This window comes from Budorcas taxicolor, chromosome 11, assembly GCF_023091745.1.
Source record: "Budorcas taxicolor isolate Tak-1 chromosome 11, Takin1.1, whole genome shotgun sequence".
In the NCBI taxonomy this organism is placed as follows: Eukaryota; Metazoa; Chordata; class Mammalia; order Artiodactyla; family Bovidae; genus Budorcas; species Budorcas taxicolor.
The window spans coordinates 159,123,736-159,191,889 of NC_068920.1; the positions used below are offsets into that span (position 1 = coordinate 159,123,736).

The 68,154-nt window shown below is 55.9% G+C and overlaps 3 protein-coding genes, 1 long non-coding RNA gene and 1 other non-coding gene across 8 annotated transcripts; 3 read left to right on the forward strand and 2 right to left on the reverse strand.

Moving 5' to 3' along the window:
- The first annotated feature begins 24,565 nt into the window (after positions 1-24,565).
- On the forward strand, positions 24,566-27,006 carry LOC128055098 (uncharacterized). Its single transcript, XR_008200094.1, has 3 exons — positions 24,566-24,677; positions 26,033-26,103; positions 26,905-27,006. It is a non-coding gene; the product is annotated as an uncharacterized LOC128055098 (long non-coding RNA).
- A 15,277-nt stretch (positions 27,007-42,283) lies between these two features.
- Positions 42,284-49,231, reverse strand: C11H9orf50 (chromosome 11 C9orf50 homolog). Its single transcript, XM_052648285.1, has 7 exons — positions 48,712-49,231; positions 48,314-48,407; positions 48,105-48,218; positions 44,942-45,102; positions 43,082-43,247; positions 42,772-42,928; positions 42,284-42,455 (listed from the first exon to the last, which is right to left on the reverse strand). The coding sequence occupies exons 1-7, from the start codon at positions 49,229-49,231 to the stop codon at positions 42,351-42,353; spliced, it is 1,317 nt and encodes a 438-aa protein (XP_052504245.1). The 3' UTR covers positions 42,284-42,350.
- A 3,300-nt stretch (positions 49,232-52,531) lies between these two features.
- Positions 52,532-52,604, forward strand: TRNAG-CCC (transfer RNA glycine (anticodon CCC)). The gene has a single exon. It is a non-coding gene; the product is annotated as a tRNA-Gly (tRNA).
- A 931-nt stretch (positions 52,605-53,535) lies between these two features.
- On the forward strand, positions 53,536-61,579 carry NTMT1 (N-terminal Xaa-Pro-Lys N-methyltransferase 1). Of its 4 annotated transcripts, none has more exons than XM_052647863.1 (5): positions 53,544-53,675; positions 58,677-58,836; positions 58,969-59,182; positions 59,905-60,157; positions 60,872-61,579. In XM_052647863.1, the coding sequence occupies exons 3-5, from the start codon at positions 59,021-59,023 to the stop codon at positions 61,126-61,128; spliced, it is 672 nt and encodes a 223-aa protein (XP_052503823.1). In that variant the 5' UTR covers positions 53,544-53,675; positions 58,677-58,836; positions 58,969-59,020; the 3' UTR covers positions 61,129-61,579. The 4 variants fall into 4 exon arrangements, with proteins under 4 accessions (XP_052503821.1, XP_052503823.1, XP_052503824.1 ...); XM_052647864.1 differs by lacking the exon at positions 53,544-53,675 and adding an exon at positions 53,812-54,004; XM_052647861.1 differs by lacking the exon at positions 58,677-58,836 and having other exon boundaries at positions 53,536-53,675.
- A 592-nt stretch (positions 61,580-62,171) lies between these two features.
- Positions 62,172-67,633, reverse strand: ASB6 (ankyrin repeat and SOCS box containing 6). The gene is made up of 6 exons (XM_052648679.1): positions 67,401-67,633; positions 66,165-66,346; positions 65,082-65,188; positions 64,878-64,986; positions 63,843-63,929; positions 62,172-63,638 (listed from the first exon to the last, which is right to left on the reverse strand). Exons 1-6 carry the CDS (start codon positions 67,511-67,513, stop codon positions 62,971-62,973), a joined length of 1,266 nt encoding a protein of 421 aa, XP_052504639.1. The 5' UTR covers positions 67,514-67,633; the 3' UTR covers positions 62,172-62,970.
- Positions 67,634-68,154: the final 521 nt, after the last annotated feature.

The following is a 68,154-nucleotide window of genomic DNA, read 5'->3' on the forward strand; positions in this document are numbered from 1 at the left end:
GTCCTCAGAACAGTTTTGTTTAGTTTCAATAAGAGGAGCCATCTTGGGACTTCCCTGGAGATCAGGGGTTAGGACTTGGTGCTGGCAATGCAGGGGGGTGCGGGTTTGATCCCTGGTCAGGGAACTAGGATCCCATAAAAAAAATTTAAAAAACAAATTTAAGGGGAGCCACATTTATTCAAAAGGGCTTCTCTGGTGATTCAGACGGGAAAGAATCTGCCTGCAATGCAGGAGACCTGGGTTTGATCCCTGAGATGAGAAGATCCCCTGGAGAAGGGAATGGCAACCCACTCCAATATTCTTGCCTGGAGAACTCCATGGACAGAGGAGCCTGGCAGACTATGGTCCATGTAGTTCCAAAGAGCATCACACCTTTATTTGGAGCCACACTCATCCGGGCACTTCCCTGAATCAAGTGAGGATGGGATGGGAACACAGCCCACTGGGGCCCAGTTCTCAATCTCGCCAAATGAATAGGGAGGGGAAGGGGCAACACTGAGTCTCCAGCCCCTCTCATCCTGCCAACTTCTCCAGAGGTGATGGGGAACGGCTGGGCAGGGCCCCTAGTAAGGAGACCTTCCTGTGAGAGGACGGGCCTTTGGAAGGGAGCCATTTATCCAGCAGGCACAAGCGCGGGGAACCACCAGTATACACGTGCAATGGCAGAGACACATAAGGCCACACCTGGGCACCTGTCCCCTGCTCCCAGGCCAGTCCCAGCAACCCGATCCCCCACAGCGTCCTCAGGAAAGGCCCCGTGGCTCCCACCACTCTCCCAGAAGACCCCCGCCCCACTTGCTGCCCCACTGCGGTCTTCCCTCCTCCCCCTCTCTCTGCCCTCCCACTGCTGAGCCCCAACTTCAGCTCCCAGTCCGGTTTCCATCTGCACTGAACACACAAGGCTCCTCCAAGCCCAGGCCCAGATGGTCTCTGGAGCTTCTCCATCCTTGAAAACTCCCCTCGGACAGGATCTTCACCTCAGCTGTGCACCCATGGAACCCCAAGGGAGGACACCCTGCTCCCTCCTCAGCCTGCACCTTGGCCTCCCTGGACCCCTTCCTTATTCATCTTGTCCAGGGGCATTGCCTGGGGGCCAGGCCACCGGGGATGGGGCAGGAGCTGGCCAGACCACTGGAGGAAGTCCCCTGTTGTATCTCTTGGTGAAGGGAAAGCCAAGACAGAAGTGGGCTTGATGGCTTCATCCCTATCCTCAGAGATGTTACAGAAGCTGAGCTGGGTGGGTGGGGCTGAGAACCCTACAAGACCCCCACATCCCACAAACCAGCAGATGTGGTCCGGCTGCATGGGACCTGCCCGTCTCTGGGGCCTCACCCTCTCCAAGCAGCCTCACCAACTCCACCAAGCTGGCCTGGGGGTGGGGGTCTCCTCTGCACTCCCCAGACCCCTGCACTCCCCCTGCCGCAGCACTGACCACTCTGGACTGCCCTTGTCTCTGCAGCTCTGCCCCTCCCGCACCAGCAGGGTTTCCAAGATTCTGCTCACTGGCAGGCACAGAGAGAGAAGTGGATTCGTGAGCGAGTGAGTGAACGAATCAACGAAGGGGTGAACGTAATGGAAAGGGAGGAGCTTTTCCGCCAATTGCTCATTCACAGGCTTCCCTGCCCTTGCAGGTCATGCCCACACTCAGGGGAAGAATTTACCCCCTCCCCAGTTAATGTTGCTCATTAACTCAGCGCCTAGACTTGCCTGGTTAATGAATAATTAAACTGGACAAGGGCTGACCTCAGGCTGACCTTGAGCCTCCTCCCGCTAAGTTCCCACCACAGTCGGATGTGTGACCGCTTCAGAGTGACCCTCTTCCTCCGGTGCTCTACTGGTGGGTTCTGAATCCTAGGGAAACACCAGGCACAGAGAAACCCTGGTCCCAGTCCTGGGCGCCCCAGCCTGCCCACGAGGCTGCCGTCCAGGACATGGGGAGTGGCGACTCCTTTTTCTCCACACTCCTTACCAAAGCCCAGAATTGCAGAACTGAGTTGGCATGTGGGCCTCAAGCTGGACTCTGCCACTCATGCGCCAGTGATGAGAGAGTGACAGGCAGGAAAGCCAGGGGTCTCCAAACGGAGGAAATAAGCTGCAAGGGTCAGACGTGTTTTCTCTCTTCTTTAAGTGGCAGGAGTAAACTAACTACAGTGTCAGATTTTTTTCCTTCTCTATACAAAATTAAAAGGAGGTTTCTCTTAAAATTCTGTGTTGCCATGACGACACCTGGGTCCACCTGAACTTACCTTTTCTCAAACCTTGAGCTAACCGATGCGTTTTTCTTATGGAAATGTTTTTCTTAAGCTATGTTAATGAAACTATGTATTTGCTTTGGAATTTGCCTGTCTTCAAAATGATTCCACCTGAGACTAACTTTTTTTCTTTTCTCAAACCTTGGGCTGATAATAGCTCAACAAACCATTATTCATATTAATTATTTTATGGCTGGGGGATGACACACCTCGTTCCATCCTATCTCAAAAATAAATATTGTGGGAGAGGGGCCTGGTGAAACTCCCTCAGCCTTGAGGTGTCTCTCTTATCTGGTTAATAGCTTTCTAACTGACATAAAACAGCCTGCTAAAAACTAGCAAGGGGGCACTCTTTCTGCCCCCTTCTGCTGTCTAGGTCAGGAGGTTTGTCTATCTCTTTGATACTTTAATAAAACTTTATTACACAAAAGCTCTGAGCGACCAAGCCTCATCACTGGCCCCGGATTGAATTTCTTGCCTCCGGAGGCCAAGAATCCTGGCGTCTTTCACAGCTCAGCAACAACGTTTCAGTGACCTGAGGGTCCAGCTCTCCCCCAGCACTGCGCCTCAGTTTCCCCATCAGTCCAACAAGGGGGATGGGTTCAGAATGACAGCAAATCATGCTGTGATGCTGTGAAAACAGGCAAGTGTTGCAGCCAAGCCAGAGGAGACCTCAGAGACCAGGTCACCATGTGCAGTGAGGGCCTGCAATCACACAGCAAGTGGGCCAGTCGGGGAGGACACAGACTCCTAGCCACAGTCCCGGTCTCCCTCCCCTTCTTGGCAGCCCTCCCTGTGGCCCATTATGCTCGTCTCTTCTTGTTATTCATTCATTCAGTGGATAAGTTAGGCAGGGCTCCGCATTAGGGGCCAGGGTCTTGCCCTCAGGGTGGCCCAACCCTGGGGACACAGACATCCCAGGCAGCTCCGATCCAGAGCTATTTGTGAAGGTTTGCAAAAGGGAGGGGTGAGAGAGCCTCCCAGAGAAGGTGGAGGAGGAGAAGGGAAGAGGGGAGACAGGAGTTAACAGCAAAGGCCCCGCAGAACAAGAACGATCCCTTGGGAGAGTTACATGCAGTTCAGTTTGGCTATATCAAGACCCAGGGAGCCACAAGCAGGAGTTCGAAATTAACTCCAAGACGATGAGTCAAAGCGTTTGAACTAGGGAGAGGGATGGTCAGAGTGCAGTCTGGAAAGATGGCTGAGTCTGGAAAGAGAAAGCCCAGGAGGTTGTGGGTGTTATGCCAGGCAAGAGCCAGTGAGGTCTGGATCCATGGCAGGAGTTGGGAGAGAAGGAGATTTGAGAGTTACTAGGAAGTAGAATCATTAAGATTTGGTAACTGACTTCTGATGAGAAGGTTGGATGGCTCCACCAACTCAATGGACATGAGTCTGACCAAACTCTGGGAGATAGTGAAGGACAGGGAAGCCTGGCATGCTGCAGTCCACAGGGTCACAAAGAGTCGGAGCAAACTCTGGGAGATGGTGAAGGACAGGGAAGCCTGGCGGGCTGCAGTCCATGGGGTCACAAAGAGTCGGACATGGCATGAGCAGCTGAAAAACAAGGACAACCGACTTCTGCTTCTGACCAAGATGGAGTAATGGCGGCCAGATTTCCTATCCCACCTGAAACAACCAAAAAATTCAGACAGAAGAAAAAAAATTAAACAGTGGTTTTCAAGAAAGAACCATATGAAAGTATTAGAGGGAACTGTGTCTGATGCTCACACAGGGCTGGGAATACGGCCTGTTCCCACCAGCCAGACTGGAAAAGTCATAATTCACAGAAAAGTGGGGAGAGCACTTAGGAAGGTCTTGTCTCAGAGGTGGGGAAGAGTTAGTCCTAGACAGTATTGCTAAAAACCCACCTAATAAATCTTCAACCAAGACCCAAAAACATCAATTGGTTCCCAAGTAATTTAACTGCTTCCCAGAAGAAAGCTCAAGAAGATTTATAAGAATACAAAAATATCCCAAAATCACAATGTCTGGCATCCACTAAAAATTACCAGGCATACAAGGAAGCCGGAAAACATAAGCCATAAAGAATAATCAATCGATGGCAACTGACCCAGAACTGACACAGATGTTAGAATTAGCAGAGAAGGATTCTAAAACAGCTTTTATAATTCTATTCCACATTTTCAAAATGCTAGAGACATGAAGATCGAAGAAGGCAATGGCACCCCACTCCAGTACTCTTGCCTGGAAAATCCCATGGACGGAGGAGCCTAGTAGGCTGCAGTCCATGGGGTCACTAGGAGTTGGACACGACTGAGCGACTTCACTTTCAATTTTCACTTTCATGCACTGGAGAAGGAAATGGCAACCCACTCCAGTGTTCTTGCCTGGAGAATCCCAGGGACGGGGGAGCCTGGTGGGCTGCCGTCTATGGGGCCGCACAGAGTCAGACACGACTGAAGCGACTTAGCAGCAGCAGCAGAGACATGAAGATAAACAAAAGACCCAAATTAACTTTTAAGAATTGAAAATTGCAATGTCTGAGGTTAAAAAATACACCGAGTGGGATTTGTGGCAGATTAGATAAGGCAGAAGAAACGTTCGTGAACGTGAAGGCATAGCAATAAAAACTATCCAAAATGAAACATGGAGAAGAAGTGTTTTTTAAAATGGGAAGAACACCAGTCAGCTGTAGAATAATTCCAAGCAGCCTAATATACGGATAATTGGAGTCCCAGAGGAAAGGGGGGAATGGAACAGAAAAATATTGGAAGAACTCATGGATAAAAAACTTCCAAATTTAATGAAATCAGTATCCAAGAAGTTCAACGAACCCTAAGCACAGATGCTTGGTGACTTACTGGATGTGGAAGGTGGAGGAGAAGAAGCAGACAAGGGTAATGTCCTGACTTCTGGCCCAGAAGATGTGGCTGGGGTACCGTGAAGGGGAAGCCTGGAAGAGGGGAGGGCGGGATTGGGTTGGGAAGGGCCTGGGTAGGCTTTAAGGACACAAAGGAGATGTCAAGGGCAGCAACCACGGTGGGTCTAGTGTTCAGAAGACAATGGACCGGAGATCGATGTCCAGAAGGCCATAGTTTTGGAGATCTAAAGTGGCAATGTGGTCCCTTAGAGGTGAAGTCTGGTGAGGCTGGCTTGGCCCTGCAGTGGGAACATCTCAGGACATGGCACAGAAAGAGGTAGCTGTCCTGAGGATGGTTGGGACCAGAGGGATCTGGAAGAAGGTGGCAAGCATAAATACTCTCAGAAAAGTGAGGGCTAGATAGGTGGGAGGTGGGGAGGAGGCAGGGATGTCTGAATTTGAGACTTCAGAAGTACGGCCGTGCGAGTGATGACCAGGTCAGGGTGGACCATGGTGCAGGAGCCAAGCCAAGTTCCCCGGAAGCAACAGGATAGAGAAAGAGGGAGCCCAGCGTGTCAGCCAGGGGGTCCCGGTGGTGCTGGAGGGAGACTGAGCCAGGAAAGGAGGGTTGTGGGAGGCCCCAAAGTCTTCTGAAGTATTGTGCCAGGTGAGGAGAGACCCCAGGGACCAGGGTATAGGAACCAAAAAGGGATGAGGGAGTTGGATGGGGATGGGGGAGAAGCAAGCTGTGGTGGACGGAAGACCATCACAGACCTACGTTAGGAACCACAGAGGTTCCCAAGGACAGAAAAGGCATGAACAAGCTCATTTTCTGCATAGCGGGCTCCATCACTACCACCCAGGCCCGCAGCTTAAGGAGGGATGCACTGGGACTTCCCTGGTGGCCCAATGGCAAAGACTCCACACTCTCCATGCAGGAGGCCCAGGTTCGATCCCTGGTCAGGGAACTAGATCCCACATGCCTCAACTAAAGATTCTGAATGCCTCAGTGAAGATGGAAGATCCTGTGTGCTGCAACTAAGACCCGGCATAGCCAAACAAATAAACAGTTTTTTTAATATTACTCAGCCATAAAAAGGAACGCCTTTGATTCAGTTCTAATGAGGTGGATGAACCTAGAACCTATTAGACAGAGTGAAGTATGTCAGAAAGAAAGACAAATATCGTGCTCTAACGCATATATACGGAATCTAGAAAAATGGTACTGGAGAATTTATTTACAGGGCAGCAAAGGAGAAACAGACATAGAGAATAGACTTAATGGACATGGGGAGAGGGGAGCAGAGGGCGAGATGTATAGAAAGAGTAACAGGGATACTTACATTACCATATGCAAAATAGATAGCCAACGGGAATTTGCTCTCTGGCTCAGGAAACTCAAACAGGGGCTCTGTATCAACCTAGAGGGGTGGGATTGGTGGAGGGGGGAGACGAAAGGGAGGTTTAAAAGGGAGGGGGTATATGTATTCCTATGGCTGATTCATGTTGAGGTTTGACAGAAAACAACAAAATTCTGTAAAGCAATTATCCTTCAATTAAAAAAATTTTTTTTACTTTTAAAAAAAAGGAAGGATGTTCTTGTGCACCTTGCCTTCACCAGAGGCTCCAGCTGCTTCAGAGGAGAGCCTTGGCCCAGTCCCGATCTGGGCCTCGAAGCCAGGGAGATGGGAGTGGAGAAAAAGTCACGAGGTGACAGACTCCACGGCCTGCCCCTGGAGCCTACGATGCTCGCAGCAGACAGGCCGGGGCACAGGTGTGAGAGGCCCCAACAGGGAGGTGGCAGGCGGCGGCTCAAAGGCTCAGGAAAGCCTCCCTTGGCAAGGGGCCCGGGGGAGGCCTCAGCCTGCTCGGCAAGACCACCTGCTGTCTCCTGCCCCTGCCATCCCTAGCGGCCCGGAGGAGGTGTGGGGAGGAGACCGTTTCCCTGGACCCCGGCTGGCTGCAGCGGGCAGCTGGCAGTTCTGGCCAGCTTCTACTTCCCTCTTCAGCATTTTGTACCAGGTAGGAGGCAGCCAAGCCCTGCCCGGGTCTGTCTTCTCTTGAGCTCTGCTGAAAGATGGGGAAGCACCCTCCTCCCCACGGCAGTGTGCTGTACTCCCTAATGGACGTGGGGTGGCACACACCCAGGGCGCTGTGTTCATGCTCAGAACGGGCATGGAGGCAAACACAGACACAGGCACGAACATACACAACCTCGGAAATGTGCGTGCACTAGGGAGGCGCTCCCTACACAAACGTGCACACACGTAGAGGACTCGCACGGGCACACACACACACACAGGGAAGGCCTGGAACCACAAAGGTGTATACCTGCACCGCATACACCTGCATGCCACACGTGCCAGCATGCACACATCACACACTCAGAATGCAAATACACAGCCGGTGTCCAGACACACAGCTCCATCCTGCACATCTCTGCAGCTCCGTGCGTCCACAGAGATGCCCATCCTATGCGCTTCTAAGCATTCAAGGGGATGTTCCACCTGCCACACAAACGTGCACTGAAAACCAGGTACAAACGAGGCACGTACAACACGCATAAAGATGCACAGTTACATAAGTGAGCACATGCACATGGGTACACAGTTATTCACACCTACACGGTGCTACCCACGCTTATACCTACGTGAACGTGCAGGCTGAGCAGTGCATGTACACGTGCACAGCCATGCCCATGTACGCAACGCACAGATACACGCAGAGCGGGCGGCCAAAAAGTTCAGCCAGGTTTTTCAGTGCCATCTTTTCAGTGCCATCTTTTCAGTTCAGTTCAGTTCAGTTCAGTCGCTCAGTCGGTCTGACTCTTTGCGACCCCATGAACCACAGCACGCCAGGCCTCCCTGTCCATCACCAACTCCCGGAGTCCACCCAAACCCATGTCCATTGAGTTGGTGATGCCATCCAACCATCTCATCCTCTGTCGTCCCCTTCTCATCCTGCCCTCAATCTTTTCTAGCATCAGGGTCTTTTCAAATGAGTCAGCTCTTCGCATCAGGTAGCCAAAGTATTGGAGTTTCACCTTCAACATCAGTCCTTCCAATGAACACCCAGGGCTGATCTCCTTCAGAATGGACTGGTTGGATCTCCTTGCAATCCAAGAGACTCTCAAGAGTCTTCTCCAACACCACAGTTCAAAAGCATGAATTCTTCGGCGCTCAGCCTTCTTCACCGTCCAACTCTCACATCCGTACATCTTATGCATGTACCATCTTATGGAGAACTCCAAACACAAAGAGGAACACATGTGCTTGTATGTTGTTGTTGTTTAGTCACTAAGTTGTGTCCGACTCTTTGAGACCCCATGGACTGTAGCCCTCCAGGCACCTCTGTCCATGGAATTCTCCCAGCAGGAATACCAGAGTGGGTTGCCATTTGCTTCTCCAAGGCATCTTCCCAACCCAGGGATCGAACCCGCATCTCCTGCATTGGCAGGCAGATTCTTTACCACTGAGCCACCAGGGAAGCTCGTACTCATCTGTACCTGCATGCTTATAAAAGCCTAAGTAAAGGCGCTCAACACATTCATGCTACACAGAAAGCGTCCCAGGGGCAGGGACTGTGGGCCCTGGTTCACAGTTGCATCCCTGAAGCCCAGCTCAGGGCCCAGTGCCCAGAGGGTTTGCAGGCCTGCAACATCGGGAAAAGCTCAGAGGCAAGAGGGCGACAGTCTGGTGAGTGGCCAAGAATCCCCTGTGAGTCAATGAGGCTTGGATGGGCCTGGTGGCTGGGGAGAGGGTGTTCAGGACAGTTACCCCTTGACTTCTTCCTCCCCTCCTTCCCCATTTGCACACCTCTGTTCACCCTCCTGCATACTGATGGCAGGTGGAATGTCAGATGGGGCGGGAGGGAGAGGAGTGTCACAGAAAACAGAGGGCCTTGCAGCCAGGGAGGCAGGTCTTGTTTCAAATCTGGCTCTGTCTTAGTGCCGGGGGACCTAGCCAGGGCACTGACTTTCTCTGGGCCTCAGTTACACTCTAGGTGTTCAGAACAGTATGAACAGGCAGAAAGATAGGACACTGTAAGATGAACTCCCCAGGTCGGTAGGTGTCCAATATGCTACTGGACAAGACTGGAGAAATAGCTCCGGATGGAAAGAAGAGCCGAGCCAAAGCAAAAACAATGCCCAGTTGTGGATGTAACTGGTGATAGAAGTAAAAAGTCTGATGCTGTAAAGAACAATACTGCATAGGAACCTGGAATGTTAGCTAAGATCCCACATGCCTCCAGGCTGAAAAACCAAAATAGAAAACAGAAGCAACATTGTAACAAATTCAATAAAGACTTAAAAAAAAAAAGTCCCCAAGAAGAAGAAATGCAAAAAGGCAAAATGGTTGTCTGAGGAGACCTTACAAGTAGCTGAGAAAAGAAGAGAAACGAAAGACAAAGGAGAACAGGAAAGATATGCCATATGAATGCAGAGATCCAACGATAGCAAGGAGAGATAAGAAAGCCTTCCTAAGTGAACAATGCAAAGAAATAGAGGAAAACGATAGAATGGGAATGTCTAGAGATCTCTTCAAGAAAACTGGAGATACCAAGGGAACATTTCATGCAAAATGAGCACAATAAAACACAGAAACACTATGGACCTAACAGAAGCAAAAGATACTAAGAAGAGGTGGTAAGAATACACAGAAGAACTATACAAAAAAGATCTTAATGACCCAGATAATCATGATGGTGTGATCACTCACCTAAAGCCAGGTATCCTGGAGTGGGAAGTCAAGTGGGCCTTAGGAAGCATCACTATGAACAAAGCTAGTGGAGGTGATGGAATTCCAGTTGAGCTGTTTCAAATCCTGAAAGATGATGCTGTTAAATTGCTGCACTCAATATGCTAGCAAATTTGGAAGACTCAGCAGTGGCCACAGGACTGGGAACAGTCAGTTTTCATTCTAATCTCAAAGAAAGGCAATGCAAAAAAAAAAAAAAAAAAAAAGAATGTTCAATAAATTTTATTTATTTGAAAGTCAATCAGTTGTGTCTGATTCTTTGTGACCCCATGGACTGTACAATCCATGGAATTTTCCAGGCCAGAATACTGGAGTGGGTAGCCATTCCCTTCTCCAGGGGATCTTCCCAACCCAGGGATCGAACCCAGGTCTCCTGCATTGCAGGCGGATTCTTCACCAGCTGAGCAACCAGGGAAGCCCAAGAATGTTCAGACTACACACAATTGCACTCATCTAACATGCCAGTGTTCAAATTTCTGCAAGCTAGGCTTCAGCAGTATGTGAACCAAGAACTTCCAGCTGTTCAAGCTAGATTTGGAAAAGGCAAAGGAACCAGAAATCAAACTGCCAACATCAACTGGATCATAGAAAAAAAGCACGAGTATTCCAGAAAAACATCTACTTTTGCTTCATTGACTACCCTAAAGCCTTTGACTGTGTGGATCACAACAAACTGTGGAAAATTCTTCAAGAGATGGGAATACCAGACTATCTTACTTGCCTCCTAAGACACCTGTATGCAGGTCAAGAAGCAACAGTTAGTACCGGACATGGAACAACCGATTGGTTCCAAATTGAGAAAGGAGTACGTCAAGGCTGTATACCGTCACCGAGTTTAACTTACAGGAAGAGTATATGCTAGGGCCTTCCCTAGTAGCTCAGATGGCAAAGCATCCGCCTGCAATGCAGGAGACCTGGGTTCATCTCTGGGTGGGGGAGATCCCCTGGAGAACGAAATGGCAACCCACTCTAGTATTCTTGCCTGGAGAATCCCGTGGACAGAGGAGCCTGGTGGGTCACAGTCCATGGGGTCGCAAAGGGCCGGACACAACTGAGTGACAAAACACATACACACAGAGCACATCATGTGAAACCCCGGGCTGGAGGAAGCACAAGCTGGAGTCAAGACTGCCAGGAGAAACATCAATATCTTCAGATATGCAGAGGACTCCACCCTTATGGCAGAAAGGGAAGAGGAACTGCAGAGCCTCTTGATGAAAGTGAATGGGAGAGTTAAAAAGCTGGCTTAAAACTCAGCACTCAAAAAACCAAGATCATGACATCCAGTCCCATCACTTCACGGCAAATAGATGGAGAAACAATGGAAACTGTGAGAGACTTTATTTTCTTGGGCTCCAAAATCACTGCAGATGGTGACTGCAGCCATGAAATTAAAAGACGTTTGCTCCTTGGAAGAAAAGCTATGAGCAATTCTAGATAGCATATTAAAAAACAGAGACATTACTTTGCCGACAAAGGTTCGTATAGTCAAAGCTATGGTTTTTCCAGTAGTCATGTACGGATGTACATGAAAGCTGAGCGCCGAAGAATTGATGCTTTTGAACTGTGGTGTTGGAGAAGACTCTTGAGAGTCTCTCCTCTGCAAGGAGATCCAACCAGTCCATCCTAAAGGAAATCAGTCCTGAATATTCTTTGAAAGGACTGATGCTGAAGCTGAAACTCTAATACTTTGGCCACCTGATGTGAAGAACTGACTGACTGGAAAAGACCCTGATGCTGGGAAAGATTGAAGGCAGAAGGAGAAGGGGACGACAGAGGATGAGATGGTTGGATGGCATCACCGACTCAATGGACATGAGTTTGAGTAAAGTCCGGGAGTTGGTGATGGACAGGGAGGCCTGGTGTGCTGCAGTCCATGGGGTGGCAAAGAGTCAGACACGACTGAGCTACTGAACTGAAGAGTTACACGCTAGGTATTCAGCTGTTAAGATTTTTCACTAAGTGAACCCACCTGTATAACTAACCAGCTTCCAAATCAAGAAATAGAATATACCTTGCTTCCCAGAGTGGATAAGGGTCAGTCTTTATTGTTGCCGTTGTTTCTCTGTGACCACTTGGCCTGTAGCCCACCAGGCTCCTCTGTCAATGGGGATTTTCCAGGCAAGAATACTGGAGTGGGTTGCCATTTCCTTCTCCAGGGGATCTTCCCAGGGATTGAACCAGGGTCTCCTGCACTGCAGGCGGCTGCTTTACTGGCTGAGCTAGCTGGGAAGCCCCCCAACCCTTTTTTTAATGAGGGTCAGTTTTTACAGAACAAAAGGCAGCCGCAGGCCCCGTAGGCCGGCCTGCAGTCCCTGGTCCCCGCTCCCCATAAGTTTCTATTTGCCCTCAAAGACAGCAAGGGGGCACTGGTTTCCTCATCTCAGGACCCCTTTGCCAAGGTCCCTGCAACCCACAGGCAGAAGAGGCAGAATCAGCCTGTTAGCCTCCAGCGCTCTGGCCTTGCCTCTCCTCCAGCATCAGGCCAGGGCTACTGTGGCCCACAGAGGGGCCATATCCCCTTCAGCAGCACCTCTGGGGACCTCCCAACAGTCCAGTGGTTAAGACTCCTCACTTCCACTGCAGGGGCGCGGGTTCAGTCCTTGGTCAAGGACCTATTAAAAAGATTCCATACGCCCTGTGGCAGGGCCAAAACAAACCAAAAAGAAAACAAGCACCATCTCTGGAGCCCCGTTTGGGAAGCCAGGAAATCTTAGGAGGGGGAGCACAAAGACCCCAAGTTGCTAGGCTATTCTGCCTCTTTGATTGAACCACTTGTTGATAGCACCCAATGTGCATGGACGCACGTGTGCTAAGTCGTTTCAGTCGTGTCTGACTCTTTGTGACCCTATGGACTGTAGTCCCCCAAGCTCCTCTGTCCACGGGATTCTCCAGGCAAGAATCTTGGAGTGGGTTGCCATGCCCTCCTCCAGGGGATCTTCCCAACTCAGGGACTGAACCCGTCTCTTACATCTCCTGCACTGGCAGGCACCTGGGAAGCCCCAGCACCTAAGGTACTGTAGCTTTAAAGGAAGACTCGAACCCAGGGCTGAACCAATCCAAAGCCACTGCCCTTACATTGGTGTAGATAATTTTACAGGGAGAAAACTGAGGCGCAGAGAGACCAAGAACAGAGTCAGGACTTCAGTGCAGGATTTCTGCACACCAGGCTTCCAGCCATGGGGGCGAACTTGACCCTGCCATCCCCCTCCTCAATGCCCTTTGCTGGGACACTCCAAGTTCTCCATGACCAGACCCTGCCGATCTCTCCCTGGTGGGACATGAGGTCCAAACCCCTTTTTGTAGAAGGCCTGGGACAGGGTCAAGGGCATTCCCAAAGTCACAGTAGAAAGCCTAGTACTGGTAAACAGAGAGGCCCTCTCCCCCTCCCCTTTCCCCCTTTCCCTCCCCTGGCTCCCTGGAGGCTGCAGAGCCCGAGCTGCCCTGAGCCACGAGGTCCCAGGGGAACTGACTTGACCCCCCCCCCCCCCACTTCCTCTCTTACCACCCCCTTCCCCTTTTACATGTCAGCACCCACTGAGAAGCACCCCCTCCAATCTCCCCTCTGTTAGCTGGGTTCTGGTGTCATGGGGCCACTTGTTGGCTGTATGGGGTGGATAAGGCACTCCCCCCCTCAGAGCTCAGTTTACTCATCTGTAAAATGGGGACAGGAGGACGTGACACGTCTCCTAGAGTCGCTGGGAAGAACTAGCGGTATAAACGTGAAATCAGCACCCCAACACGCTTCCCTCCAGGCGACCAGCGCAGGCACTCCTCCCAACAAGCAAGATGTAGGAACTGCGCAGTTTATAGGGGAGGAAACTGAGGCTCGGATCAAACACTTTCCCAGGCAACAGGGCTCCAAACCCTGGCTTACCGGGAACAGGCTTTCCTCCCCGCCAGCTCGCGGGGGCTCTCCGGGGCGGGGGGTAGGGACTACCCTGGGGGTGTTCTCAGCACTCAGACTGGGCGCCGGGTGCCAAGCCCAGGCGGGGCGGCCAGTGCTGGGGGCGGAGGATGCCCGTTAGCTCGGGGTCGGCTTTGGGTCGATACCACGGCGGCGGGATGAATGGGAGAGGAGAGAGGCAGAGAGGCAGGGAGGAGGGTGCGGAGAGGAGGAGGAGGCGGAGGAGCGCCGCGGGGAGACGGCGAGGGAGGGGAGGGGGCGGGGGAGGCCCCCCATCCCCATCATCCCTGCCCCCTCCTCGCCGCACCCGCCCGGCGGGCTGGGCCCGGGTCTGCAGCAGTCAGCGCCGAGCGCGGCCCCGCGGCCCCGCCGAGAGATCGATAACTAATTTCACCGCAGCGGCCGCCCCAGTTTTTTCCCGATAATTGTGCGCCGGCAGCTGCGAGCGAGGCCCCCAGCCCGGCGCGCGGCCCCCGCCCGCGCCCGATCAATTGACACCGCCACCGGGCGGCAGGAAAACTCATTTCTCTCTCCCTCCCCGGCTCCCGGTGGGCGCGGGCGAAGCTCCGCCTTGGGCGGGGCGGGGGTCGGGGGAGGGGGGTGGCGCGGGCCGGTTCCCAGACTGACTCGGATTTGGGAGGGAGGCTTCCAGGGAACCCGAGGCAGGTAGAGTACCTGGGTCTTCCGGGTCCACAAGTAAGGGGCGTGGCCGGAGGCCTGGGGCTGGACTGACCGGCCCCAGCCACGGACCTCGGCTTCCTCTTTGGTCCGGGGTGGCAACTGCAACCGCTCCCGGCACCCCCGTCCCTGCTGGGAGGGAGGACCAAGAGCTAAGGCCCGTTCGCTGGACCTGTGGGTTCGAATCCAGCCCCAACCGGTTACCACTGTGTGACCTTAGCTCTCCCCTCTGGGCTCTTCCTCTCTGAGCCTCAGTTTCCCCATCTTCCCAAAGGGGCTGGCACAGTCCTGGGCATGCAGGGCTTGCTAATCAGAGGCAGTGTGCAAGTGTTACATCCTCCATAAATAGCCACTGTCATTAGAGAGCAGAATCTTCATCAGGTATCTGCTGAGCACCCATTGTGTGCTGGGCGCCAGTTCTGGGCTGGGGGACCCCCCAGCAGTGACAAGAGGCAAAAATCCCTGCCCTTGGGGAGCTGACCTTCTAACGGATGAACTACAAACAACACCTGTATCCTTGCCTGAAGCATCCCGAGGACAGAGGCGGCTGGGGGGTTATAGTCCGTAGGGTCGCACATAGGACACGAGTGAAGGGACTTAGCACGCGCTGGCAAGTGAAGTGACCAGTGAGAAGAAGAGAAAAGCCACGAAGAGTAAACTCGGGGCAGGGCATAGGGTGCGGGGAGGGGGCCAGCAAGGACAGCGCAGCCTCCCAGGACCAGAAAAGCAGGAAGGCTTCTCATCACCGGAGGCCCTTTTGCAAAGCTCTGAGCTGCGGGCTCCCAGCCTGCTGTCTGCTCAAGGTCAGGGAAAGCTGCGCTCCTGGCACTCTGAGGAGGGTGGACAGGAGAGGGGAGAGCAGAGTGGGGAGAAGGCGAGATGGGGGGGGGGCGTCCAGAGAGAAACGGGGTGTGCAGACCGAGGGAGAAGGGAGAGCAGAGCTCCAGTTGCCAGGAGGCCTGCAGGGTCAAGGTCAGAAGGGATTTAGATAGCCAGCCACCCCAGCTGGGACCACGGAGGCTTAGAGAGGGCCAGGGGCCTGCTTAAGGCCATAGTACTTGTGCCGGGTCGGAGGCGAGTCCCTGGGTCTTGGCTCCAGACCCTGCAGAAGGGTGAGAAGGGCCCGAGAGGAAGAGAGGAGAGACTCACCCAGGGGAGGGGGCTGGGGGCAGCCCATAGGCCCCAGAGCGGGGCTGGGTGCATCTTTGGAGCAACGTGGGTTGAGTTAGGACATCTTTGGGAGGACTGGGAATGACTCAGGGAACCCAATCTGCTGACCGAACTCTCCCCACTCCCCTGCACCCCCCCCTTCCAACCAGTTACCCAAATCTGCCAGAGAAGGCCTAAAGCCATCCCATGGTGGTGGGTGAGCCAGGCAAGGGTGGGGGCCTTTGGCCGCTGGGGAGGTGGGCTGTGCTGGGGCTGAGCAAACCTCAGGACCCTCCCCCTGCCTCGGTTTCCTCATCTCAAAAATGGAGCTAGTGGTGAAGTTCTGAGGTTCTGTTTCCTTCTCTCTGGATTCCTGGCACGCCCAGCCCCATCACGGGGTTGAGAGCAATGACTCGGCAGAAATGAAAGCGGAGACGGCTAGCAACCAAATGAGGTTAGCAAGGGGAGGGAAGGGCTGGACTGGGTGGTTGGGATTTGGAAAAAACAGAGCTAGGCCGCATCTACCTACCTGCCTGTCCGTTTGTCCATCCATCCTTGCACCCAGTCATTCAGCATGTACTTAGTAAGCACCTACTATGTGCAGGGCATTATGGAGGGGAGTGGGCATAAGTTCCCTGCCTTTCCCATTCTCTCGCTCTTCCCACAACCCCCACGCTTTCTCTTGAGGAGTGGTGGAAGGAACGTCGGATCGGCAATCAAGGTAGGCCCCTGGGTGGCCACTCTGTGCCCTGGCTGGACTAACAACCCCCTTGAGGGCCAGGCCCCCAGCATCTTGTTCAGTCCCTCAGTCTTCCTGAGGCCCGATGAGGCGATGAAGACAGGACTCACCCAGGGTTGTGCATCCAGAAGGCTGTGTCTGACCCAGAGCCCAGTCCACCTGTCCTGAGCCTGGGAGTTGTTGTTGTTTAGTCACTCAGGCGTGTCCGACTCTTTTACGACTCCATGGACTGTAGCCCACCAGGCGCCTCTGTCCAGGGGATTTCCCGAGCCAGAATACTGGAGTGGGTTGCCATTCATTTCCTTCTCCAGGGCATCTTCCTGACCAGGGATTGAACCCCCATCTCCTGCATTTGGAGGCATGTTCTTTACCACTGAACCACCTGGGAAGCTGAGCCCAGGAGGAATGATGGTCTATCAGGAAGGATTTAGGGATCCTGGGCGGAAATCAGGCTTTGGGAGTTCACAGTCACTTTGTCCTGCCCCTCAGTGGGTGGTTATGGCTGCCAGTTATTCCCGAAAGGTCTCCGTGGGTCAGCCTAGCAGCTGCCCCTTTCCCACACCCAGTGGTGACTGTTGCCCTGGGAGGCCATGCAGGGTCACTTTGGCCTCCACACTATTCCCTGAGCCAGCCCAGGCAGAGACCAAGCCTCCCTTTTCAGGGAGATGTGTGCTCCATCAGCTGTCACGCCTCTCAGAACACCATAGCTGGTCACATCCTAGGCCTTACACAATTCTTCATCTGGAGACATGGGGTCCCATCCTCCCTGGGCCTTGGACCAAGGGCCCGACTTGATGGCAAGGGAAGAGCACAAGCATAGTAGCCACTGTCTGACCCTGGAGCAGGGGCCTGATGGAACGCGGCGGCAAGCCGACCACGTGCCCAGAGCCCACAGCCAGCCGGTGGTGGTGTGTTCCCGAGAGCTAGGACACCCGGGCCAGAAACAAGCTGTGGAAATAGGATTGCCTGTCTGGGATGTCCCTCCGCCCACCCGAACCCCCTCAGCAGTCGGAGGAGATCAGCTGTAACACCTTCAGGGCAACCCTTGATCCCAGGGAGCAGGAGCTCTGGGATGCCTCCTCCGAGGTGCATCTCATAAGGAACCTCAGACAAGCCTGGCGCCTGGGCACCCAGGCAGCCTTACCGGGGAACTCGGGGAACTCGAGGAACTCGAGAAGGCGGGTTTGCGTTAGTTCTCTTCTCTCGTTTATTTCACTCTCCCATCTCCCACCCTCACTCTTGCCCCTGACAAACTACTCATACCTCAGCCTTTATTTTAGCCAGTGTGCAGGGAGCCCAGTATTATGGGCTGGATTAAGCCCCTCCCCAAAATTTGTAGGTTGACGTCCTAAGCCCCAGTACCTTAGATGTGACTGTGTTTGAACATGGGGTCTTTAAAGAGGTAATTAAGTTAAAATGAGGTCATTGGGGTGGGCCCTGATCCAATGTCTGGTGTCCTTCTAAGAAGAGCAAGGAGCACATGAAGCCACAGCAAGAAGGTGGCCGTCTTCGAGCCAGGAGAGAGGCCTCAGAGGAAACCAACTCTATTGATACCTTGCTCTTGGTTTCCAGTCGCCAGAAATAGGAGAAAACTAATTTCTGTGGCACTTTGTTATGGTCGCCCCAGGAAATACACAGGGATAGTCTGTCATCATTCCCATCTTGCAGCCACAGAAGCGGAGTCTTCGAGAGGCAAAGGGCTTGCCCAGGGTCACACAGCTAGTGAGAAGCAGAGCTCGAATGCAGACAGGGGCCTCTGAACGGCAGAGTGCAAGCCCTGCACGCCAGGGATGCTAAGAACCCTGTGAGTCCTCAGACCCCCAGCCCAGGGTCCCCAGCCTCCCCTCCCAGGTCTGGGAAGCCCCTCCTTCCAGCCAGGCCCACCCTTCCTTCTCCAGCTTTGACTGCAGTGGCCTTGGGAGGCTTCTTTCAGCTCCCGCCTCTGGGCCTCCGGTTCCACTGCTGCTGCAGCGCTCAGCTCTGCCAGCTCACTCCCTCCCTCCTCTCCTCTGAAGTCTCTCCTCCGGCAGCTGTACACGCACAGGCACACACACACACACACACACACACATGTGCACTCAGCGTTCACCGTCTTTCGGCAGCCACTCTGAGGCTCTTTCTATTACCCTCCCCAATGCCTGCTGCAGACCAGCCACACAACAGTTTCAGGGGCACCCCCTGAAGACCACGCCCCTGTTGCTCCCTGTGTCCCAGTTCCCCAGTGAGCGCCCTCCTGTCCCAGCAGGGGCGCTGGGCACAGAGCACCTCCCTAACTCCCACCCTCTGCAGCAGGGACTGGTATTGCCTCCATCTCCCATATGAGGAACTAGAGGCCCAGAGAGGGGGAGGGCGCTGCCTAAGGATGCACAGCAATGAGTGGTGGCACCGGGATTCATCCCGAGCCTCAGGACCCGGGTCTCTCCAGAAGAGGCCAAATTCAGAGAATGGGATGAAGTCCAAAATGTGGCAAACGCAGGCCCTTCCCTGAGAGCAGGCTATAATGCGAGGCAGAAGGCAGGGACTGGGTGTGGGCACCCAGAGGCCATCCCCCTCCTGGCCACTGTCCTGATCACCCCTCCATGGGTGCTCCCCTCCCCCAAGGTCAAGCACGAACCTCCACCCAGCCCACACTATTCCCACGTGGTCACCTGATCTTTGGGTACCGGCACTCTTCAGCGCCCCTCAAAGGCTCCCGATGTGGAGGGGAGGATGCCAGCAGTGGCTACCCTTTATCAGGCAACTCCTGTGTGCCAGGCTCTTCACTGTTTTGTAGCAACGTAAGAAGGAGCCAGGCCAGGCCTGACCTCCAGGAACACATGGTCCCAGTGGGACACACACACACACACACACACACACACACACACACACACATACACAGTGATCCCACAAGCAGGGGGAACTTTCTGATCACAATAGACGCTGGGAGAGAGATGCAGTCAATAATGGAGTGGGGCCTGTGCTGGCGGCTCAGTGGTAAAGCATCTGCCTGCCAATGCAGGGGATGTGGGTTCAATCCCTGGTCTGGGAAGATCCTACATGCCTCAGAGCAGCTAAGCCCGTGCACCACGACTACTGAGACCGAGCTCTAGAGCCACAAGCTGCAACTAGCCTGCGCTCTGCGAGAAGAGAAACCACTGCAATAAGAAGGCGGTGCACCGCAGCAGAGCAGCCCCTGCTCCTCGCAACTACAGAAAGCCCACACAAAGCAGGGAAGACCCGGCACAGCCAAAAATGAAATACATCAGTTCAGTTCAGCTGCTCAGTCAGGCCTATCTGACTCTTTGTGACCCCATGGACTGCAGCATGCTAGGCTTACCTGTCCAGCACCAACTCCCGGAGCTTACTCAAACTCATGTCCATCAAGTTGGTAATGCCATCCAACCATCTCATCCTCTGTCGTCCCCTTCTCCTCCTGCCCTCAATCTTTCCCAGCATCAGGGTCTTTTCCAATGAGTCAGTTCTTCTCATCAGGTGGCCGAAGTATTGGAGCTTCAGCGTAAGCATTAGTCCTTCCAGTGAATATTTAGGACTGATTTCCTTTAGGATGGACTGGTTGGATCTCCTTGCAGTCCAAGAGACTCTCATGAGTCTTCTCCAGCACCACAGTTAATTCTTCAGTGCTCAGCTTTCTTTATAGTCCAACTCTCATATCCATACATGACAATAGGAAAAACCATAGCTTTAACTGGACAGACCTTGATTGGCAAAATAATGTCAAAGTAATGTCTCTGCTTTTTAATATGCTGTCTAGGTTGGTCAACAAATAAATATTTTTAAAGAAATAATGGGGTAATTTGATTCAGTCTCAGGAGAGGTTAAGGAGGGCTTCCCAGAGGGTGGGGCCCTAGAGAGGAGACCTGAAGATTGAGTGCAAATCACCAGTTAAAGAGGGAGGGAGCAGTATGGCAGCTTGAGGGAACGGCATGTTGTGTTCAAAGGGCCTGTACAGGGAGGCCCAGGAGAGGAGGGGCAGAGAGAAGGCCTGTGTAGCGGAGCTGGTGGAGGCTTTCAACGCGGCTGGAAGGGTTCCCAGGGGCTGGGCCGTGTGGGGCCCTGTGAGCCACGTCACACTCTAGTCTATTACAGTTCAGTTCAATCACATGGTCGTGTCTGACTCTTTGCAACTCCATGGACTTCAGCATGCCAGGCTTCACTGTCCATCACTAACTCCCGGAGCTTGCTCAAACTCATGTCCATCCAGTCGGTGATGCCATCCAACCATCTCATCCTCTGTTGTCCCCTTCTCCTGCCGTCAATCTTCCCCAGTCTATCACAGGCAGACACTTGTGTTTCAAGACCCCTGCACCAGCTGCACGGGATGGAGAACGGGGTCAAGGCACAGAAACAGGCAGAAAAGCGAGAGGCTGGCAGTGTGTCCAGGTGAGAGGGCCTGGGGATGTGTGAGCTAGCATGACTATTTTTTAAAAAAGACTCAAACCTCAGCACAGCAGCAACAAGGTTCCAGGAGGAACCTGGTAGAGTCTTAATTCGTGGACATACAGTTTTACACTTAAGGAAACTGAGGCCCGGAGACAGTAAGTGCTTTATGCCACCTGAGTCTGCTGGTTTATTCATTTAACATATTTTTGGAGTGCCTACTTGATGCCAGAGGTAGGGGACATAAAGATGAGCCAGACAGACCTGTCCCACTGTGCCAGGAGTGTGCTGGCGCCAGACCTGCATGGTTCTCAGTGCAGGATGGTCACGGCTGGGGGCGAGGAATGGGGGGGACGGGGGTGATGTCAGTGATGACAAAATTACACGCACTCAGCATCCTCCAGCACCAGGCACCCTGTCAAGCCTTCTGTAAACAAGATCTCGTTAATTGCTACAGCACTGCAAGGGAGGACTGAGGTGCCATTGTGCAGATGACAGGGTCAAGGGTCAGAGAGGTGGCATGATCTGCCTCACCCAGGCATGAGGGAGGGACCTGGCAAGCAGGCAGTCTGGGCTAAGCACCCGGACAGCCCTCGCCCCCACACCCCCCACCCCAGGTTGCCCTTCTCCTGGCCTAATCAGATCCTCCCCAGGACCGGGCTAGAGCTGGGTGGGGGTGGGGGTGGTGAGGAGGGAGGGGCGCCTGGAGAAGTACTGCCTGGCTTGGTGTCCCCTGGGGACACTGGAAGGTCTGTGCCCCTCCCCCCATTCAGTGGAGGCCCAGGCTGGGGGATGGAGGTCACGGGGAGGTCAGGGAGGAAGGAAGGAGCGGAATGCCTTCCCTGCTGAAGGCTGCAGGGGTCTGCCTTCCTCTTACCTCTCTGCTCTCTCCTCCTGCTCCCACGGCTAAGCCAACTCCCTGAGTCCAGGTCTGCGCAGGGGAGAGACCAGCGAGGGAAGCGGAACGCTCTGGCCTCCCCCTGCTCCAGACCCCCTCCAGGGCACAGTCGTGACCCCACCACCATTGCAGCACATCCCTCCAGCAGCGAGAAAGCACGTGTGTGCACAGGTAAGTGATGGCAGCCTCCTCACTCATGCACCCAGACCCACTCATTCATTCATTCACCCACTCATTCATTCATTCAACAAAGTTCTGAGCACCTGCTCTGGGCTAGACCCCATGCGGAGTGCCGGTGACAGGGGAGAGCAAGGCATTCTAGGTTTCTGCCCTCAGAACAGGCTCTCAGAAGGAGAAAGGATGCTCACAAGCGATTATCCAACCCGGTGGTTAGTGCTGAGGCCAGGGGAGCACATAGGAAGAAGGGGCCCATGAGGCCAAAGGTGGGGTAACCATCCCAGTGGGGGTAGCAGTCAGGGAAGGCTACCTGGAGGAGGTCATCTTCTCAAAACCCAGACTGAGTAGGAGCTAGTCAGTGAGGAGGAAAAAGAAGTATTCCAAACGGAGGAATACTTCGCACAGAACAGCATGTGCCAAGGCCTGGACGCCCACGGGAACATGACCCACTTAAGGAACAGAGAGGAGGCAGGCAAGGCTGGATCTCCGCGTGCAAGCTGGGGACTTGGGGAGGCAGAGAGGCCGCAGGTGCCAGACGGTGCTGGGTCCTGGAGGCCACGGTGAAGATGTGACCTTCTCCCTGGGGCAGTAGGGGGGCTGTGAACAGGGGAGAGACAAATACAAGCTGAATTTCAGAATGCTCATCCAGGCTGCATATATAACTGCACACAGGTCCCAGCACAGGCATACCTGTACATGCGCACCTGGACACATGCAGGGTTACACTGTGCCTGGCCCGGTGCTGAGCTCTTCACACACACGCACGACATCCAGGTGGGCACTACAGGTAAGTCCCACTGATTCTCTGCATTTTACAGAAGAGGGAACAGGCTTGGAGAGGTGGGGGGGACCTCCCAGAGACCTCGTGATGACTCGTGCAGGGCGGAGCAGCAGCACCCCGGCACCCCTTCCCAGCTCGTGACTCGCGGGCTTGGAGGACTCATGATAAAACGGGCCGCTGCGGGGAGCAGCCCAGTGGGCCCTCCTGCTCTGCTCTGAAAAGGCGCTCTCCTGTCTCTCTTGCTCACCTTGCAGCCCCCCACCCACCCCACCCCCAGTCAAAGGGGCTGGTTTCCTTTCCTGGAGAAACTATAGATGACCCTGTGACCTCATGAAGCTCCCACCCCTGCCTCTTTGTAAAGCAGCGTCACGCGTATTACTTCTTGTCTTTCTGGAACAGCAGGGCTTGCTAAGACCTGGGAGAAGAGCTGGTGCAGCCCCACAGTTTGGGCTTCCTGTAGCTACCACCACAAATAACCACAGATTTAGTGTGTGTGCCAAGTCGCTTCAGTCGTGTCCAACTCTTCGCGACCCCATGGACTGCAGCCCACCAGGCTCCTCCATCCATGGGATTTTCCAGGCAAGAGTACTGGAGTGGGGTGCCATCGCCTTCTCCTTCCTGTAGCTACCACTGCAAATAACCACAGATTTAGTGTGTGTGCCAAGTCGCTTCAGTCGTGTCCAACTCTTTGTGACCCCCATGGACTGTAGCCCACCAGGCTCTTCTGTCCATGGGATTCTCCAGGCAAGAATATTGGAGTGAGTTGCCCTCCTCCTGGGAATCTTCCCAAGCCAGGGATCGAACCTGCGTTTCTTACATCTCCTGCATTGGCAGGCAGGTTCTTTTACACTAGCACCACCTGGGAAGGGGCAAGTGGCTTAACACAAATTCATTCTCATTCAATCTGGGGTCAGAAACCTGCTCCTTTTGTGGGTCTAGGAAGAATCTGTTTCCTTGCTTTTTTTCAGCTTCTAGAGGCAGCCCACATTTGTTGGCTTGTGGCCTCATCCTTCTCCTTCAAAACCAGCAGCACAGGGACTCCCTGATGGTCCAGAGACTAAGACGCCCAGCTCCCAATGCAGGGGGCTTGGGTTTGATCTCTGGTCAGGGAACTAGATCCTGAGTCCCACAACTAAAGACCCCACATGCCGCATAGAAGACTGAAGATCCCACGTGCTGCAACCAAGACCCAGTGCAGCCAAATAAATAAAATAAAATTTTAAAAAGCCAGCAGCACAGCACCTTCCAATATCATCCCGATACTGCCTTTCTCGCCTCGCTTGTGATGATGACGGGCCTACCTCTCCCAGCCTGACTATAAACCTTTGGTGGGGGCTCAGCGGGGCTTCTCCCACATCGTTCCTCCCCCAGCCCCCACACAAGACCCAGGATAGGTATGAGGCTCCTCACCACTGCCTAGAAGACAGGGAGCCCCATCCAGGCTTCTTGGGAAGGAGTCAAGATGCTCCTGAGGTCTCAGAATCTCTGGCTTCAAACCAGAGCCCCATCTCTCCCTTGCCAGAGACAGCTGGCTGAGGAGGAGTTGCAGTTTGAGTTGGTGAGGATGCACAAGTCCTGTATGAATTCCCCTGGGCCTGACTGGTATCTCCTGCTTTGGGGAACAGTGCCAGCAGCCAATTAGCTAGGCCTCACCAGGCTCCAGGAGGCGAAGAGCGGGGAGGGGCTTCAAGACCTGGAACCAAGAACATTCCAGGGAACTTGGAGCAAGGAGTCCTTACTCTGCTATATCCCTGCTGGGCCACCCATGGGGAGTCTTGCTCCCTCTCTGAACCCCAGGGGTCCACTGGGAAGATGGAACTCATCTTGGAGCCCTCCTGCTGGGTTGTGTAAGGATTCAGGGCAACTGCTTGAGTGAGTACTGAGTATTAAGAATGGTTCAGGTACTTCCCTGGTGGTCCAGTGGTTAAGACTGCATGCTCCCACTGCAGGGGGAGTGAGTTCCATCCCTGGTGGGGGAAATAAGATCCCGCATATCTTGCAGTGCAGCAAAAAAAAAAAAAAAGAACAGCTCAGACTTGCAAACCAGCCAGACATGGACCTTCGAGGGGCCCCGGTTTACTGTGAAAACAGCAATGTCTCCACCTGGATCCTGGAGAAGGTGATACACACTGGAGCTGCAGGTAAGCAAGAAAATCTCCGTGGTTATGAGACCCTAGAGAAATGGAAGCTGTCTGTTACCACAGCATAACCAAGCAAGAGCTGACAACACACACTCTCTCTTTCCCGCTGGATCCACTTCCAGCTAAGCTGCTCACTGTCTCCTCTTCCTGACCACCCTCTTCTATCAGGAACCCTAGTACCCAGGATCCGAGGATGGAGAAATCAGGAAGTAAGCTGGCTCCTCCCTCTCCCCTTGTTTCCACATTTCATTGGTTACTGGGGTCAGGTGAATCTCCCTGGAGTCTAGGACTCCTCCCCTTAGCTACTTGGCCCCTCCCAGAACTCCATGTTTGGTGGTATACTGTCCATACCCCAATTATTGGAGCAGAGTTCAGTTCAGTTCAGTCAATCAGTCCTATCTGACCCTTTGCGACCCGATGGACTGCAGTATCCCAGGCTTCCCTGTCCATCACCAACTCCCGGAGCTTGCTCAAACTCATGTCCATCCAGTCGGTGATGCCATCCAACCATCTCATCCTCTGTCATCTCCTTCTCCTGGCTCCTTCAACTGGAGCACAATAAGAAACCTTAAGCTGGGGTGCAGTGTGGATAGAATTCAGGGTGACCATCATGAACTTGGATGGGAAAAAAAACTACATCTTCATTTTCACTGCCCTTTACCTATACAAGCTAGCATTTCCTTCAGTGAGGAACTTACCCAACAGGCCCTGTATTCAGCAGTACCTGCGGCTTTGTTTCCAGTAGGAATCATTGATATCTTCAGACCACATCAAAGTTGATGGAGATTTCTCAAAATCTCACTCATCCCTTCTTCTCCATTTTATATCTGCTGCTAGATCTCATTAATGGTTAATAAAGTAGCAGATTTATTGTTTCATCACAAATATGGTTTTAAAACATATCTTGATATCTGCATTTCAAATTAATTGGCTTCCAGTGTAATCCTATGTATTTTGTTCTACACTTACAAACAAGTCAGGGTGTGGAGGTGTCACCCAATGAAAAAGTCGCCATCCGCCCCTGCCCCTTCTCGCCTGCCACAAGGGAAAAGGATTGAGACCTTGAATTCTTGAAGAAGCAGGGCCAGGAGTGCAGCCAGGAATTCTGCAGGGGGGTGGCGGGGAAGCAGGAGAATTGGTAGGGACTCAGCGGTTGGGTGGCTGATGTCTAGGTGGGGTTGGGTGTCGGCGGGGGGTGGGGGTGGGGTCAGGGTGGGGGTGGCGCCGAACAAGTCTGTCTGGTTCTCTGGGCCTCTCTTCTTGAGGGATGGAACCTCAAGGCTGAGGCTGGACCTTTCCAGGGCCTCCTCTCTTTGCACCAAACTCAGATGGACTGAGTAGGAAAATGTCCCCAGGAAGAGCTCCTTGGCAGAGATACTCTGTGGAGAAGCAGCCACCACCCAAGGGAGATGCTGGAAAAATGATGGTGAGCCAACATCCCTGGGTTCCTGCAGGGCCAGGCAAGAGCCTACCCCACCCCCAGGCTCTCCTGCCTGCTTCCCCAGGATCAGGATTCCCCCCGCCCCACCAATCCCAGGAGCCAGAAGTTTGGGTCGGGCCATCCCGGCTAATGCACTGCCCTGGGAAGATCTTTTCACACGGATGCAGTCCCAGTTTTTGAAGGAGGCTGGAGGTTGCCGTCATGTCGCCTCCCTCCCTCCCCCTTGGTTCTCTGGAACCCTCCATCACAGCTGTCCCTGGCCCTTCTTCTCTTCCCAGGGGCAACCCCTCCTGTCCCACCCGAGAGCTGGCCTTACTGAGTCCCCCTGCCTCAGGCCAGGCTCCGTCCCGGAGGCCACGGCTCAGGTCCTGGGCCAGCCCAACTGGGGAACCCACACTGAGGGATCTCCAGTCCTTTTTGGGGGCTGGATCCTCTGGGTTCCCAGGTGTGGCAAGGCCCTACTCAGCCAGGGCCCTGCCCAGACTCCTTGGTGCCCCCAGGCTCTGTCTTTCCCTCCTCTAGTGAGTCTTTCCCCTCTCTGCCACTCACACAGTCCAGCCCACCTACTTCATCCTCTGCCCTTCCCACCACTCACTCTCCACTGCCCCGGCCCTTTGCTTTCAATTCACCCATGCCACTTCCTCCAGGAAGCCTTCCCTGATATCTGTCTTAGAGCCCTTTCTCAGAACTGTCTGCAGTTCCACCATCATAGCCTGTCTTTATGGGTCTATCTGTTCATGTCTGCTCCCCACCACCAACTAAATGATGACTCTATCCTGTCCACAGAGCCATCCACAGCACTCAACACAGGGTTGGCACAGAGTAAGTGCCCAGCAGACATTTCTTAAGGGAAGGAAGTAGGATAATTACTCCAAACCCCCAGGAAAGGTAAGAAAACTGGCTGAGAGGCTTGGCCCAGGCAGGAGTGGGTCTCCTGCCCCGGGGCTGAGCTATTCTATTCTCTCTCCCTTCTTTCCTCTGTCAGCCTAACCCAGCAGCGAGAGGACCCTGGGGTGGAGGTGGGAGCAGCCGCAGGGGTGAGAGGGAGCTGCAGGCAGAAGACCCCATCCCCTGGGGAGGCAGAAAGCTGGAGCTGGCGGAGAGCGAAGGCTGAAGCCACAACTGCTGTGGCCCACCCAGGCCGCACATCCACGCCTACAGCCCCCCTAACCAACCCTCCTTCTCCCCTTCCTGGGGAAGCCCTGGAGGGCCCTTTCTGAGCCGCCCTGGGATCTGTTGCACGTACAGCCAATTCCATGGTGCTGTGCCTGCATCTAAACATCAGCTCCTGAGACCTAACACTGAACCTGTCTTGAGGCTTGTGGCCAATTTGTTCCTGTGTTTAGTATGTGAGAATCCATCCCCCTACAAAAAAAAAAATAGGATGGTGCCTGGACCCTCTCAGGCTCCCAGGTGGCCTCGGTTGAATGGAGTCCTACGTTTGAATCTAGCCTGAGCGAGGGGCCCCCTCTCTTCCCTGAGGCCTAGCACTGCCAGCTCCATCCTCCCAGCTCTGGGACCCACACCCCTCAGTGGGCCTCCGTGTCCCCATCTGCAACTTGGAACTAAAACTCTGTCCCCAGCCTGCCTCTCTGGGAGGCTGGGAGAGGCTGAGGGAGTCATCTGCGTGGGCAGAGGCCTCGGGTCTGGAAGGCAGCTGCAGAACATCATGGGACTCTGGGCAGGGAGTCAGGAGGCTGGGGCTTTTGGGCGCTGTCAGGGGTTGATAGTGCCTCGGACAGCAAGGAGATCGAACCAGTCAATGCTAAAGGAAATCAACCCTGAATAGTCATTGGAAGGACTGATGCTGAAGCTGAAGCTCCAATACTTTGGCCACCTGATGGGAAGTGCCAGTTCATTTGAAAAGCCCCTGAAGCTGGGAAAGACTGAGGGCAGGAAGAGAAGGGGGTGACAGAGGATGAGATGGTTGGATGGCATTTACCAACTCAGTAACATGAGTTTGAGTAAACTGGAGGAGACGGTGAAGGACAGGGAGGCCTGACGTGCTGCAGTCCATGGGGTCGCAAAGAGTCGGATATGACTGAGTGACTGAACAGAAGTGGCTGAGCTCCTGTGTAGTGAGTGAGGGCAAAGCCCGGCCTGGAGCTGGGGAGAAATGCCAACCAGCTTTGTAACGGAGGACAAGGTGTATCAGGAACCTGGGGTGTGCTCAAGGAGCCTGGAATCTCTGGGCGCCCCACCCTCCACCCTCGCACCAGACTGGCTGCCCCTAGCCTTATTATTATGGCTGCTGTTATTGAAAGAGTCCTTCTCCCTGTTTCCCAAGCACGTTTCCATGGCTGATCAGCCAGGGTGGGGGGAGCGAGGGGGGTGTCAATGTGGTGGTGGTGGTGGTGGTGGTGGTGGTGGTGGTGGGCAGGAGGGAATGAAAGGATGCTGGTCCTGAAGCTCACAGCCAGAGGCCTAGGGTGGGGGCTTACCAGAGCAGGTGCTGCCCTGGGTGGGGTATGGGTGGGGTGGGGCGCGGCGGCAGCAGACCAGGAGGAAGGCACCAGGCAGGGCTGCGGAGCGGTTCTGGGAAGGTCCAGAAGAAGAGATAAAGCGCCAACCCAAGGCCTGACGCTGAGACCTGGGAGGAAAAGCTGGGGAAGGGCGTTTGAGGCAGGAGGAACAGCATCTGCTAGGGCCTGAGATCCGGCGACACCTGGGAGCCAGAGTCACTGTCTGGCCCTGGGGCGCTGAGTGGGGGCGTCGCAACCGGTGGCGCAGGCTGGACACCCGCCTGCAGGGCCTTGAATGCCGACGACAAGCCGCTTCCTCGCTCCCCTGGGCGGGGCTTGGACCCTCTGCACCCCCTCCCCCGCCTCCTCCCCTCCGCCGGGCGATCCCAGGAAGGCTGCACCCGCGGCCGCCCTTTCAAGTCGGCCTCCCTGAGGCTCCAAGCCGCCCAGGCAGAGGGGCCGCAGCTCCTCTGCCGACATCAAAGCCGGCCGCCCGGGCCTGATCGGGTTGCGGGAGGGGCGGGCGAGCCGGGAGGGAGGCAGGTTTGGGCGGATTCCCCTTTCATCCCGCGGCTCGGGCGGGCGCAGACCTCCGGGAGGCCCTGCAGCCCCTGCGGGGCGTGTCCCTACGGGGCCTGGCGGCCCGGGGAAGGCAGGGGCTGCGGGGGGCGGGGTGCCCGGGAGGCAGCGCCTTGGGGCCCGGCGGACACAGAGCCTCCATCCTGGCCGGACTGCGTGACCTCCGGCCTGTCGCTGCCCTCCTCTGTGCCTCGGTTTCCGCAGCAGCTCTCCTCCCTGCCCAGGAAGCCCTGGCACTCGGTAAGATTCTGGGAAGATTCCCTAGTGTTTGGTTTACTGAGATCCAGAGCAGGAAGCTGGGGCTCACCCTGGCGGGCAGCCACCCTAAGAGACGGCTGTACCCAGCACCCCCACTTTACAGATGGGAAAGCCTCCGCACTAGGAGCTCACACAGCCAGCTAAGTAGCAGACTTTATGCTGTTTTTTGGCTACACTGGGCCGTCGCTGTGCCGGCTTTCTTGGATTGTGGCAGGCTGGGGCCCCTTCTCCAGCTTGGTTCATGGGCCTCTGAAGGCCGCGGCCTCTCTTGCTGCAGAGCTCCGGCTCCAGAGCTGGGGCTCAGCAGCCGTGGAGGAGGGCCTAGCCGCCAACAGCATGTGGAATCTTCCCCGACCAGGGACTGACCCCGTGTCTCCTCCTCTGCAGGTGGACTTGCAACCGCTGGCTCACCGGGGAAGTCCTGTTTGTTGTTGTTTTTCTCCAGAGACTTGAAGCTTTGCTGCCTCTGGGATGAGAAGAGAAGAGCCCTTTAACCCCAGAGCCCAGGCAGGGAACCATCTCGGTCAACCCAAGAACCCCAGCTGGGAAGTTCTGTTTTTATGCCCATTATATAGTGAGGGACTGAGGCATAGAGAAGTGAAAGGTGGGCCTTAGTCTCACGAAAACTGACCGAGTCACACTTTGAACCCAGCCTGTCTGGCTCCTGAGCCACGGTGCCTGCCTTGATAGCTTGGGCCCCAGGGCGTGGGGCTGCCACCACCCTCTTCCCTGACCCCATGGGCCAAACGACACAGTCACAGAGCCTGGCAGGGTTTCTCAGTGTGGGACTCGTCTGCCAAGAGGGCAGTTTTCATGGGCCTCCCCAGGATGTCAGGTGTACTCCGGCTGGTGGGATGGGATGGGTGCCCGGGGATCAGGCAGATGCCACCCCAGCCCGGAGATTTAAAATTCCTCCCTGGAAAATCAGATAATCAAGGAAGTCAAATACCGTGAAATGAGTGTGATCCTTGCCAGAAACCCACAGGGAGCCGCAGAGAATCAGCACACGGCAAGTGCAGGAGTGTGACCCACCCCCTCATCTTATAGGCAGGGAAACTGAGGTGCAGGACACCGCAGGGAGCCCCTTGGGGGGCTCCTGAGGGGCAGGGTCTGGGCAGGAACCTGTTCAGTCCCTGGGCTCCTAGAGCTCGGGGTCTGCTGAGAGTGGTCCTCTGTGTCCCAGCAATGTTACTGTGGTTCTGGGCTAATCCAGGAGGGCTTCCCTGAGGAGGAGACTTCCACACTGAGACCTGATGTTAAGTAGGAGTCGGTGAAGCTAGTGGGAATAGCGTTTCAGGCAGAGGGGAAAGCAAGTGCAAAGGCCCTGAGGGCATGAAGAAAGCCTGCTTGCTCCAGAGAAGGGGAGAAGCCAGCTGGGAGGCTGAAGGGCAGGACCTTGGTTGGAGCTTGGGGAAGCCTGCCTGGGCCAGCTCAGTGCCACGTGGGACGGGGGAGAGGAGGCTGACAGCCACCTCCGTGGCACCACAGGACTTCAGACCTCCTCGAGAGAATGCTGGCTGGGAGCAGGACTGAGAAGGGATCTGTCTCCAGCCCTGTTCTAAAGCCAGTTCTGTTGAGCCACTAAGAGAAAAAAGAAGGGAGATCAAAAGGGAAAATTTGCAAGTTAGATTTACCCTCAATTCTATTAAACCACCACAAGCTGTTGGGAAATAGTATTAGGGTCTTAACTCCACAGTCGCTGGAAATCCCAGCCTGGAAGGCCCACGGAGACCCCAGGCCTGTCCTGCCTGCCCTGGAGGAAAGGAGGGTGGGGCAGCTAGAGGCCCGGGATGGGGAGTGGGCAGTCTGACCTGGTCTGTGGGCTCAGCCAGCTTGCAAACTGCGTGGCTCCTGCAGACAGGGTCCAGGCTTCTCAAAAATGGGCTGTGTCCAGAGCAGAGCTGTACACGGTCTAGTGTTTGCCTTGTTTGCGGGAGGTGTGGGGGTGGGTGGGAGGAGAAGCGGGAGGGAAGGAGAAGAGCAGAGAGAAGGGATGCCGGGAGGATGGAAGGGAAGGAGAGAAGAGGGATAGGAAAGGGAGGCGCCTGCCTGTGCTGGGATGGCGGCCCTCAGGGGTGTCTGCACTGGGGGACTCCCACTTTGGTCCCTTCCCTCACAATACTATCAGCTTCCTGGATGGTGGAGCCCCCCCATGCTGGCCTCGAGCCAGAGAAATCTCCAGGTGGATCTCCTCTGATCTTCACAAGGACTGGCCCCCGGCCACCGACCCTGGTCAGACCCCCAAGCCCAGGTGCAACCTGGGGCTCTCCACTCGGCTCGCCTAATCCACAGGTGTCCCGAGGGGCCAGGTACCGTGCATTCGTGTGTGCACGCTCGTGCATGTGTATATGTTAGGCTGAGAGGACAGACTGGCTGGACTGGCGAGGCTTAGATCTGGGCTGAGCCCTTTACTAGCTGTCAGACCTTTGGTGAATGACCTTCAATCCTGGGGCATATGTGAGTTCATTGGCGGAACCCCGCGGTACAGCCCCCGAAATGGTAACTGCTCAATTTTAGCTGCTGCTGATGGTTGTTCCTTACTATTCCGAAAAGGCTGATGGTGAGATTCCTCTAGAAACAGGCTCTAAACTGGAGGGAGGGGTCCGCAGATGGGCCAAAGAAGATCCTGGAAGCTCCCGGAAATGAGTGCAGAGCTTTGTGTGGGGGTATATTTTTTTGGACAGATAACGTCCTTAGCTTTCGTCAGAAGGTCCCATGAGCACCCCCACAAAGTGGCGCCTCCTTTTGCCAGAGTCAATGACACCCCAGTGCTTGGAGGGCCCCCAACTTCTGGGGCTGCCTGTTGCCTGGGGCGGCTTGGCTGGGCAGGTGGGTGTCCAGCTGTCCTGCAGACCCACCAGTGGCACCCACACTTCGGGGGCCACATGTGCCCAGGGACACTGAGCCCTCAACTCAGGAGGAATTATATTAAAGGCTGAGAAAACTGCTGCGCTTTGTCCCCAAACAGGTTCCCTTCTCTGGGATGGGGGAGGCATGAAAACAGATTTCAAAGGCAAGCTTCAAATAAACAAAACACAAAAATAAGGCTTTGAACCCAAATGCTGAATCGCAACCCCAGGCACATTCAACCAGCTGATGCCAGCTTTCTCGGGTGACAGGCCGCCAAGGGGTGCGTGCCAGGAGCCTCCATGCAGCTGGGGCCTGGGGGGCAGGCACCCACACCTGCCCCACCCCGCCCCCAGCAGGCCACCTGGCCCAGCCTCGTCCTCCAGGCCTTGCTGGGACTCCCGCCAGCTCCATCCTGGCGGCTTTGTCAGACTGGCAGGGTCCTTCGCCCAATTCTCACCTGCTGAAGTCAAGGCCTTCCCATCTGGCATAGGGGCGGTTGTGAGTATATGGCAATGGGCAGTGCCCCGCCACCTGGGGAAATGTGATCCTGCTCATGGGAGGCACTGCCGCTTTGCAGGTCTCAGCCATTGTTCAGCTGTGTGACCCCAAGACGATGGCCGCACCTCTCAGCCCCATGTAGAAATTCGGATCATCGCAGCACCTCCTTCACAGAGTAGAGCTTTGGCTCCCTCCACGGCAGTCCTTGAAATTAGGACAGGAGGGGGCTGGTTGTCACCAACGCCTGGGCGAATATGAGCACATGGAGGGACTGTGGGCATCACGGTGCCATGGCCAGGAGCTGTGCCTGGGCCACCAAAACACCCCACACTTGCTGTGACACTCTGGGTCCCAGTTTCTCCATCTCTCCAATTCAATGACCTTGAAAGAGCTTTTTCTGAGTTCCTAGTTAGACTGTCAAGTGGGAACACAAACAGCAGAAAGTGTGTGCAATATAGAACATATAAATAAAATCGACACCACACCAAAAAAAAAATTCAGTGTCACAAAAATACACGAATGTACGCACTTCCTTGTACGGTGCAAATAACTCTGGAGGGTGTCCAGGAAACAGTGTTACCCAGTGGGAGGGACCAGGGCTGGGTGGGGGATGGCTAGGCGGGGCTTTCTTCTCTTGGGCTCCAGCTTATGCCCACAGATGCTGGGCATGCATTATCACTGAGTCGATACAGACACGCAGGGGTGTTTTTAAAGTCCCTTGGGAGCTTTGCTGGTCCTGACCTCCTGCCTTAGGCTGACTGACCCAGCTCCCAGGGAGCTGCCTTGAGGGATCTGGGGGCCCAGGATGGGATTTGAGGTCAGGACAAAGCCCACACCCAGGCCAATCTATTACTGCCTCTTCCAAGAAAGCTTGTGGACCCTCCAGCCAGCCCTCCTTAATGTCTGTGTCCAGGACTAGCTCACAGTTTGCAAGGGCTCAGGGCAACATGGAAACCTAGGGCTCCTTGCTCAAAATTGATTACGCACCTCCAGATATTCGCGTTGAGCCCAGCCGAGGGCCCTTTCAGGAAAGAGTCCTGAGTGCAGGAGTCACTCGCCGGCGAGCCCAGCCCCCGTCTGTGTCTGCTGCCTAAGGTGTGGACTCCCTGAGGCCGAAGTGCCTCTGTCTTGTTTCCAGAGCCTGCGCACAGTAGACACTCAATAAATGTGTTCTGTGAGTGAATGCAGGACAAAGAACTGAGGTGTGGGCAGAGTTTACCATCAATAGGGCAGCCTGTTTACACTGGCTGCAGCCCTGCCCTCCTGGGCCTTCCCCTTTGGGCCAGAGGAAAGCTGGGGCCAGTTTTTCTGGAAGGGGAAGCCTCCACCTCGAGGCGGCGGCTGCCCCGTGCTTCCCTGCACACCTTCCTGTGCATCCTTCATCACAGCTCTTCTCATGGACCTCTTATCTGGAGCCCAGCTGTGCGACTCTGGGAAAGTGGCTTATCCTCCCTGTGCCCTGGTTTTTTCATCTTTAATATGGAGCTAAGGGTGCTTCCCTGGTGGCTCAAACGGTAAAGAATCCACCTGCAATGCAGGAGACCCACATTCGATCGCTGGCTCAGGAAGATCCCCTGGAGAAGAGAACGGCAACCCACTCCAGTACTCTTGCCTGGAGAATCCCATGGACAGAGGAGCCTGGTGGGCTACAGTCCATGGGGTCGCAAAGAGTGGGACACGACTGAGCGACTAACACACACACATATGGAGCTAAGGGCATGCCTACTTCAGAGAGCGGCACCCTCCTTCACGGATCAGGAAGCTTGAAGCATGGCAGTCTTTGGATCAATGTCTGTACAAGGACCTGCTCAGTAGCTTTGTCACTATGCCTCTGGGGTCCCCAGTGGCCTCTGAGCTTCATGAGGGCAGGGCCCAGGTCTGTTTCACTCACGTGGATTCCTGGTCACCCTGGTTAACACTGTGGAATGGCTGTGGGAGGCCCCGTTCCCTGGAGAACACGCTCCAGGGGCTCCGAGCTGCCTGGGCCAGCAGGTTCCTGGAAGAGGGTTCTTCGAGGTTTGCTGGGCCCTGCAGCTGGGGGAGCTGGAAGCCAGCCCAGAGCCAGATGGGGGCTCCCTGGGAACTCGCGGGCGTCACCGCAGTCCCCAGAACTGCCAGGTGCAGACAATAAACTCAGGAAACCCTGGCGGGTGAGTCATTAAGGGTCCCCAAGGCCTCATGATGGGAGACGGCAGATGAGCTGCCCCTGGCTCTTTGGGTCCCAGTTCCACTATTGAAGAGGGTTCCAGAACCCCATCTGATGCGTCCAGTCTCTGCTTCTGGCTCTGACCCCACCCAGCATCCAAAGCTGGCTCTGATGAGTGCAAATGGCACAGTGACCATTATCAGCATCACCCCTTTTCCTGAGGCTGTTTACGGGGGAAGGTTGAGGCTTGGGGGGCTGCTTGGAGGTGGCAGCATGCATTGTCTCCGTGGAAGGGTTCGATGGCCTTCGGCAGGAGCCCCTGGAAGCTGCAGACCATCTGTCAGTTGGGGCATATTTGGGAGGGAATGACAACAGGATCCCAAAAGACAGGAATATGAGGGGATGGGAGGACATGGTGGGCTGGGATAAATGGCAGAGACAGAGGCAGCTGGAATGAGCAGTGGGCAGCTCCACGCGCAGTGGGGGTGTGTGTCTATCTCGGCTGGGGAAACGCTGGCCTTCCCCCTGCCTTGTCAACAGCCCTCCTGGGCCTCTGCCACTCCCCCCGCCCCCGCCACCCCATGCTAAGAAGAGTGCCACCAGCCTTGATGCAAGGCCCACAGCAGTCGCCTCCCTGCCCCTCCCCCTGGTCCTCTATGTCTGACCACGCCTCTAACTCCCTGTCGTCACGAGGCCCAGGTGTCCTCCCAGTGCCCCAAACAGTGGGTTAGGTTCCTCTCCTGTGCCCCCAAAGCCCTGGGCCTCCCCACATAGCATCTGTCACTGTGTCCCGCAATCGTCCACTTGAGTCCATGTCCCCAGCAGACTGTAGCCTCCGGACGGCAGGGCTGCACGTGTGGTGCCCACTGTGCACTCAGGGCCCAACATGAGTGTGGCGCACAGTAGGTACTCAACGAACTGCCTGCAGATGAAAGGGAAAGAGCCCCTGGGACAGCTCATATCCCTGGAGTCCCGTGCAGGGCAGGCTCTCTCGGGTTCTGGGTTCTGCGTCTCCGTGGCTCCACACTGACACTCAGATTCCCACCGCCTCTCTGACCCTGCCGGGAGTCAGCACTCCCATCCCCCCATCCCCCCGTCCCCGTGGCCTCCCCGTGGCCTCCCCGTGGGCCCAGCCCCGCCTTCTAGGGAATTCTTGAGACTCTAGCTCTCAGGACCCTTTGCTCCAGCCCTGTCACTAGCCAGTCTCCATAGCCTCCCCAAACGCCACCTTCCAATACATCTCTCCCGCCCTGGCCTTGCCGGGGTTCTCCCTGCCTCCCAGGGACCCCAGTGCTGGAGGACAGACCCCAGGGCAGGAAGGGGCTCCAGACCACCCTGCTTGCCCCTGGGGAGAGGAAGGCCCAGGATCCCATGTTGGCCTCTCTTCCTGCTGAATTTGAATCCTGACTCCAACACTTAAAAACAAAGTCACCTTGAGAAAGCGATCAGCCTCTCTGGGTTTTGGTTTCCCAACAAGGAACGGTTGTGAGAGAAGGTCCAGGCTGGGGAGGTTGGTGGGAGGGGGTGGGTTGGTGGTGGTGATGGTGGGGTGGAGGGGGTGGAGGGAGGGTGGCGGTGGGGGGAGGGGGCTCTGGTCTGGGACACACGTGGACCTGGCTCCAGTTCCAGCGGTAGGCACGGCCTGGACAAGACCCCGTAACTTCCCTGGGCCTCAGTTTCCTTATTTGCTAAGAAGATGCCCTCCAGGGGGTGGAGAGGCCCAGTGACGGGGGACCCCAGGAGAAGGGAGGGGTGCTTTTCCTGCTTCTCCCATCACCTCCTTCTGCGCTGGGTTGGGAGCATTCCTCCCTCCCCACCAGCCTTCAAGCTAGCCGCAGCTCTGTCTGCCAGCCCTGGTTTGGCACAGGTCTACCCACGGCCCAGGCAGGCGGTCCAGGGTAGGGGGTGGAATGAGGTGGGTGCTACTATGGCTCAGATTGAGGAGGGCAGACAGGAACCGGAAGAGACCAGTGTGTGGGGCGGAGGGTGGCCGACCTGCCTTGCCCCACCCTCTGGAGATTCAGGGGATCTGCGGTTGTGGGAGCAAGAGCTGGAGGGGTGGCCAGCTCCAGCCACAGCTGCTTCCCGGGGCCTTCCAGCCGTGCGGCTCCCTGGAGCCCAGGAGGGACTGGCCACGTGCCAGCCCTGAGTGGTAATGTACCAGCGAGAAGGACCCCGCTGGGGACCCTGGGGAGGGGTCGCTCCCCTCCCTGAAGCAAGTCCCTCCCTCCCTCCCCCTTCTTAGTCACCCCAAGTCCAAGCTCTGTGTGCAGAGGGGCAGGGGCATGCTGGAAAGGTCTACAGAGGACTGCGGTGGGGGCTGCATCTGCGGCCTCCCAGGCAACAAGTGCACCCAGAAGGTGGGGGGTGCGGTCGCTGGCAGACCGCTGGGTATGTGGGTGTTCCGTTATGTGGGGTTTCTAACTGTGTGGTGTGGGTCTTGGGATGTGGTGCCTGTGTGTGTGATGTGTCTGTGCGTGTGCGGTGCGTGTGTGATGCGTGTGTTTATGTGCGTGTGTGTGTGCGCGCGCGCGCGCAGGCGCCTGTCCGCGGCTGTCCCCGTGTGTCCCTGCGTTTCTGCTGGGAGTGGCGGGAGGGGAGGCTCGGGGCCGCTCAAGGTCCTCTTGACACGGAATCCGTGTCTGTCGAGGAGGGAGACAGGAGAGAGGACGAGAACGCGGAGAGGGAAGGAAGAAATGGAAGGCTGGAGGGGGACCCCGGGGGAGGGGGACGATGCGAGCTGAAGGGATGCGAGGCGGGGCGTGGCGGGGTGGGGGCGAGGAGCGAAGGGGTCCCCGACAAGCCGGCCTGCGGGACCCCGCGTGGCCGCCCGCCGGGTCCCCGCCGCCAGCTCTGGGGGGCCCCGACACCCCGACTCCCGCCCCCGTGCTCTGCACGCGGGACTCCATCTCCAGTGCTCGCGGCTGACCCCGCTGTTGCAAGCTTAAGCAGATTTTTTGCTTTAACGACAAAAAAACGAGAAAGAGTCGTTGGGGGAGGGGGTTGGGAGCGTCCCCCGGGGTCCCGGTCCGCGGTCCGGTGCGGAGAGCTCGCGCAGGGGGCAGGACGCCAGGCGCCAGCGCCGCGCGAGGGGAAAAGTTTCCGACCCTTGAGCAAGAGGCTGAGAAGTTTCGGCCGCGCCGGGCGGCGCCAAAGCCAGGCCAACACTGCCCCCGCGTGGGCACGGCGCGGCGCTGCAGCCGGTGGCCTCCTTTGGGGGGGGTGGTCCGCGGCGACTCTGCAGGGGGTACATACTGAGGCTCGGAGCCGGTGAGCTTGGCCTGCGCAAAAGCCAAGAGAAGGAGGTGTAGTAGAAGCAAGCCTCCTTTTGGAGTCGCAGGCTCTCCAGGAAACAGAACCACTGCTGGTGGACTGGGAGGGCGTGCAAGTCAGAGAGTGGGGATGGGAGAGATTAAGTCATCCCAGGGATTGCAATCCCCCTGTGGTCCCATCCCCCACAGGGTTTGTAGATCCGTGACTTGAGAGTCCCTTAGTCTGCAAGGAGATCCAGCCAGTCCATCCTAAAGGAAATCAGTCCTGGGTGTTCATTGGAAGGACTGATGCTGAAGCTGAAACTCCAATACTTTGGCCACCTGATGCGAAGAACTGATTCATTGGCAAAGACCCTGATGCTGGGAAAGATTGAAGGCAGAAGGAGAAGGGGATGACAGAGGATGAGATGGTTGGATGGCATCACCGACTCAATGGACATGAGTCTAAGTAAACTCCGGGAGTTGGTGGTGGACAAGGAGGCCTGGCGTGCTGCAGTCCATGGGGTCGCAAAGAGTCAGACAGGATTGACAGACTGAACTGAACTGAACTGACCCCTTTGTGGAGGCAAAGCCTGTTCAAAACAGCACCCTCAACTTCTATTACCATATGTAAAATAGATAGCCAAGCGGGAATTTGCTGTCTGGCTCAGGAAACTCTAACAGGGGCTCTCTGTCAACCTAGAGGGGTGGGATGGGGAAGGAGGTGGGAGGGAGGTTCAAAAGGGAGGGGATATATGTATACCTATGGCTGATTCATGTTGAGGTTTGACAAAAAACAGCAAAATTCTATAAAGCAATTATCCTTCAATTAATAAAAAAAGAAAGAAAACAGCACCCTCCTCCATCCACAACCCATCCTGGTCCCACAAACCCTGCGGCCCGTCCAGCCCACCTTCCATCCCTTCCTCCTCAGCAGTGCAGCCACTGAGTGTGGGTTCCGAGGCTGTTTCCTCGGTGGCCAGGAGGTGGCGAAAGAGACCTCGACGCTGGCCTTGGCGAGGGATTGGAGCCACAGCGCGGCTTCAGGAAGGGGAGGGGGCTGAACTCTGCCCAGTGGCGGGCATGCAGGTGTGTGGCAGGGCCAAACCTGGCACACAGGCAGAAAGAGGTGGCGCTGATGGGTCAGTGCAGCGTCAGGAGGACTCCAGGCGGTTCCTGCCACCTTGTCCTTCACCACCTCCTGATGTGACTCCAAACACTCCCCCACTCCCAGTACCACCCCAGCCCCAACCAGGAGAGAAACATCTGGCCCCTGCCCACCCAGATGCTTGCCCTCCAGGGACCAGACAGTGAAAACCTGGCCTGGGGAAGGCTCCCTTCCGCCACAGTCTGGACGCACTTCCCCTACCAGGGAGTCCCACAAGCAGCCTCTCCGTTCAGTCTCCAACTCTCCAACCCCACGGACTGCAGCACACCAGGCTTCCCTGGTCATCACCAACTCTCCGAGCTTGCTCAAACTCATGTCCATCAAGTCTTTGATGGACCATTTCATCCAACCATCTCATCCTCTGTTGTTCCCTTCTCCTGCCTTCAATCTTTCCCAGCATCATGGTCTTTTCCAATGAGTCAGTTCTTTGCCTTAGGTGGCCAAAGTATTGGAGCTTCAGCATCAGCCCTTCCAATGAATATTCAAGACTGATTTCCTTTAGGATTGACTGGTTTGATCTCCTTGCAGTCCAAGGGACTCTCAAGAGTCTTCCCACAGTTTACAAGTATCAATTCTTTGGCACTCAGCTTTCTTTATGATCCAACTGACTACTGGAAAAACCACAGCTTTGACTATACAGAACTTTGTCAGTAAAGTAATGTCTCTACTTTTTAATATGTGTCTAGGTTTGTCATAGCTTTTCTTCCAAGGAGCAAGCATCTTTTAACTTCATGGCTGCAGTCACCATCTGCAGTGATTTTGAAGCCCAGGAAAATAAAATCTCTCACTGTTTCCATTATTTTCCCATCTATTTGTCATGAAATGATGGGACTGGATGCCATGATCTTAGTTTTTTTGAATGTTGAGTTTTAAGGCAGTTTTTTCACTCTCCTCCTTCACTTTCATCAAGAGGCTCTTTAGTTCCTCTTCACTTTCTGCCGACAGTGCTTAGCAACCCCCTATCCCGAAGCTGGAGAAGGAAATGGCAACCCACTCTAGTATTCTTGCCTGGAAAATTCCATGGACTGAGGAGCCTGATGGGCTACAGTCCATGGGGTCGCAAAGAGTCAGACAAAACTGAGCGACTTCAATTCACTTCACTTTCTGCCATAAGGGTAGTGTCATCTGCATATCTGAGGTTATTGATATTTCTCCCGGCAATCTTTGATTCCAGCTTGTGCTTCATCCAGCCCAGCATTTCACATGATGTACTCTGCATATAAGTTACATAAGCAGAGTGACAATATACAGCGTTCACATACTCCCTCTCCCAGTTTTGAACAGTTTAAACTATTGCTTCTTGATCTGCATACAGATTTCCCAGGTGGCAGGTAAAGAGGTCTGGTATACCCATCTCTTTAAGAATTTTCCACAGCTTGTTGTGATTCACACAGTCAAAGGCTGTAGTGTAGTTGATGAAGCAGATGTTTTTCTGGAATTCTCTTGCTTTTTCTATGATCCAACGGATGTTGGCAATTTGATTACTGGTTCCTCTGCCTTTTCTAAATCCAACTCGAACATCTAAAAGTTCTTGGTTAATGTACTTTTGAAGCCTGGCTTGGAGAATTTTGAGCATTACTTTACTAGCATGTGAGACGAGCGCAATTGTGCGGTAGTTTGAGCATTCTTTGGCATTGCCCTTCTTTGGGATTGAAATGAAAACTGACCTTTTCCAGTCCTGTGGCCACTGCTGAGTTTTCCAAGTTTGCTGGCATATTGAGTGCAGCACTTTCACAGCATCATCCTTTAGGATTTGAAATAGCTCAGCTGGAATTCCATCGCCTCCACTAGCCTTGTTCATAGTGATGCTTCCTAAGGCCCATTTGACTTAGCATTCCAGGATGTCTGGCTCTAGGTGAGTGATCACACCATCGTGGTCATCTGGGTCATTAAGATCTTTTTTGTATAGTTCTTCTGTGTATTCTTGCCACCTCTTCTTAATATCTTCTGCTTCAGTTAGGTCCATATCATTTCTGTCCTTTATTGTGCCCATCTTTCATGAAATGTTCCCTTGGTATCTCTCATTTTCTTAAAGAAATCTCTAGTCTTTCCCAATCTATTGTTTTCCTCTATTTCTTTGCATTGATCGTTCAGGAAGGCTTTCTTATCTCTCCTTGCTATTCTTTGGAACTCTGCATTCAGATGGGTATATCTTTCCATTTCTCCTTTGTCTTTCACTTCTCTTCTTTTCTCAGCTATTTGTAAGGTCTCCTCAGACAACCATTTTGCCTTTTTGCATTTCTTTTTCTTGGGCATGGTTTTGATCACAGTCTCCTGTACAGTGTTACCAACTGCCATCCACAGTTCTTCAGATCATCTGTCTATCCGATCTGATCCTTTGAATCTATTTATCACTTCCACTGCATAATTGTAAGGGATTTGATTTAGGTCATACTTGAATGGTCTAGTGGTTTTCCTTACTTTCTTCAATTTAGGTCTGAATTTTGCAATAAGGAGTTCATGATCTGAGCCACAGTCAGCTTCTGGTCTTGTTTTTGCTGACTATATAGAGCTTCTGTATCTTCGACTGCAAAGAATATAATCAGTCTGATTTCGGTATTGACCATCTGGTGATGTTCATGTGTAGAGTCGCCTCTTGTGTTGTTGAAGAGGGTCCTCTTCCAACAACAAGCAGCCTTTGGTTCCAGTCAAAGATGGAGGCTGGGGGGGTGGTGGTTCAGAGCAGGTGCCTGTTTCAGGTGTGGGCTGATCAAGGTTGACAGAGGCTTGGTCCCAGGTTTGAGGTATAAGGCAGGGTCTCCCACCTCCCAGAATGGTTCACTTGGAACAAGCCTGACCCCTAAAGATGCCTCGCTTCCTCATCTTCTGTGACCCTACCCCTTCCGTACCCCTGGTCCAGGACCCCTGAAGACTAGCAACCAGGCACCTGGAGAGGTTTGCAGGGTGAGACCCGGCAGCAGATACCAGCCACCTGGGATGTGCTTTTATTTGTGGGTCAGGGAAGGCCTCTCTTCACCCCTCACCCATGTCCACGGCTGGGCTTGGACACCAGTGACCATTCACCTCTGGGTGCGATGAGATGCTGAAGGCAGGAGGAGCTGGTACCCCTTAGGGCGGCCTCGTTTTAGGACTGTGTGCAGCACCAAGCTGGGCAGGAAGGACTCCTAGAGAGAGAAGCAGGGCCATTTTCAGGGGCCTCTGGGCAGGAGATGGGGTTTCCTGGGCCCAGGGAGTTCTACACTGCAGCCCGAGGGGGCAGACACCGCTTTCAGCCCCATTTTACAGATGCAGAAACTGACATAAAAAAGCCCCCACCTATAGCAAGGTAGGAGCTGGAATCTGACCCCAGGCGGTCCATCCTGAAAGCCCACCCCTTAGGCAAGCACATACAGAGGCTTTACCCAGAGACCAAGTCACCCCACTGGGCACCCTCCCACCAGGCAGGGCGCTCCAGGCGGCTGGCCACCGGCAAGTGCTCACCAGCTTCTGGCTCCAGGAACAGGGCGATTTGCCCACCTGCTCCAGGATGGTTTTGAGGTCCCCCCGCTGCCTCTGGGCGGTGGCCCTGGGGATGAAGGGCAGGCTGCTGTTCATGGAAGTGTCCTCAGGGAGGTGGCCTTTCGGCTCCAGGGTGGACCTGAGGGGGACAGGCGCCCATGAGCTGCGTGGACCCTGAGTCCCAGGTCCACACGTCGCTGGCAGGACCCTCCAGGGCCCAGACCACCGCTGGACAGGGTAGTTTACAGGGGGAGGAGGCGCGTGAATCCCGTCCCCTTCCACAAAGCCTCACAGGCCAGGGAAGTCCCAGCTGAAGGGGCTGGCCGCGGTCTCCTCCTTGGCCCTCGGGTACAGGGCTTTGGGCAAGCTCTCCAGCCATCTCCCGATACTGCCGAACACCCGATCCGATGCTGTCGACTGGGGGCTGGCTGTCCTGTTCTCGAAGATGCCCTGCCGGGCTGAAGGAGAGGGGGCATGGGTGAGATCTCTTCCCTGGGCGGGGCCACCTGTACCCCACCCTCCCCCCTCTTCCCTGTGACAGGCAGAGCCCTGTCTCCATGGCAACCCCAGGCTCCCCAGCACCTTCTGGCTGCCTCCAGAGAAGACTCTGGTTTTAAAACTATCCTGCATGACTGTTTCTGCCTTTCTTATCCAAGCTCTGCACTGCCCCCCATCCTCTCCCCACACACCCACTCCTGCTCCAGCCCAAAACAGGCCCCCTTTTCCCACCATGGGAAGCCCAGTGGCCCCACCAGGGAATCCAAGCAATGATGCTGAGAATCCTACAGGGTTGGAGCCTTTCCTGCCCAACAGCTGCCCCTCTGGCTGGTCAGGAAGCCTGAAATCCCCGCTCTGGTGCCCCGAGGAGATGGCCACAGCTCCTGTGCCCAGCAACTGCCCAGGAAGTGTCTCCCGTGCCAGCCAGCTGCCATTCTCAAGAAACTTTCTCCAGCCTCCTCCCCACCCCTCCCTTTGCTGGGATTCCCAGAAGTGGCTGGGGTGGACGCTGACTTCTCAGCTGCTTGTCATCTGCTCTTGGAGCCTTGGCTTCCCCCATCAAACAAAACTGGGCAAAGTTTCAGCTTCCACCTCCAACTTCCTGTGATCCTGAGGGGGCTGGGTCAGGCTCCTCCTGAATTGGCCAAGGTCCTGGATTTTGAGGACTTTACCCCCAGCGAGGGCAGGAGGAGAAGGGGGCAACAGAGGATGAGGTGGTTGGATGGCATCATTGACTCAATGGAAACTAATTTGAACAAGCTCTGGGAGTTGGTGAAGGACAGGGAAGCCTGGTGTGCTGCAGTCCATGGGGTCACAAACAGTTGGACATGACTAAGCAACTGAAAAATAAAAATCCCCAGCAAGGCTTTGGAGCAGCTGTTCTCTGAAAGTGCACACAGTCGACGCTTAATAAATAGATGAGGCTATTGGATTACTGGATCCTGAGAAGAGAAAGGGCCAGGCAGATGGGGAAAGGGGGCCTTGGGAAGGGTTCATGCTAGAGCGAGGATGTGCATTCTTCCTGCTTGCCTCTTGTGACACCCACTTCAGGAAACAATGGAAACTGCCAGCACCAATACGACCGCATCCATCACCCAAGGAACCGAGAGCACAGTTCCCCCGGGGAACCTGGGACTGATGGTCGGTTCCGAGCTTCCTTGCTGGATCAGGCAGTGCCAGCCTCCCACAGAGGTGTGATCCTCTAGAACTTTCTGGACACCTCCCCAGCCAGGCCCCTGAGGTCTGCCTTCATGGGTCGGGGAAAAGCTTCGGGTGTCCCAGTTCCCACCTTCTCCAGCCCCTGGAGGCCAGATGCGGGGTCTGCAGGCTGTGGGTGCGGGTTCCAAGGTGGGCAGAGGATACAGCATGTGGGGACCCTTGGAAGTGAGCAATCCTTCCGTGGTGGCCAGGCCTGGGCAGACCCTGTTCTCTGGGCCCAGCTGCTCCCTGGCACCATCTGCCTTGAGCCACCTCTGCTGGACCTCAGACGATCCTTGAAGGTCACCCTAAGAGCTTCTGGAAAGGCCAGTTCAGGGGCCTCCTCTGCGGGGTCAGTGGCCTCTTGGCCTTTGCAGTACCTGGGCCTAGCCTCTGCTGGCCAGGCTTCAGGCTGGAACTTTCCGGAGTCCCGGGGCTCCCCCTCCTGTCTGCTCACCGGCACAGCTGCGTTCCCAGTAACGGAGCGCTGTGTCCCTCAGCGTCTCATCAGCGAATCGCACTCGGAAAGGGCAACATCGCCTGCGGTGCCCTGAGCCTTCCCCTGAGGAGTTGTGGGTGAGCACAGCCTTGAGCTTCGGGGCCTGTGTAGCCTGGGGCCTGGTGAGACAGATGAGAGGGGTTCAGCCGCCAGCCTCCATGCCACCCCGGCAACACACATGTCCACCAGAGCTCTCTGGGATCCTGACCATCAGAGCAGGTCCCTCCTGAACACTTCCTGCCCCGCAAAGCAATGGATCAAGCACATAACAGGCATCAGCCCACCAAACCCGCACCACCCTGTGAAACACGATTATTAGTCCCATTTTACCGATGAGGAAACTGAGGCACAGAGGTTTTTTGATTTTTTTTTTTTTTTGCAACTTGTCCAAGATCGCACAGCTAGTTAGGGGTGGGACTGGGCTATGAATCCTGGTTCCAGACCGGGTACTCTTGTATATCAAGCAATTCAGCAGAGAGAAGAAGGATATGAACTCAGGAGTTGGGCGGTCCCTGGGTTTCAATTCTAACCCTTGGAGCCTCAGTTTCTTTGTCTGTAAAATGGGATCATCGTGCCCACAGTACAGGGCTGGGAAGACATGAAAAAGACTGCAAAGCACCCCCCCCACACACACCCCGCCCCCCCAGGGTCTGCAGGGCCAAGAGTAAACATCTCTGAGAACTGTTCCTCATAGTCATCAATTTCAACTATGAACCATCCCAGTCCTGTGACACTGGGCAGACCACCAGCAGATCTCCCCTTTAAGTTATGTACTGTGTATTGTGGACAGGATAACAACATCCTTATAACAGTTTGCATGAGTGCGTGCTAAGTCACTTCAGTCATCTCCGGCTCTTTGTGGCCTTATGAACTACTGACTTCCAGGCTCCTCTGTCCATGGGATTCTCCAGGCAAGAATACTGGAGTGAGTTGCCATGCCCTCCTCCAGGGGATCTTCCCAACTGGAGGCGGGTTCTTTACCACTAGCGCCACCTGGGAAGCCCTGTAAGAGTCTGAGTGCATGCTAAGTTGCTTCAGTTGTGTTGACTCTTTGTGACCCTATGAACTGTAGCTTGCCAGGCTCCTCTGTCCATGGGATTCTCCAGGCAAGAATACTAGAGTGGGTTGCCGTGCCCTACTCCAGGGGATCTTCCTGACCCAGGGATCAAACTCGCATCTTTTTTGTCTAACCTGCATTGATAGGCGGCTTCTTTACACTAACATCCCTCCTAGAAGTGCGCTAAGAGTTCGTAGAGTATCAGATAAAATGTGAGGCGTCTAGTTTGAAGCCTGGCCAGGGGCCTGGGCTCAGTAAAGGGGATCTGTGATTATTACATTTACTGCTATTCATTTCAGCCTCCAAAGCAAGGCTGCAGGACGGTGTGCTCGATGCACTGAGGGCTCTGTTTTTCAGAAATGCCGTGTTTGATCTTAAGTACATGCCTATGGATATATCTGTCTCCATTTATCTGACCACATCTTTATGTCCATGTGGACACAGAGAGGACACTTTTCATGAGTCCCTTGAAGAGTCAGGCACCCAGTAGATGACCAAGACAGTATCAGCTACATGCATTGGGACCTAGTTACGCAACAGTGGTGCATATCCATAGGCGGTGTATTCCTGGAGCACTGAGCCAAGAAGGGTTCTGAAGCTCAGTGGGGGAAAAGTGCTGTGCTCAATTAGTAATGTCTGCCATGGGCCCAGGATGAGAAGGAATGGCATGTCTAGCGTATGTACTGTCCTTGGTCTTAAAACTCAAGGACGATGCTCTTCACCTTTCATCCAGAGTTAAGCAGGGGGAACTACTTCTGCATTATTTTCTCCCTCCCTTAGAGCTATTGCATCCAGGTCCAGCTAAGTTCTAGTGCCCAGGCTCTTCCTACTTCCATTCCTTAGTCTATTTCCCCCAATATTTGACATATGTGCCGTGCTCAGTCACTCAGTCATGGCCGGCTCTCTGTAACCCCATGGGCTGTAGCCCACGAGGCTCCTCTGTCCATGGAATTCTCCAGGCAAGAATACTGGAGTGGGTTGCCATTTCCTTCTCCATTGACTTCCTCCCTGGGTCTTCCCTGGTGGCTCAGAGGTTAAAGCATCTGCCTGCAATGGAGGAGACCCGGGTTCAATCCCTGGGTCGGGAAAATCCCCTGGAGAAGGAAATGGCAACCCACTCCAGTATTCTTGCCTGGAGAATCCCATGGACAGAGGAGCCTGGTGGGCTACAGTCCACAGGGTCGCAAAGAGACACGACTGAGCAACTTCACTTTCTCCACTGACATATAGTAAAAGTGAATCAAAGTTAGAGGAAGAGATGGATGAATGAATGGCAGGGTGGGTGAGAGAATGGGTTGGTGGGTGGGTGGGTGGATGGACTGACGGATGAATTAGTGAAAAGGTCTTTTTTATTTGGCATACCACTCGGCTTGCAGGACCTTAGTTCCCCAACCAGGGGTAGAATCCAGGCCACAGAAGTGAAAGCATTGGGTCCTAACCGCTGGACTGCCAGGGAATTCCCCGAAAGGTCTTAGCATAAGGTTTGGATCTCAGGAGGATAGGTAGATGTATGGATACATGGGTGGATGAATGATTATGCAGGTGGGTATGTAGACTGGCTTCATGCTTAGATTAGTGATGGACAGTATCCTGGATTTACAAGTGGATGGAAGGATTGGTAGACGATCAATCACTGAATTCATGAATAGGTGGATAGAATTGTGGGAGTTTGTGAATAGCCGGCTGGCTGGAGAGATGGATTAATGAATCAACAGGAGACCTGATTCATGAGTGGATGGATGGATGGAGAGATTCATGAATAGATTGTAAAAGACCTGGTTCACAGATGTATGCAATGGTGGATGGGTGAACAGGAGAATGAATATATGAATGGATTCATCAGTGAATTATGAATGTGTGGGTGAAAGACCTGATTAATGAATGGGTGGATGGATTCATAGATGTTGATGGATGATCCTTAAACAGGTGGGGAGAAGAGTTGATTCATGGATGGACATATAGATGGATGAACAGGTGGACAGATGGATAAATTCTGGAAAGACAGAGGAAGGAAAGAAATGTTCTTTCTCCCCACCCCCCTACCCCCGTCCTCCCACAACTCACTGATTGGCCTTGACCGTGGTGAACTGCGGGTAATCTCTACTCAAGGGCCCCAGGGCAGGTATCTGATGAAGCAAAATCTTCTTAAGGCTATTCTTGAGGTAGGACGATTGGCCCCTTGAAAACAAATAGGCCACACCTGATATGAGGGTCCTCCATGGTCAGAGCGTTGGTGACAACCCTGTCCCCACGAAGAGGTCACTGACGCTTACCCAAGGTCTGGGAGGAAGTGGGAGCTGGAACACCGCGGAGGACTTCTGTTGAACTCTGACGCAGGATGCCTTTGATGTTGAGATGTTGCGGGTGCTGGGGTGGGGGTGGGGCAGGATGAAGTAGAAAGAGTTATGAGCCTTCGCTTGGGGGCAGTCTTTATTAGGGTCTTCCTGGTTGCATGGCTTTGGGCCTCAGTTTATTCATCTGTACAATGGCAGGGTTGCCCTCAAGCAGTGGTTGTCAGGATTCTGCCAGCCCTACTTCACTAATACAAGAATCCTATGCCAGGTGGTGTGACCCCCCCACCCCGACCACCCCCACTCCAACCACCCCCACCACCGGAAACGACGCAGCCCCGCCTTGCCCCGCCCCCTGGGGGGAGGCGTAGGGGCCTCACTCGGTGGGAGAAGCCGTTCCGCAGACTCAGCCCTTAACTGTCGCAGGAACTGCCGGAACCGGCCCGGGAGAACTTCTCCTAGGAGGGAGCCCAAGGAATCGGAGGTCTCCTTGGCCGAGCCCCTGCGAGGGTCCTTGCGCTGTCCGAGCTCGGGGCATGCGGGCGCCGATTCGGGGGGCTCGCGGGCCAAGAGCAGGGGCGGCAGCAGCAGCGACCTCAGCCCTGTCCGGCTCCTCGCCGGCCGCTGGGCCACGGTGGGCAGGACCGGCAGGCGGGACCGGGAGCGCCTGAAGCCCAGCCCGGGATCGGAGTGCAAGGACTCACACGCGGAGGCCTGCCACCACTCGGCGCCGCTCTCAGAAGCCCTCGAGACCCCGAAGACCCCCGCTCCCGAGGCTGCCCGGAGCTCCGGCCGCAGCAGCCTGGGCAGCAGCGGGTCTCTGCGCCGGCGATCGCCACCCCCGGGGAGCCCCTCGGGCGCCACCTTCTGGGCCCAGAAGCTGGGGCGACGCCGGGGCATGACTGGCCCTGCGCTCAGCTCAGGGCATCCTCACTCCAGTGGGGGGCGGAGGGCGGGTGCTGTGGGAAGTGGACAGTAGGGCGTAGACCAGCCCACCCCCCCCAGGCCATAGCGCCCAGAGCGCGGCAGTGTGGTTCGGGGGATTCCACCACTGGCCCGCCAGACAGTAAAAGTGGCTTCAGGCTAGAGCGCCCCGATCCTGTTTCCTCACCTGAAGAAACGGTGACGGTGAGAGTACCCACATTCTCAAGTTGCTGTGACGTTAAATGAGCCAGCAGATGTAAATGGCTTAGAATAATGCCAGGCACCTTGTACGTGCTTAACAAAGCCTAACTGCCATGATTATTTTAAAATTATTATTTAGGATTTAGTCTCAGCTCCATTACTTACTGGGGCTTCCCTGGTGGCTCAGACAGTCAAGAATCCCCCTGCAATGAGGGAGACCTCGGTTCCATCCCACGGTTGGGAAGATCCCCTGGAGAAGGGAATGGCTACCCACTCCAGTATTCTTGCCTGGAGAAGTCCATGGACAGAGGAGCCTGGCAGGCTTTACAGTCCATGGCGTCCGTAAGGAGTTGGACAGGACTGAGTGACTTTCACTGCCATTACTTATTAGCTGTACCCTTGCGCAAGCCAGCTGATTGCTCTCAGGGCCCTTATCTATAGAATGGGGATAACCCAGGGCCTGCTCCTTTGTGAGGATGAAACCGTGCCATGTGGAAAGCACTTGACACCTGGAGTGTTCAACTTGCTATACTGTGACTAGCTCTCAGGTAGAAACTGGAAAAGCTGGAACCAGCTTAAAGGGGTGGCTTGCCCTGCAGTTGCCCATTCCTGCTGGAGCCTCAGAGTCCCTTGGGTGGGAGCTTCTTGAAAATACAGATGCCCCAGATTCTGATTCACTGGGGTCAGGTCAAGACACTTATTTTTAACAAACTTCTCCTTTGGAGACAGAGCCCCAGACCCACCCCCCTCCCCCCACTGCCCCAGCTTCTGACACTGGGATCTGAGCCTGCTTCCTCCCTATCACACCCCACTCCCCAGACTGCTGTCAGCTCTGAACCAGCTTCCCGTGGTAAAGAATCCCCCTGCCAAGCAGGAGACTCAGGTTCAACCCGTGGATCGGGAAGATCCCCTGGAGGAGAAAACGGCAACCCACTCCAGTATTCTTGCCAGGAGAATCCCATGGACAGAGGAGCCTGGCAGGCTGCAGTCAATGGGGTCGCAAAGAGTCAGACATGACTGAGTGTGCACCCACGCACACGTGCACTGACCAGCTGCTAGTGTCACACTCACCCTAGTGGGGCTTTGAGGGGTGGGGCCAGAGATGGCCCCTTGAGTTTAGAGCCCCCTAACAGGTGGGCTGGTCCTTGGGAGAGCCCATCTTCCCGGCCTGGTCCCTCTGCTGGCCCCTCCCTGCTGCCTCCATGCCTTTCCAGAGTGATTGTGACCCGCCTGGCACTCAGGGCCAAGTAGGCGCTGAGGCTGGGTGCGGAGCAGAGGGCAGGGCTGTCATGCTCAGGATGTCAAGGCTGCAGTCACAAAGGGGTGTGGGGCTCCCCGCCAAGGCAACCAGGCCCAAGGCAGGGATGAAGGGCTGGGGGGTTCAGTTACCCGCTCTGGGCCTGGGAGGCTCAGATGGGTCAGGTTTGGGCTGGGGGGGCTCTGGAGTTAGAACTCGGAAGTCTGGGCAGTAAGAATGCGGTGGGCCTGGAAGCTGCGAGAACCAACTTTGAGCCTGCGCTCTGCTTCTGCACGCTGTTTGATGCTGGTTAAGTCTCCTTTCTCAGGGCTCCATGATAGAATGGACAGTTGGGCTCCATCTGTGACTCTCGGTTGGGAGGGGGCAGGGAGGAAACTTGTATTGTAAAACTTGAGTGAGGAACAAGGGTAGTTTGGGCAGTGATTTCACTGGCCTGATAGGATTTTACAGTTTGAAAATGGAAAAAAAGATGACTTTGAATTCACATTACAAGATGTCTGCCTGGAGGAGGCATCCCAGACAATGTAATGGATTTCTTTTCTTTTTTTTTTTTTGAAATTGGTTATTTATTTGGCTGTGTTAGGTCTTGGTTGTGGCATGTGGGCTCTCCATTGCCTCAAGCGAGATCTCTTGTTATGTACGATCTTTTGTTGTGACTTGTCGTGACCTACGGACCCTTCAGCTGGGGCACGCAGACTCATTTTTCTCCTTAGCTTGTGGGATCTTAGTTCCGCCACCAGGGATTGAACCCATGTCCCCTGCACTGCAAGGCAGATTCCTAACCCCTGGACCACCAGGGAAATCCCAATGTAATGTAGTTCTGCAAAGACTCCTCAACCAGGGATGGAAGAGCATCCTTCCTTGGGAAGTTAGAATATTGAGTCAGGAGAGTGAAAAATTTTTTCTATTTATTCTAAGGGTATGTGAGTTTTTAGAAAATGAATGAGGAACACCAGACTACCTAGATGATTTCTAAGAAACCCTCCAGCCCATATATGCTGCAGACATTTATTGAGTATCTATTACGTGCGAGGCTTGGGAATTCAGTGATGCGAGAGGCTTTGGAAGTCAGTTGCCCAGCCAGACCTGGAAAAGTCTTGGAGTCCAGATGCAGGGAAGGGACTTTGTCTTCCATGGACAGGAAAGAAAAAAAAAAAAGGTAGAGGTGGATTTTTAGGCACCCCCTGAAAGATCTAGACTCAGAGCCACACCCACGAAGATTATAGAAACTTCCTGATTGAGGCTGCCCAAGATTTATCCTCCTGCCGTAGAGGTGTGGAAAATGAAGCTTGGGAGAGGGGTCCGAGGCCAGGGAACCAAGTCGAAACTGGAGTGCCCTAGGGAGTCACGTATGGATGTGAGAGCTGGACTATAAAGAAAGCTGAAAAATAAAAGCTTAGTGTCGAAGAATTGATGCTTTTGAACTGTGGTGTTGGAGAAGACTCTTGAAAGTCCCTTGGACAGCAAGGAGATCCAACAAGCTAATCTTAAAGGAAATCAGTCCTGAATATTCATCGTGGAAAGACTGAAGCTGAAGCTGAAACTCCAATACTTTGGCCACCTGATGTGAAGAGGTGACTCACTGGAAAAGACCCTGACGCTGGGAAAGATTGAAGGCAAGAGGAGAAGCGGACGACATCCGCATCACTGACTCAATGGACACAAGTTTGAGTAAACTCTGGGAGTTAGTGATGGACAGGGAGGCCCATGGGGTGGCAAAGAGTCAGACATGACTGAGTGACTGAACTGAACTGAACTGAAGGGAGGATGCTACATAATATGGACAGATCTGGGGACTCAATAGCAGGTCGGGGACTTCCCTGGTGGTCCAGTGGCTAAAACTCTGTACTCCCAATGCAGGGGGCCCAGGTTCAATCCCTGGTCAGGGAACTAGATCCCAAATGCAACAACTAAGAGCCCACATGCTGCAACTAAGACCCAGCTCAGCCAAATAAATATTAAAAAAAAAAAATGGTGGGGCTTTTCAGGGCACCCCACTGCCCCACCATAGCTGTCACTTCATTAGAGCAAACACACTTTAAGCACCTCCCGTGTGCAGTGTCCAGGAGGCACTGTAAATCTAAGCCAGGATATCAGTTTAGGAAAAAAGAATTTATGATAAATATTGTGAATATTATGCTATACATGAATACAGTGACCAACATTATGAATCAGTTTCTATTTACCGACAGCCGGCTCCACACACAGGGCTGAAGGCTCAACTCACAGTATCCCACAGATGTAACCCTCGAGCATTGAAAAATGAGCAATTATTCTGTGCATCTGGCGAAAGTAGAGACTGAGGCTTGGAGAGGTTCACAAGGTCTTCTACCTGCAAGCTCACATGTTCATCTCGACTGCTTCAGGGACCAATTCAGAATTTGTGTTTGGGAGGAACCTCGGAGAGGGCAACCTTTTCGAAATGGAAACTTCATGGACTTGTTCTGCTTATTTGGAGTGGCAACCCCTTGGCATTGTCAAGGGCATTTTTCCTTTACTTTTTTTTGGATCTGTATATTTTAAGGATGTTAATTGTTATGGGTAGAGTTAAGGCTTGAATAAGGCTCTCTCCCCCGCCTCTTTTTTTTGTAACCCAGTGGAAGACCCACAAAATGCTCTTTTTAAGCCTGCTCCAAATGAGCTGGTGCACAAGCCGGAGGTGGGATAAGCTCTGCGCTACGGCTCTTTAACGGCAGGGAAGTTCTCGAGTTAGGGCCGAAGCCCAAGGGGGCGGCGGGGGCGGGGACAAGTCGCGCGCGGGGCGGAGCCCGAAGCGGCCCCGCCCTCAGAAGAGCGGAAGTGACGTAAGTGGGCAAAAGCGGCGCGCGCCGCGAGGTGTCGCTTCTAGCCGAGGTTGGACGGAGCTGGTCGTGGGCAGGTGGGGGGGTCTTTGCCGCCGCCGCCCCCCTCTTTTCCGCTTCCCCGTCCTCTTCTCCCGCGTCCCGGGAGCCCCCACCCGGGGTGAGTAGCGCGAGGCGGAGCGGGTGGGGCGGAGACAGCGGCTGCCGGAGAGGGGAGGCCCCGGACCCCAACCGCCTGGGTGCCCTGAGGCCTCCCCGGTTCCTCACGTGACCCGAGCGCGAGCGGGCTCGGCCCCACGTGCGCGCTCGCGGAAGGTCCGCCGGCCGGCCCTGGGCCCCCGGGGTCCCGGGGTGGAGGAAGGCTGAGACCCCGCAAGCCTGATCAGGGCACTGGCCCCACGCCGACCCCCGCCGCCGCAAGTTCCTTTCCCTGTCTCAGCCTCAGTTTCCCCTGTGCCAGACGGGTAAGGCGCGCACCCGCAAAGGAGGGTGAGTGTGAGGATTCAGGAAAACCGCTCGGATCACAGTCGGGCACAGGGTATCGTGCCCGTTACACAGGCCTCGCTCTCATATTTCACCTTGGACCCGACCCCAGTGACGGCTCAACAGAGGTGCTGTTTCAAAAGAGAGCCCGCCGGCCCCCCGAGCCCTTGGAGCCAAGGTCAGCCTGTTGGCAGAGAGGCTGCCATAAATCTGAAGGCCCAAGCCCTGCTGCCCAGTCAGCTGCGCCTCTCTGGATGTTGGTGTGTCTGTAAGACAAGGGTTAGAAACAGCTGGTGTCAGAGGCCCTGCCAGTGGGGCCGGGCTGTACTGCACGCGGTCTGGATGTATAGAGTCTGCTCAGTGAGATGGCCTGAGCCCCTGGGAGAAAGGGGACCTTGAGGGGGGTCAGAAGTCTGGATTCTGTCCTTGTTCTGTTCCTGGTTTCCTGTGTGTGTGCATCGCTCCATTTTAGTGAATGGTTTTTCTGTGTGTATCAGGGACTATGGGAGGGTTGGAAGTAAATACATGTGGCATGCTTTGGTGGCGACCAGAAGCCCTGGAGTCACCAAAACCTGGAGGGTTTCTGTGCTTGCATGGCCGGAGGCTCGCTCCCCTCTGCTGCCATTGGCAGAGCCATGTGAGCGACTGGATTGACCACCTGCAGTAGCAGGAATAATCCCTTAGGTGTGACCAACGCGCCTCGGTTTATAAGGGCCTTTCAGCACATTTTCTCATTAGATCTTCACACTTAGGAGAGAGAATTGATGAGCATCTCATTGGACAGAGGTTTTTTTTTTTTTTTTTTAAGATTAATATGTGCCCAGCAGTGTCTGGATCACTTTTCACTTTTATATCCACATTTAATCATCACAGCCCTCCTGTAAAGTCAGTATTGTTGCCGTTGTATAGATAAAGACACCTGCTTAACTGAGGTTGTGTCTTAGCTTGCACAGCCAGTGGGAGGCAGAGCCAGCGTTGAGACCTGGTTCATTCACCATCAGAGTTTAATCTCCTCCTGTCTTTGTTGCGTCTTGCTTGTTTCCTCCTTTACGGCATGATTCCTTTAAATGTCAAGGTCCCCTGAATAATCTCATTTACAAGAATTCCACTGACAGGTAGTGACAGTTCAGACACCGTTCTCTGTCACGGATGCTGGAAGAAGAGTAGTTGCTGGGGCGGCTGCTCAGGGTCACCCTGAACACCTTGGAGTGGGGACACACACACATTCCACTCTGAGAAGCAGAAGTTCGCTAATGAGCAAAGGGTTTCTCTTCTCCACTGAGCTCGTTCAGAGCACTCACGAAGCCAGACTGTGCCCAGGCCCCTTCGCATCCCTGCGGCCACGTGGCTCCTTCCTGTGATCTGGACCAAGTGTAGGAGGACTTCTTGCAGTTTGATCAATAACTCTGCTGTCCCCTCTGCCTCCTAGGGACCTCCTGCCCACCCCAGTCTGGATGCCAGGAGGTACAGTGTAGACAGGGCCCCAGGAGTCATGTTTACTAATGAATCTAAGCTGTTAGAACAAATGTCAAAGTCACCCTTGCCGTTTCCCAGCCCGGGTGTGCCTCCCTGGCTTATTCCCAGACTCTGCCTGTCAGTGGAATTCTTGTCAATGAGATCATTCAGGGGGCCTTGGCATTTAAAGGAATCGTGTTGTATGGCTTTTGGTAAAGCAAAAACTCATACTGTCAGTAAAGGGCTTCAGTGTTATCACATTGGAACGGGTACATCTTTGTAGGATTTTCTGAAAAGTGCAGAATGGCTATAGCCGCACAAAGGTCCTTCTTTGATTCCTTCAGCAACCAGTTAGTAAACTGCCCCCTTGTATCAGGTCTGAGGCTAAGGGTGTGTGAGGCAGTGTCCCTGCCCCCAGGAGCCATGTCTGCTGGGAGGAAAGGCAAACAACGGGGCAGAGGGGGAGAGTGCACCCCGGAATAATAATGATAATAATAATAATTGGCCCACAATTATTCCGTTCATTTGATCGGCAGGGAATTTTGTTGAATACCTGTGAGCTGTGTGGAATGCAAAAGAAATACAGTGGCACATTTCAGGGTGTTGCCTCTGCTTTCTCAGGCAGCTCCCAGTCCAGTGTGGGGAGAGACTCAAGTACGGAAGCAGAAGTTTGTCTGAGGGGGGCGCTGCTGTGTGGTGTGGAAGAGCTGGCTTTGGCGCTCTCCTTCCTGGGTGGTGGTCGGGCCGGGAGGGGCGCTGTGGCAGAGTTGCTGTGGCCCCTGTTGGCCAGGGCCGGGGAGTCCACTTGGCCTTGCCGACCCCACCCACGTAGGCCACCCCAAACCCAGTCAAGTCACAGGTGGCATTCAGGCTGGCAGCCCCCTCTCCTGTCAGCTGTCAGGGAGCCACTGCCACTCTGCCGCAGCTCGCATGCTTGGGGACTGGCAGGTCTCTGCATCCTTTTGCCGCGCGTGTCCCTCAGGGTTGGAGGGACAAGAGCCCATTCTCACAAGCAGCATGTGACATCCTTGTTCTGATTGGGGGGTGGCAGCTTCAGGGGTTGGGACACCGGTGTGGGACACCGCCATGATTGGGGTGGGGGGACAGTATTTGGAACCCAGGACCCCCCAGCCTGTGACCCAGAGGGCTCTTGGGTGGGTGCAGTAACTGGAGCCCTCGTCACCGGGGTCCCGGGCCCTGCGCCTGCCCAGGGAAGCGGGGGATCGGCCCGAGAGCTGATTCAGGAGCCCGCAGAAGGGCCGGAGCAGGGGCCTCCGGGAGCGGAAGGGGCCTCCGAGCGGGGGACCTTGGCTGACCCTGGTCGGGCTCATGGACCTCTCGGCCTTCCTCTGATCTCGGAAGGCCCGCGTGCGACCTGGCCCCTGAGAAAGCCCGGACCCATGGAGGAGGCGGCCCCCTGCCCAGCAGCTCTCACCTGCCAGGCCGGGCCCTCCCTGGTGACCCCACTCGCCGGTGGGGTCTCTGGAAAGGGCTGGCCACGGCAGAAGTGGAACTGCATCGAGGAGCCGTGTCTCTGAGTTGTTTGGGCGGGGCACGCCTGCTGCTTCTGGAAGGTTCCTTCTGGGACAAGTTCAGAATACAGGTGCGTGTTGGAGGCTGGCGACAGACACAGGAGTGAAAAATCTCCAGCGCGCCTCATGTTCTGCTCCCCTTCTCTCCTCCTAGTCTCCAGACTGCGGCCTGCAGGCCCGTGCTGTCCCCAGGGCACCTTCCCGTGACTTCCTCTGACGCGTTCCTCGCTCTCTGGGGGTACCAGCTCTTTTGCAGGACTGTACCGGCGGGGCGGGAGCGGGCTTAGCTACAGCCCTGCGGAGTTCTGTAAAGGGGGCGGAGTGAAGCCCCCGGAGCACAGGGGCGCACAGCTTTCCTGTAGGACTGGGGGGCTGTCACCTCTGCACCGAGTGACCCCCGTGGGCTCGGTGCTGGGACACAGTGGTGAAAGGCCCTGCCTGGGGGGCTTCCATTCCTTGGAGGCCAGACAGTCAGTAAACAGCTCATTTCAGGAAGAAACCCACACTCTGAAGGCAGCAGCCACGGGGAGTGGGTAAGGGCATGGGAGGAAGGCACCTCAGGCAGGCCAAGGCAGGCCTCTGGGAGGAGATGACACTTGAGCTGAGACACTGGTGCAAATGAGCTGCCCACGCGGGGAGGCCTAGGGCGTGGCAAGTGCACGGGCCTCCCGGCCTAGGGTAGGATGCGAGCGCGTGCGTCCACCCCCTCCTCTGCACGGGCCTCCTGGGGACCCTGACTGGCCCTGCCTTCCCACGCTGCCCCAGCTCAGTCCCCAGGCTGGGTCCCCGCACATCCTCACCCTTCAGAAACTCAGCCGATCTCTTCCCTGTGGGTGACACGTGGCAGCCAGCCGGGCCAGCCCTCTGTGTGGGGTGCACGCTACGCCGTCTCTGCTCTGCCCCTGTCCCCATCTAGAGTGTTCCTTGTCCTCAGGGTCCAGCTCAGGGCTTGCCTTCTCTCAGCTGCTGCCCCATCTGCCATTCGGAAGGGACTTCTTCATCCCTCGAGTTCCCATAGCACTTTCTGTCTCAGCGAGAGGCCTCGTTTCTGCCTTGTGTTTGCATTGGTTCCATTCCGGGATTGGGCTGTATCTGGACCAGCCCTGAGCACAGAGAGCATCTGTAGACCAGTGTTGTCCATGGGGAGAGGTGTGACCCTCCCTGCCCCATGTGGCGCAGCCCAGCCAGCGGGTGTGGGGCGCTGTGGGCCTCTGTTCTGTTGCGGGGGCCTGGCCATCTGCCGGGTCTCTCACCCAGGAGTCCACTCAGCTGCCAACACCGCCTTCTGGAATCTCACGTCTGAGGCCACTTCTGCTTAACCCAGAGTAGTTGCAGCTTGCTGCCCTTTGGGCTGAAGGCTGAGTTGGTAGCCATGACCCCTCGGTAGAGGGCCCCGAGTTTCCCTTTGGAAGAGCCCCTCGCCCTCACGTCTTCCCAGTTGCCGCGCAGATGTGTCCCCCTCCCTGGTGTCAGCTGCTGTGTCACGTCCCCCAGCGCCCATTGTCTGCCCGCCCCGTGCCCCTCTGTGGCCCTCACACACGGTGCTGTGTGTCCACCTGCCTGTCTCCCTGTTCGCAGCACTGCACCCCACAGCGAGCCTGTCCACGTGCTAATGACCAAAGCGGGGAGGCGGGGTCCTTGGGGTCCCAGAGAGGAGGCTTCAGTCCCCTGCTTTGCTCTCCTTTAACTAGATCAGGATCCTGTCTACCGTGGGGTCAGAAGCCGCCAGGTCAGGTGTCCTGTCGGGAAAGGAAAGCTGGAGAAGCCGGGACGCCGGGTCTCCTGCTGACATGAAGATAGCTCTGCAAAACCACTTCAATACAAGAGTCAGGAGGCCCTACCCTCCGAGGGGTAGGAGCGGGTGGGGGTTGGGGGGGCCAGCCGCTCCTCGGCATCGGACAGAATCGTGTGACCAGCAGCAGCCGTGCCCGGAGACCGGGACCCGAAACCTGACTGCTTCACCCACTTTCCTTTCCTTCTCAGGAGCCACCAGCGCTGAGTTTGGTGCCTGGGCAGAGACGCAGCTGCTGACAGCATGACGAGCGAGGTGATCGAGGACGAGCAGCAGTTCTACTCCAAGGCCAAGACGTACTGGAAGGAGGTCCCGGCCACCGTGGACGGCATGCTCGGGGGGTATGGCCACATCTCCAGCATCGACATCAACAGCTCCCGGAAGTTCCTGCAGAGGTTTCTGAGGGTAGGCAGGTCCGGTGTGCTCTCCAGGAGGAGAGCCCACGTCCACTACCCAGGCCTTGACGAGTGGGTGGGGCGGGCCAGCTCGTAGGCGTTGCCGCAAGGTCCCCCGCCCGGAGCCGGCTGTCACGCTGGGGCCTCCTGGTGCCGGAACAGAGCAGCCTTTTCGCAGACTGTTCCATTTTTCCAGAGGCAGAAACCGTTGCTCTCCTGCCGTGTTTGCAAAAATCTGGGCTATGGGTGTTGGCTGGTCTGCTGAACACAGGCTCCCAGTTTCTCGTCCTGCCACCGCCTCTGTGCCAGGCTGGCGGTGCTGTGGTCGGAGCCTCCCCAGGCCCGCCTCCCTCCTCTCCCTCGGCACACACCGCGGCTGCTGTTGCCCGCCCCTCTACCTGCGTGCCAGCCTCCCAGGTGTGTTCACTGAATGCCCTCTTCCTTCTTGCACTGCTTCTCTCCACGGTCCTTGTGATGGGAGTCTCGGGAGCGAGAGGAGATGAGTGTGTCTAGTCGAGTTAACACCTTTAAGTGGAGGGTGGCTTTCATTTCAGGAACACGTGACCCAGAAAAAGGCTGTGCTGTGCTCACGCCCAGCGCTAGCCCACCCACGCCAGCCACCAGCCACTGATCCGAGTCGTTCTGGGGGGTCACGAGGACAGGCCCTTTGCAGAGACGGGGTCCCTCTGGCTTCTAACCCTTCTCTTCAGTCTGTCTGCTCTGCTGCTTCAGGAAGGCCCGAACAAGACGGGGACCTCGTATGCCCTGGACTGCGGAGCTGGCATTGGGAGGATCACCAAGCGGCTGCTCTTGCCTCTCTTCGGCGTGGTGGACATGGTGGATGTAACGGAGGACTTCCTGGTCAAGGCCAAGACCTACCTGGGCGAGGAGGGCAAGCGAGTGAGGAACTTCTTCTGCTGCGGCCTGCAGGACTTCAGCCCCGAGCCACAGTCATACGATGTGATCTGGATCCAGTGGGTGATAGGTGAGCCTCCCGTGCCTCTCTGCACCTTCCTGCCCATCTCTGCTCCTGTGGGTTGGGGGGCCAGAGGATCCTCAAATCCTCCCTCCCCAGGGCTTCACCTTGAAGGCTCATTTGTTTCCACGTTTTGTTTCAACTCAGTATCTGCTGCGACCCATTTGGGGGCAGTTTTTTGTTGAAAAAAATATTTAATTTTCAAGTTTTAACTGCACTCAAAGAATGTGGAAATCAGTTTTCCTAAGGAAGGGGTTTTTAGGGAAAGTGGAAGCCTTGGCCACCCCCCGTGCTGTTTGTGGAGAGCGAGCCCTGCCCTGCCGTTCTGTCCTGCACCCACTTAGCCTGACAGCACACTCGGGGTGCTCTTCTCGGGTTGCCCACCTGGCAGCAGGCCTCCCCACTGCAAGCTGGGCGGCCCAGGCCTGCCGGGAGCCCATGGGGGTCCAGCCCTGAGTTCTGTTTGGGGTTGTAATGTAGGTGAGGAACTCAGCTGGGTGCACACCGCTGGCCCGGGCTAGGAAGGGTGGGTGGAGGGCAGGTGGCTTTTGCGCCTATTTCCGCTCAAAGTGGGGTTTGGTGAACCCCTCTGGGCTGTTGAGAGTCAGCACGCACTGTGTATTCAGCACAGTCAGCGCTCAGGAAGTCAGTAGCAGTGCCGAAGGCCGCGCAGGGGCCTGGCGGAGCCCGCCTCTCCCCGCTGACAGCCTCTGCCTCCCCCAGGCCACCTGACTGATGAGCACCTGGCCGAGTTCCTGCGGCGCTGCAAGCAGGGCCTGCGCCCCAACGGCATTGTCGTCATCAAGGACAACATGGCCCAGGAGGGCGTCATCCTGGACGACGTGGACAGCAGCGTGTGCCGCGCCCTGGACGTGGTGCACAGGATCGTCCGCAGCGCGGGCCTCAGCCTCCTGGCCCAGGAGCGGCAAGAGAACCTCCCGGACGAGATCTACCATGTCTACAGCCTCGCCCTGAGATGAGCGGGCCGGCGGAGCACGGGGCCGGTGTGGGACTGGGGACTGGCGGCCGGGTGAGGCCCAGACGCTCCACGTTGATGGTTCGGGAGTGTTGAGTGGGGTCACTAAATACACCTGTCTGCCATCCACTGCCAAACAGGCTCTTTTTCAAAAAGGCATAAGGGAACCTGGTCCGGAGGAGTGCTGCTGGATGGGGCGGTGAGGCTGCAGCGAGGTGGGGAGTGGGTGACCCCTGGGCCACTGTGCTCCCATCAGGAGCAAGAGTGAGTCCCTCACCTCCAAGACTCTGGCTGGCTGCCTCAGGAGGAAGAGAATGACCCTTAATGCAGTTGCTGAGGACTGTGCCTCCGGGAAGGAGGGGAGCTGGGACTGCGGGGCCTGCAGCTCTGGACCTCCTGGCTGCCAGAGTCCACACGGCACCTGCTGAATCGTGGGGCTGGGGGCACGTCCACGTTCCTGGTGCTCTTGCCGGGGGGGGGGGGTGGCGTGTCCACATTGCTGGTGCTGTTGGGGGATGTCCACGTTCCCGGTGCTGTGGGGGGATGGGGGGATGTCCACGTTCCCGGTGCTGTTGGGGGATGGGGGCATGTCCACGTTGCTGGTGCTGTGGGGATGGGGCCCTGGCCTCCTAACATGATGGTCACCGCAGCCTGTGGCAAGGGGAGAGACCGGAGCATCACTCCCAGCTGTGCCTGTGGCATCTCCTCGGGGGGGCATTTTCAGCTAAAAATAAAAGGGTGAAGCCTATGCTGGAAAGGCCCTCGCCCGTCTGGAGTGGTGCTCGTCTTTACTGGGACAGCCGTGTCATGCGGCTTGCAAACTGCTCTAAGCGTGGCATCTTGTGCCTGCCACCCCTCCCTCCCGGCTGCCAGGGGATCCTTTATCCTGAACTCAGGGAAGGTGGTGTGTGTGTGTGTGTAACACAAGGACCTTTAAGTGTGTGTGTGTGTGTGTGTAACACAAGGACCTTTAAGTGTGTGTGTGTGTAACACAAGGACCTTTAAGTGTGTGTGTGTGTAACACAAGGACCTTTAAGGCCAAGAGAAATCAGTTTAATTTTATAAATATATCCTTTAGTCGCCTCAGCTTATCTCCAAGGCAGTTACACAATTCACAATGACCACCTTGTGTGACCCGCAGGCGGCCTGGTGAGGGCTCAACAGAGGGCGGAGGTTGGCTTTCAGCCTTGGTAGCTTTTGCCATCAGATGAGCCCTCACGATGTGAGACGTTTCAGAAAGACAGCCCACGGTCATGCATGATTGCTTTTTAGAAGGCGTGGTCCCCAAACCCCACGTTTGGCACAAACAGCTGCTGCCAGAGCAGAGCCCTGCCCCTTGGTGGGCAGGGTGGTGGGTGGCTTGGCCCGAGAGCTATAGAAGCTGGCCAGAGTTAGCTCAGCTCTCTCCCTACCTGCCCCAAAACACTTATTTTTTTGACAGAATCTTGAGTGAAGAGTCAAGGGTCTCGGCTGGGCTGCACCCCACAGGCCCCTCCTGGTGTTTCCACTCGGGCCGGGGCAGGCTGGCTTCCTCAGGAGGGCGTGGGCATGGAGCCCTCTTGCTTCTCTCAGTGCTTGGCACTCCCTCCCACCAGGAGGGTCTGTGCTTGTCCTAAACCCTGTCCCCGGTTCCACTGTGGGCCAAGGCTCGGAGTCGCTGCCAGGGGAAGCGGGGGCAGTCTCCCTGCGGAGAGAGGCCTTCCCCCGCTGGAGTGCTTGCAGCCGCCTGGCTCCACCCTGCACCTTCTAACAGGCGGACCAAAGGCTGTCCCCTCGGGCCCCCCTGGTACTTCAATCACCCACAGGCTGACGGGGCTGCCCAGACCCCGCCCCACAGCCTGGACGGTCAGATGTCGTCCTCGACGGCGCCACTGTGCTCACTGAGGAGGTACCACTTGAGCCTGTCAGGCAGAGGTAGGGCCTTGACCTTGGCGTCCACGGGCCATGGCTGAAGGTAGAGGCGGATGTACACACGGCACAGGTGCTTGAGGGGCGGGGGGTAGCTCTCCAGCTGCCTCAGGGAGAAGTGCAGGGCCTGGATCTTGTCCGCCAGGCTGCCCACAGGGTGGATGTCGAAGTTCTCGGGCAGCTGGAGCTTCTGGGAGTTGGTCACCATGAGATCCAGCACGGTCTCTGCCTTGCGCAGCAGGTCCGCATGGCTCTCGTCCTCCGCGCAGCCCGGGTGGGAGCAGAGCCTCTCGAAGACGATGTGGAAGCCGGACCAGCAGGATGCACCGTGCAGGGAGCAGTTGTAGGCGGCTCCCGACTCCAGCAAGAAGCGCAGCAGGGGGAAGTGGAGCTTGAAGCTTTTGAGGCAGATGTGCGTGAGGGACTCGTGGGCCGGGCACTCACTGGGGTCGGCGCCGTGGGCCAGCAGCAGCTGCGTGACTTGGAAACAGAAGCGGTTGATCAGCTGGGCCTCCTCTTTGTCGCCTCCCACCGTCTCGCCCAGCAGGAAGATAATGCAGGTGAACACTGTGTCCCCGTCTTTGGTGGTGGCCTTGACGTCCGCCCCTAGGAGAGCCAGGAGGGGAAAGAGGAGGTGGGAGGAGGCCTTGGTCCGGGGGCGCGTGGGAGAAGGCCTTGGTCCGGGGGCGCGTGGAAGGGTGGGGCTCACCCCCTAGGAGAGCCAGGAGGGGGAAGAGGAGATGGGAGGAGGCCTCGGCCCGGGTGGCCACGCCCCACGGTCTGGGGGCCGAGTGGAAGGGTGGGGCTCACCTCCTTCCAGCAGGAGCCGGATGTTCTCGGCGTTGTGGACCTGCACCCCGTCACTGCTGGCCAGAGCATGCAGCAGGGCTGTCTTACCTAGTGAGGGAGAGCCAGTGAGGCGGAGAGTGGGGGCTGGGGAAGCCGAGGCCAGGCCAGGCCAGCCCGGAGGAAATACAGACCCTCGGGACCAGATAATGAAGGCTAAAAACAACTGATCTTGGGGATTTCGCTGTGGCCTAGTGGCTAGGACTCTGTGCACCCAATGCTGGGGGTCTGGGTTTGATCCCGGGTCAAGGAACTAGATCCCATGTGCAACAACTAAGACCCGGTGCAGCCAAATGAAAGGAAACCAAAGCTGATCTTGGGCTTCCCTGGTGGCTCAGTGGTAAAGAATCCACCTGCCGTGCAGGAGACAGCTTTGATCCCTGGCCTGGAAGATCCCATATCCGCGGAGCCACTAAGCCCGTGCTGGAGAGCCCAGGAGCACAGCTACTGAGTCCACACGCCCTAGGGCCCATGTTCCCAAGAGAAGCCTCCAACATGGAAAGCCTGCACACTCCAACCAGAAAGTCGCCCCACTCGCCACAACTAGATAAACGTCCATATACCAACAAAGACGCAGCACAGCCCAAAATAAACAAAAACAAAACACCAAACTGACCTCTCAGCTATGGCTGAGGGTGACAGGTTTCTGGCCGTTTTCTCTCCATTGACACAAACATTGGACCAGAAGGGCCAGGAGAAGGAGGATTTTTCTGGGCCCTGAGATGCTACCTGAGACCCAGCCTGGGTGGAAGGAAGCCCTGTCACTCAGGAGCTGAGCACACAGGTCCAGCTCCTGCAGACGCCCTTGTGGGGCCACGATGCACCACCTCCCAAGCCTCTGTGAGTCAGCAGAAGGCACCAGCACGCATCCAGCCATGCTGTGCCATCAGACGGGCTGCCTCCAGCCTGCCTGCCGAGCCATCACCCCAGCACGCCCAGGGTTACCTCACGAGGCAGTCTGGCCCCAGCCTATCCTGCTTTTCTCCCAGGAGCACCCACCATGCTTGTCGGCCGCATTGACGTCTGCTCCGAGGTCCAGGAGGCGTTGCAGGCAGGGCAGGCGCTCCGGCTCCTCGCTGGCCAGGTCCAGGGGGCTGCTCTCATGGATCTGAGCCGAGAAAGCACAGCCAGGTTGGCCCTGGGGCCTGTGAGCGGCTCAGGGCCCCGGCCACATGCCTCCTCCAGAGCAGGGCTGGCTCTTACCCGGTCCCTCCGGTTGATGTCGGCCCCGTGGCGCACCAGCAGCTCTACCATGTCAGGCTGGTTTCGCAGGACGGCGATGTGCAGCGCCGTGTAGTAGGTGACCGGGTCTGAAGGCGCAGACACAGCTCACATCAGCCCTGCCCGACGGCACATTCTCACAGGATTCCAGGACCAGCCTGGCAGCCTAGCCCCAACGCTCCAACCCAAGGGCTCCTGGCACCGTGAGGGGTAAGGACACAGCTGTCCTCGTCAGACGCTAGGGTGCTCAGTCAGGCCTAGGTTCGGGTCCTGGGGAGGCATTCCAGTGAACGGACAAGGTACTTAATCTGGGTTTTAGTCCCTTTTGTAAAATAGGACCTAAAACAAGGCTGTGGGGAGGAACACCCACAAATGCTCAAAGCTGGGTCTCCCAAGTGACTGACTGCAGAACACCTCCCCCGCTCCTTGACCTCCCAGGAGCCCAGCCGCCTCTGAGCCTGTCCTCCAAAGGGGAGGAGAGACACGCCTGGCACGTCCTGTATCAGCACAAAAACCCCATTCGGGAACAAGTCAGTCCCGAGTGTCTCCTGGCTGACCTTGCCTGCCCCCCAACCCCCCACCCAGGGCAAAACAAAGAGGGAAGGAAGATGGCTCCATCAGCACCTCCCGGGCACACCAGCTAGACGCCAACACCATCAGTCCGTGATTTATGCCCAATGTGTCTTATCTGTTTCCCCCCTCTCCCCGTGGCAGGAACCAGCATGCAACATGGCTCAGAACCAGCGGCAGAAAATTACTTTCCCTTAGCTCTGGGCACAGCGCCAGCAGCCCCATTTTTGCATTAATGGAAGCAAGGATTTAGCTGGGAGCTGGGGGAAAGTTTGCTAAGTCAATTGCCTGATAGGAGCAGCGACAAACTTGCTCCTGATCAGAGGTGGTTGAGGGCCTCTGGAAAACTGCAGGGGGTGGGAGGCCACCCAGTGTGGGTTTCCTCAGGCATCACCCCTGAAGAGATGAGGGCAGAGCCTGGAGGCTTGACTGCCCACCCCCGGCAGGCCACACTCAAGCCATCTATCCACCCCAGCCCTCCAGGCTCCGGCAGACCTTCAAAGTTGAGGTTGGCTCCATTCCGCAGGAGCACGGCGGCTGCGCGCGTCAGCCCCAGCTCGGCCATCTTCAGCAGGGCGTTGCTCACGCCTTCCTGGTAAAATGGAGAGTGGGCTTTTCTCTCCAGCAGCTCGGTGAGAACAAGGATGCGGCTCTCCTCGCTGGTGGCATAACTGGGCCTGGGGCAGGGGAGAGGAGCAGCTGAGAGTGGGACAGGTTGGCTGGGCAGCCTGCGGGTAAGTGGCCTTGGTCTCCTGCAGTCACCCCCACTTTGCCCCCACCCCCACCCCAGGCAGGGCCCTGGCTCCATGGGGCAGAAAATCTCTTCCAAATAGGTTGGTGGGAGAAAGAGGACCAAGCTGGATCTTTTCAATGGAGCAGACTCCAGGTTTGCTGAGAAAGGACTGGGGCTGTCATCAACCTCCTTCCAAGTCACCCATACAACCTGGCCCCTGACTTAGGTACAAAGCCTCATACACCTGCGCTGTTGGCACTGAAGGGAACCCTTGCGGCCAGAGGCAAGAACCAGACACCGACTAACCCGGGGCTGCAGAAGGTGCTGCACCCCAGCTCAGGCCGCCCCACAGCCAGGGCGGTCAGAAGACCTCCCAAAGCCCGGTCACACTCAGAGACGGTTCGGTCCACCAAAGGCAGAGGGACCCAGAAAGCCCTTTGCACCACAGCCCCAACCCGCCTACCCGCCCTCGCCAATTCCAACTGATGCCCAAAACACACCCCCGATCCCCCCTCTCCTCGGCTCTTTTCTCCGCTCCACGTAAGGCAGTATATACCACTTTAACCACTGTCAGCCTCTCTCTGGTAGCACGATCACCACGAAGGGTGAGGGTTTTAGCTCGCCGATGTAACCTCTAAACGATGCGCTTTCTGAACAGCCTTCCCACAGGTTAACGTACGACAGACCCGCGCCTGTCTATACCAAACGAAACTCCGGGCTACAGAAAGCTCATCCCGCGCCGCGTTTACCGATTACATCCTGCTCCTCTGCAGCTCCAGGTAGAGGGCACAGCACCGGCAGGGCGCAGGGTGGGGCGCTGAGGCCGAGGCCCTGCCGCCACCCCGCCCCACGGGCCTCCCTGAGCGGGCCGCGGCCGCCTCCACCCATCCCCGCCCGCCCTCGGTCTCATCCGACAGATGAGGACACCGCCCGCCATATTTGTGGGGACAAGGAAAGGGGTGCCGCGCCGGTCTGAGGCGGGGAAGGGCGCGAGTTACCCGTCCAGGGGCTCCTGCCGCTCGGGGTCCTGGATGCCCAAGGAGCCCAGGATAGCATCCACGAGCGGCTGGTACTCGAAGATAATCCTCCGGAAGCCATGCAGGAACGGCATGGCGGCGGCCGCACCTTCCACCGAGGCCGAGACGTCGACTGGGATACGTCGCGGAGCCCGCGGTCCTGACCAGGTTCGGCCGCTCGCTGGGTCCAGTCCCCCGCCCCGCGCCCGGCCCGGTGCACCGCCCAACCCGGGGCTACGCGCCGGAAGTCACCCGCGCGCTTCCGGCCCGCTCAGGCCCCGGGGAAGGGATCGCGGCGGCGGCGACAGCGCCCTCTGCGGTTTCGGAGGATCGCGGTGCGATTGGGCGCGCAAGCTAAGGGTGCCTAGCGGGGACAGCTCCGCAGGACTGGAGGGCGCAGACCGGCAGCCAAGTCGATCTCAGCCCTAGGCCCGGAAGCGCCTTTCCCGGCCCGGCCCAGCTCCGCCTTGCTATCCCGCTCGCGGCCGCTGCGCGCCGTCCTAGCTCCGCCCATTGAGCGAGCACACACCGGCCGGATCCTTGCCCAGCTCCCAGGAAGGACCCCCGGTGCCCCCGACTTGGGTGGGAGTTGGGTCGGACCACGGTTGGGCCTGGCTTTCACCTTCTCCCCAGGCTGACTGGACCACACCCACCCTGACGGGCGATGGGGACGATTCCTTAGCCCTTGCAGCCTACTGGGGCTTCCACTTTCTGCCTTGATGGACTCAATGAACTT

Excerpts from the sequence above, each read along its gene's own strand:
- C11H9orf50 (XM_052648285.1), bottom strand. The coding sequence starts at position 49,231 with ATGCCCCGGCGTCGCCCCAGCTTCTGGGCCCAGAAGGTGGCGCCCGAG. Across the intron at positions 48,408-48,711 it reads GGAACGGCTTCTCCCACCGA|CACCCGCAACATCTCAACAT; the intron begins GTGAGGCCCCTA and ends CCCCCACCCCAG. Across the intron at positions 43,248-44,941 it reads CTGGGAACGCAGCTGTGCCG|CCCGGCAGGGCATCTTCGAG; the intron begins GTGAGCAGACAG and ends CCTCTCCTTCAG.
- NTMT1 (XM_052647861.1), top strand. The coding sequence starts at position 59,021 with ATGACGAGCGAGGTGATCGAGGACGAGCAGCAGTTCTACTCCAAGGCC. Across the intron at positions 59,183-59,904 it reads TCCTGCAGAGGTTTCTGAGG|GAAGGCCCGAACAAGACGGG; the intron begins GTAGGCAGGTCC and ends CTGCTGCTTCAG. Across the intron at positions 60,158-60,871 it reads CTGGATCCAGTGGGTGATAG|GCCACCTGACTGATGAGCAC; the intron begins GTGAGCCTCCCG and ends TGCCTCCCCCAG.
- ASB6 (XM_052648679.1), bottom strand. The coding sequence starts at position 67,513 with ATGCCGTTCCTGCATGGCTTCCGGAGGATTATCTTCGAGTACCAGCCG. Across the intron at positions 66,347-67,400 it reads CGGCAGGAGCCCCTGGACGG|GCCCAGTTATGCCACCAGCG; the intron begins GTAACTCGCGCC and ends CCCCTGCCCCAG. Across the intron at positions 65,189-66,164 it reads AGCCAACCTCAACTTTGAAG|ACCCGGTCACCTACTACACG; the intron begins GTCTGCCGGAGC and ends CTGCGCCTTCAG.